Raw genomic sequence first — 54,772 nt, 5'->3', positions numbered from 1 at the left:
TAGTTTCAAACAGGGCTGAGCAGTAACTCCGAACCTGGCGTTGCCTTGACCAGTGCAGCCACGGCATTCATGGAGCTAAGGAAGTGGAAATAGGCAACGCTTTGGGGCGAAACCCATAGGGGTTCGGACCCGAAACATGTTGACTATTTCCAGAAAGCGATTTCGGCCCGAAACGGTGCCGTATTCCGTTAAGCTCCTATAGATCGCTCGCTGCACCAACATAAATCAGCGGGTCAGTGCCAGCATCTCTGATAGGAGAACACGGCTTAGGTGACCCGTTTACAGAGTGCTGCGAATAACTCCAGCAACGGGTCAGGCCCAGCATTCTGTGATGGAGAAGAGACTAGTGGATTCAGGCGACTGACAGTTTCACAGGGTCGGAGTAACTCAGGGGCGCTCAGCGACAGCATCTGTCGTCAGGCATCGACAATCCACCAGCCCTGCCCCTAATACACACACTATAGAGACAATTACTTTTTTCATTACCAAAGCAAGATCTAACATACAAACCTGTGCGTTGGGGTGTGGTTTTGAGTTTTAGAGATACAGCGGCCCAGCGAAACAGTCAGGATCCGTTGGGCCACCCCCCCGACCATGCCGATCCCCCCGTCCACAACATAACAGCCTATCCTACACAAACACTAGGGGCGCATGATTTTGCTACTATTACACCAAGCCAATATAACCTATAAACCCGCACGACCTTTGTGGATTTGTGCGGGAGCCGACACCGGAGAATCGGGAGATAGAACCCCCACGCAGGGAGAACGTGCACAACTAACGAACCCACAGGCCAGTGGCGATGGAACCCTGCGTACTACAATGAGCGAGAATTCGATGTAAGCGCAGCAACTCTACCACTAGCGCACACCATGACAACCATTGTGGTGTGGAGAGAAACCCCGCATGCACCCGCGAGAAAACCCACACAGTCGCGCTCACAAGAGAGACGCTGACACCACAAACTCGTACAGAAAGCTCACTGGAGCTTCAATGGATTATGGATCAAGGTTTGGGGGCGGTTGCTATGTCCATCTTCGGGGCATAGCACTCTAGAGATTGTATAAAGGCCTCCACTCCTACCCGATCCTTACCTGGTGCTTAGTTGCAGAGATATAAAAAACGGTGCTGAGGCCTCCGCCGATGGAACGTGCGATCCCCTGGGCCCTTTGTACTGATGCAAGGATAAGGCACCCTCACCTTATTCGACCTGGGGCTGGAGGTGGAAATGTAGTCCGAATAGAAGGCTGGGACGAGGGTCCGGTGGAGGGAAGACAGAAGAACATAGAACAATACACCCCTCCACCCACAATAATCACACCTAGCTAAACTAGACTATGCTGAGCCCGAGCTCAGCTAATCCCAACACTTTGTGCCTTGGTTTAGTCAGGAGATACAGTGTGGAAACAGGCCCTTCGGTCCACAACAACCAGTGGTCACTTGGAACCTCAGCTACTGCAGCCAGCTGTTACAGATGTCAACTTCTCTACACCATGACAACACCTTGTCCCTATTACCTCCCCCCTTCGACTACCATCCCAGGACCCAATAACAGTCCTTTTCCCCATGGATGCCAGCCAGCGTTGGGTCACCTCAGATTTCTAGATTCAATCTTAATTGATCATTGTCATGCTGTATCTAGCTACAGAGACACCTGACATCTCTCCAACTACTCATCATAACTGTATCCTGCCCTAGCCTAGCTGCCAAGATGACGCGAGGCCCTTCAGGCCAAGTTTCGTCAAACACATCCGGTCTTGATACTAATGAACATAGAAATTACTGTGCAGGAGTATGAGGCCATTAAGACACCATTCCCCGTCGCAGTCGGCACCATTCGCCATTCAATAAGATCATAGGACAATGATCATCCAAGCTCAGTAAGTCCCATCCCTGACCTTTCTAAGCCATACACACACTGATCCCGAAGCCACAAGACCGGGGACCCCCTTCATCTCACCCCTCTTTAAAATATTAGCCAAGGAACTAGTGCTGCCTTGTGATTAGCCCATCCTGCGGCAGAGAGTGTCCAACAGATTCACACTCCGTCTGCTGATGAAAAAAGCTTCTTGGTCATATCGCAGTTTTTAAAGGATGTTCCACTTACTACATATAAGCTGCTAGCACCCCTTGTACGGAGACTCCCCAACTATAGGGGAACAATTCTTACCTGCCATCTAGCCTGTCCACAACCCGTTAAGATTTTTGTAAGTTTCTATAGATCCCTCTCAATCTTCTAAAATTCTAAGAGAGTATAAACACACAGGCTATACAGGCTTTCTTCATAAGAAGCCCCCCCCCCCCCCCCTGTCCCTTGACATCCAGCGAATCAGTCTGGAATGACCGTCCTCTGCACTCCACCTATGGACAATAATGATCCTATCCTAAGATTTGGCAGAGACCAAAATGCTACGCATAACTCCAGGTGTGCGTCTCACCATAGACCCTGACCCTACAACGCAGCCTAGAATACCTCCCTGATCCTATACCAAACAGCCTTTTGCCAGATGAAAGCCTAACATACGCATTGGCCTTTTCTTTAAGGACCCCTGCATGCACACTGCACACTTCAACTCCCTAGTTACTTCCTGTCCTTGGCCAGAGTGAGGCCCCAGCCCACCGCAAAATTTGGAGGAGACCAAACACCTCATATTTCGCTTGGCTAGTTCACACCACAGCGTACGCTTTCAATGATACAGTGACTTCTATCCCTAACTTCAGACTAACCTTCTCCTCCATCACCCACATTCCCAGTTCTCAGCCCCATAGTCTTAAAAAGAACGCCCGAACTGCCAGCATGCTGCGAGAAATCACAAGCGTCGACCAACAAGTGCTGCGCAGAATGAAACTATAGCAGGGGCCATCTAGCAGCAGCATCTATGGAGACAAGAGGAAGGAAATAGACCCTAGAAACGTGTGCTATTTCCTTTAGTTGGGCTTTTTATTGGTCCATAGATGAGCTGCTGCTTACCCGCTGAGTTCTTACAGCCCCACTTTGCTACTACATCCCATATAGTCTATACCATATCTCGACTACATTCTCTATTCTGTCTCAGCCATAAAGGACATCAGTCTGAAAGAAGGGTTCCCACCCCACTCCTCACTCTCCAGAGAACCTATGCTGTTCCCTCAAGCTCAAGTCAAGTTTTATGTGTCACTACACATACGAGATGTGCAGTGAAATGAAAGTGGAATGCCTCTGCGACTTTGCTGCCAAAAGAAAACAACAAAACAACCAAAAAATTATATACACATATCATAAACACATTCAGTCACTTGACTTACATAATTAAATAATGGAAGGAAAAACGCCTTTCAGCTAGAGTTAGTCCTGTAGAGATAGGCGTTTACAGTCCAGGGATTGCCTCTCTGCGGAAGAAACTCTCTCTTCGCAAACCTTCTCCGCATTCTCACCGCATGGCAGACGCGAGGCGGTTTGCTCTGACTCGTAAGCAGCTTGGAACAGTCCGTGCAGCCGGGTGGAAAGGGTCTCAGTGAATTTATTTGCCCTCTAGGAGTCTGCAACCTCCTTCGTTGCTATTCAGTTCCTGCCCAGGGCGGAAGGTCGAGTGAAGTTACCGCATAGTGGCGTTTGTTCTCGGATATATCCTACCTCTGCACAGGAGGAACCTTCACTTGATCCTATAGGAGCAGCAATTCCCAAACCAGATAGGGTAAGGTTGCCCGGCGACAAGATGCCTCTTCCACGCCGCTGCGCTAGAAGCACTGGAGGCCATCCTCGCGAGACACTCTGACTTCTCCTCAATTGCCTGCAGGTTGGGACGTAAAGCGCGCTGCCCTAATAGCCCCTTCCTGCACCAGTGCTGAGGCCGGTGTGCATGCCAGCTGCAATTTCATATCCTCGGAGATGATGGATCTCCCAGACTATTTAAACAACGACACTAACCCTATCACTCCACTAGGATCCCCATAGTACTCAATGTGCAGTGTCGTCCCTCGGATGATGTCAGCCCCGCAGGATGATCAGCCCTCCTGTTGTTTTTTGAGGTTCTAAGCAGGAGGAACCTGATATGACTCCTGGCCCAAAGCCGAACCCAGAAGTGCCTAGATCAGACCCCAACCCCTCCTCCCAGAGGCCTTTCTCACCGTTGCATCGGAGATCAGGCCCACCACCACTCGGGTCATCACCTCGGACGTTACTCCAGACGTTTGTGTTGCAACACAGCTTGCCTACAACAACACAAAATCGCAGGATCGGCGGATGATCTGATGTGGATCTAGTAATTATCCAATATACTCCACTAAATAGAAACATAGAATTAGGCGTTGCCCAGGTAGTAGGGAGAAGCAATTCGCGGCCCCTCGAGCTCCGACAATCCGCCGATTCCATTATGCCATCATGCCCACGCACACATCATCCAACCTCAGTATCCCGTACCTGAACCTTCTCTCCATACCCTTTGATCCCCTTAGCCCACAAGGGCCAAATCTAACTCCGCTCATTTCAATAAGCCCAATGTGAACTGGCCCTCGAACTACCTCCTGCTGGCATGAGCGTTCCAGAGAGAGAGGAGGAATTCACCACTCCGTATGTGTGTGAGAAAAAAAACGTTGTCTCTCATCTCGGTTTCTAACAGGATTCCCCTTTTACCTTAACCTGTGACACCCTTGTCCCCATGGCGACTTCCTAAACATCCGTCAGCCGAGAAAATCTTCCGTTGCCATCTAGCCTGCCTGTCCAACCCCGATTAAGAATCTTTGATATCGTTATCGAAGAGTCCCATCTCAACTATTCTTAAATTCTAGGAGAGTAGAAATAAACCCAAGTCTATCCAGTCTTTCTCTCAGAAGACATGTCCTGAAATCCAGGCAATCAGTCTGGGGAACCGTCTCTGCCACTCCCTCTTATGGCACCAATAATGTCCTTCCACTCAGATTTGCGAGACCAAAACTAGTACGACAATACTCCAGCGTGATGCGTTCTCACCAATACCCTGCTACAACTGACAGTATGAACCTCTGCTCCTAGACTCAAATCCTTTTGCAATGAAAGCATTAATCATACATTCGCTGTTTTACTGCACTGCCCTGCACTTGCGATTTTTGCCTACCTTCAAATGACTGATGACTACCATGACCCCCAGGTTCCTTCGACTGCACATCTTCCCCCCGTCCCAAAAATCCGGCGCCGCCAGCCACATAGTCCCTGTCATGCACACCAGGGACATCATCTTTACAGAAAATCAGAAATACCACATACCTCTCACGTAGCCTCTCAGGAGACACGTTTCACTGATACAAAGACATATTGCTCATCTGTAGAGTCTACGAACGGCCCAGATCTCTCGGACGACACGCTAGTAGTGTACAGGCCCTCGCGCAGTCCGGTTGACCTGAGCAGAGGCGAGAGTCACGAAGTCAAGGCCCAGGAAACAGAAGTCACCACTCCAAGCCCGTGAGCTCTCTGAATGACAGGAATTGGCGCCAACGGACTAACATATTTAGGCCCCATGCTACACGTTTGAAGATTTCTTATAGGTCCCAGCATCAACTACCTCCCGGCAGCTCCGTGCGCATACCTTCACGTGTGCGAAAAGTATACCCCCTTCAGATTCCCTATTAAATTTTACTCCCTTCACCTTTGCAACATGGGTCTAATGGTTGGCCTCGATTCCATACTCTTGCGCGCAGAAAGAGCCTGCTAGCACCAGTCCCGCCATCAGTTCCGTCTATGATTTTAGTCCACTATAAGCATCCCCCTCATCCCGCCCTGCCGATCCAAGCGATAGAGACCCAGCCACCTACTCACCTCTCCCTAGTAGTCAGACCCCTCGAGTCAATTGGCAACATCCTCAACCCCTCTGCTTCCTATTAAATCTTTCCCCTCTCGCCATGAAACCATAGGGGCCACACACACAGTTAAGAATAAGGGGGTCCCATCGGAAAAAAACATAAAAGACAGAAAGTAGGAACATATTCACAACCAGTTTGCTGATGTCTGTGAGCATTCTCTGCCCTCATGAGGGCTGGTCCTGTGAGGCGCCGTATACGTTCTCTGGACTTCGAGAATTCTTTCAAGAAAGGAAAGCTAGATAGCGCCTCTAAAGATACCCGAGAGAGAGCTCAGGGGATATGCTGGAAAGGCTAGGAACGGCGTGGTACTTAATTAGGGACATGATCAGTATGCTGACGAGAATGGAGCGGCTGCGGCATTGCTACACTCTGGAGTTTAGAATAGGGTATCGAGAGGAATCTCATATGAAAAGCATATTAAGCATTGGTCAGCGCGTACTTGGAACACGCTAGAGAGCAGCGCAAACTATGTTCCCGAGGTTGGGCCGGAATGCGCCAGAACCAGGGCCACACACACAGTTATGAACAATGCTTAGACAAAAGTGCCGGCAGAAAACTCATGCGGACCGGTGCCGGCCAGCTCTATGATAGAGAAGGAAATGAGGCGACTGTCTCAGGTTGAGACCCTTCTAACAGTTTCAGGGGACTAAGGCGGTGTCGGCCATTTAGAATGGAGATCGATGGGAAACACTTTTTCTCAAAGAGAGTGCGTGACCGTGATTGTCATGATGGGAATTCTCTGCCCTCAGAGGGGGGGTTGCGAGGCTCGCGTCTCGGAGGAGAATTCTGGCAAGGAGAGAGATATGAGAGGCTCGTAAAGAGTAGCGAGATTTCTATAAGGTATAGAGAGAGTCAGGCGGAGATATGGGGAGCAAGGGCAAGCGAACAGGCGGATGGCTACCTGATTCGGCGGATGCAGCAGCCATAGATCACATTGAATGCTGCGGCGTGCCTGCGCGGGAAGGGGGCCGAATTGGCCATATGCTCCTGCACCTTATTATTTTCTATTGTTCTATCAGGAGGTCGAAAAAGTGTTTCCTACGGTGCTCCGTTCTAATGGCCACCCGACACCCCTCTCTTAAACTGTTTGCTAGTGTGTATGCGACCCTGCGACTTCGAGACTCCCCCAAACATCGGGATAATTATGTTTCCTGCCTCTGGTTGGTTGTACTATATGTTTCTATAACATCCTAAGCTACCAACACCTACTCGAAGCGGTCCAGTGATCAACGGTACGGGGCCGCGCTCAACGAGCTAGCCCAGCATTACGGGGCATGGGGCCAGAATGCACCAAGGTGTGCGGGACGGATCTGAGAGGGGAATCGATGCACCAGACGCCCCCCCCACCCCCCAAGACTTCAAGGACAACTCACCTGCTTGCAGCAAGGACGATGACCTGGTTTTTTTTTTTTTGGCTTTGGACACCACCTCCCCTTGCAATCCCCTGCACCCATCAGAGGCAGATGTCTGGGGCCACCGGGATACAAGCTGCTCCACAAGACACAGCCCTCCGCTTAATCCGCCAGTCACCCCCACCCACCCCGATAACCAAAGTTCCTATAACGGACGGGAATGCAAGGTAGTACACTGTAGAAGAGAAAAGAAAAGGGGTGCACTTTTCGGGCTCGACCCATTCCGTAACGGCCTCCGTCTCCGCACAAAGATCCCGTCCTAGCGGAGCACAGGAGACACTAGGTGCGGAGACGCAGATAGCGGTGTACGGAAGACATCCTTGCTAAGATAATAAGTCTATATATGTACTAATAATTTCTCATTGAGTAATAAAGTTGCGAGTTGTAGATGTATAAACGGCTACAAGGCATTGGCCTATTTTTGAGCCACCATTCTGGAGTATCCGCTTGAACACTTTGTGCCCGATCGCACCCTAATTATTGCGAAGGATGTCAACAAAAGTAGAGAGCAGACAGAGGAGATTTCCTGAAAATGTTAGCCTGGGTTTTTCAGAACTAATGTTACAGAGAAAGTTTTTGAAAAGTTAGGGCTTGATTCACTTCTGCGAGCCGCCTTAGAAGGTTAAGGACGGGGTACTTGATAAGAGGTTTTTTTAAATGATGAGTAGGACGAGTAGACAGAAGATTGACCGCAGTGAAAAGAACTCTTTAACCCACTGAGAGTAGGGAAGATTCAACAGATTCAAACAATGGCGGGACATGACTGAGAATCTACGGCGACGCTCTGAAGTTATAGGTGGGCAAACGCGTATAGTAAATGAGGACCGGCGAACTTCTTTATCAGAATGAAGTGGTGGCAGGTGGAGGAATGAGCTTCCAGTGGAAGTGGTGTGTAGACAAAGCAGCGTTCCGTTTTTATCATTTAAAAATAAATTGCGCTAGTGTATATGGATGCGGAAGGGAGATGCGAGGGTTATAGGATCTGCAGCGCAGGTTAGATGGACGGACTTATGGGGGAGAGTATCGGTGTTCGCACGGACTAGCAAGTGTGTCGAGTGAGAGCGCCCTGTTTCAAGCTGCCTGTAATTGTTATAGGGTATATGTTGCGTTATATTTTCAGAATTTTAAAGTTATTACACAAAGTGTACCCCTCACAACATTGATTCACACTGCCGGCGTCTGGCGCGGTCGGGCAGTTTACTGAAATACGGATGAATATTGATGAAAGAAACGCGCACCCCGGTTCCTCGCCCTCAGTTGCCTTGTACTACTAGCTTGACTATTTGTAGAAGGTGAGGGCCTGTGGGGGTGATTGTATTAGAAACATATAAAATTAAAAAGGAGCTTCTGGATAAGCTAGATGCAGGAAAATGCTATCCAAATGTTGGGCCCGATATACACGTACCAGAACCAGGGGCCACACACACACAGTCTTTAGAATAAAGTCTGATGGGTCATTTAAGACTGAAAGGGGTGCAGAAAAAATTTTTCACCAGAGATTTCGTTGAATTTTGTGGAATTCAGGCTATACGACTGTATAAATGGACACTTTGCCTCACCTAGCAAGTATCTCACACAAACACCCACACTGCCAGCAGAGCACACTACTGTTGCACTGCCGACCTGCCGGTCGGAACGGCGCTGTTGAATGTTTAGTAGCGTGTATAATTTAGTCTATGATACATGTATAGTTTTTTATTTCTATTTCATTTTCATGCCCCTGACATGCCGACACTGGTTGAGCAACGGATTTTTTGTTTCCTGCTGGGTAATGCGACATACGCAGGACCATAATGACAATAAAGATAAATTTATACTGATACACTTCCACTGCACAGAGGCCACAGTGCGAGCGCCAAGTCAATGCGATGTGGATTTAAGATAGGAGTTAGAGCTAACTAGGGGCTGGTGGATTCGAGGGATATGCCGGGAGAAGGGCCAGGCACGGGTTATTGAGTTGGGGAGCTGGTGACAATGAATGGACCGGGGTGCTATGCGCTCGAAGTTGATACGAGCGGTCCTTGGTCGCGACCACACCTGGCAGTAATTGCGTACAGATATTTGGATCTCCAAATCTGAGGATAGGACATTAATTGCCATAGAGAGACGTGCAGCAGACGGCGTCACCAGACGGATTCCTGGGATTCCGGACTGTCTTTGATAGCAAAAGACTGCGATTAGACTTGTCGGTCTATACTCTCTAGAGATTTAGAAGGACTTGAGAGTGGGGATATGTATAGAAACTTACAAAATTCTTAAGGGGGAGGACAGGTAGCTGCAGGAAGATTCGTTCCCGATGCTTGGGGAAGTCCAGGACAAGGGGTCACAGCTTAAGGTAAAGGGCGAAATCTTTTTAAAACGCAAGATGACAGAAGAACTTTCTTTCAGACAGAGTGTAGAATCTCTGGAAATCTCTGCACAGAAGCGTAGTTGACTGGCCAGATCTCTATTTGGCTATATTTAAGAGGGAAGTTAGCATGTGCCTTGGTGGACCTAATGGGGGATCATGGTGGACTATGGAGAGAGAGGCAGCCGACCCAGTGCGGGTAAGATACTGAGTGGGATGATCAGCCATGATCATATTGAATGGACGACTGATGCAGGCTCGGAAGGCCGACCTGACATGGCCATAATCATGCCACGCTAAATTTCTAGGCATTTACACGTCCAGCCCATTAGCATTTAGTGACTAGGCAATCCATCTGAGGATATTTCCGCTGGTAAACTGTGGGACGCGGATGGGGGTTACAATGGAGGCATGGCGACACAGAGCGGGGAAGGTGATTTGGTGGTGATATGGGGCTTAAGGATCTGAGCACAGGCAAGAGCACTCGGAGGGGGTGTGGAGGAGGAGAGGAGGAGAGGGGGAGAGAGAGAGAGAGGAGGAGAGAAGGAGAGGGAGGAGAGGAGAAGGAGGGAGAGAAGGAGAGAGAGGAGGAGAGGGGGGAGGAGAGGGTGAGGCGAGAGGAGAGAGAGGAGAGGAGAGGGGGGGAGGAGAGCGAAGAGAGAGAAGAGGGGAGAGGAGAGGGAGAGAGAGAGAGGAGAGGAGAGAGAGAGAGAGGAGGAGAGAGAGGAGAGGGGAGGAGGAGAGGAGAGAGAGAGAGAGGGGGGGAGGGAGGAGAGAGAGGGTAGAGGAGAGGAGGAGAGGGAGGAAGAGAGAGGAGAGGGAGGTGAGAGGAGGGAGGAGGAGAGAGAGGAGAGGGAGGGGGAGGAGAGGGAGGAGGAAGGAGAGGGGAGGAGAGGAAGAGGGGAGGAGGAGGGAGGGAGAGAGGGAGAGGAGGGGAGAGGGAGAGAGGGAGGCACGAAAAAACGCAGGAAGGGAGGGAGGGAGAGGAGGAGAGGGAGAGGGGAGGGAGGAGAGGAGGGAGAGGGGAGGAGAGGAGAGGAGGAGAGAGAGAGAGGAGAGGAGAGGAGAGGGAGGAGAGGAGGAGGAGGAGAGAGAGGAGGAGAGGAGAGGAGAGGAGAGGAGAGAGAGAGGAGAGGGAGAGGAGAGAGAGAGAAGGGGAGAGAGGGGGAAGGCGGAGAGGGGGAGGAGGGAGAGGAGAGGAGAGGGAAGAGAGAGGAGGAGGGAGGAGAGGAGGGAGGGGAGGAGGAGAGGAGAGGAGAGCAAGAGGGGAGAGAGGGAGAGAAAGAGAGGAGAGAGAGGGAGGAAGGGGAGGGAGGAGAGGGGGAGGAGAGGAGAGGGAGGGGAGGAGGGGGGAGAGAGGGGAGAGGAGAGGAGAGGGGGAAGGAGGAGAGTGATCAGATAGATATAGAGAGAGATATATAGATGGATGAGGAGGGAGGGGGAGAGGGAGGAGGGGAGGAGAGAGGAGAGGGGAGGAGAGGAGGGGAGGTGAGGGAGATGGAGGAGAGAGGAGAGGAGGGAGGAGATGAGGGAGGAGAGAGGAGAGGAGAGGGAGAGAGAGGAGGGAGAGAGAGGAGGGGAAGGAGAGGAAGTGAGAATGAGAGAGAGAGGGAGAAGGGAGGGGAGAGAGAGAGAGGGGAGGGAGAGAGAGGAAGGAGAGAGAGGGAGGGAGAGAGAGAAGAGGGAGGAGGAGAGAGAGGGGAGGAGAGGAGAGGAGGAGAGGAGGAGAGAGAGGAGGAGAGAAGGAGGAGAGGAGAGGAGGAGGGAGAGAGGAGAGGGAGGGGAGAGGGAGAGGGAGGAAAGAGGGAGAGGGGGAGGGAGAGGGGAGAGAGAGGGGGAGGGAGAGGAAGAGGGGGGGGGGGAGAGAGAGAGAGAGAGAGAGAGAGAGGAGAAGAGAGGAGAGGAGAGGAGAGGAGAAGGAGAAGAGAGAGGAGAGAGGGGAGGAGGAGAGAGGAGAGAGGAGAGGAGAGGGGAGGAGAGGAGAGGAGAGGAAAGGAAGGAGGGGGAGTGGGGGGGGAGGAGAGGGAGGGGGGGGAGAGGGAGAGAGAGAGGGGAGGAGAGGGAAGGGGAGGAGAGGGGAGAGGAGGGGAGGAGGGAGAGGAGGGGGAGGAGGAGGGAGAGGGAGGAGGAGAGGAGAAGGAGAGGGAGGAGGAGAAGGGGAGAGGGGAGGGGAGGAGGAGAGGAGAGGGGAGTGAATAGGGGAGGAGAGGAGAGAGAGGAGAGGAGAGGGATGAAGAAGGGTGGAGAGGAGAGGAGAGGAGAGGGGAGGAGGGGAGAGGAGATAATACAGTGAATGTATTCAAAAGGAGCTTCTGGAAGGAAGCACGCATGGCAACATTTGCCCTGGTATTCAAGAAATTGAGAGAGAGAGAAAGAGAGAGAGAGAGAGAGAGAGAGGAGGAGAGGAGAGGAGAGAGAGGAAGAGAGGAGAGGAGAGAGGGGGGGGGTAGAGAGGAGAGGGAGAGGAGGGGAGAGAGGAGAGAGGGGAGGGGGAGGGAGGGGAGAGGTAGAGAGAGGATGGGAGGGGGGAGGGAGAGGGGCGGAGAGGGGGCACAGGAGAAGGGGGTGAGAGGAGAAGAGACAATCTCTCACCTACACAATATTTCAGTTATCTTTGCTGCTGGATTTGAGGGGGGTGAGAGAGAGGGTGTGGGAGGGGGAGAGCGGAGGGGATTGGTGAGGGGAGCAGAGGAGAGGGTGGTGGAAAGGAGAGGGGAGAGGAGAGAGGGAGGGAGGAGAGGGGGAGAGGGAGGGGAGAGGGAGAGGAGAGGGGAGGGGGGGAGGGAGAGAGGAGAGGAGAGGAGGGAGAGGAGGAGGAGAGAGGAGAGGAGAGAGGGAGAGAGAGAGGAGGGAAGGAGAGGAGAGAGAGGGAGGAGAGGGAGGAGGAGGAGGAGAGGAGAGAGAGAGAGAGGAGGGGAGAGAGGGAGAGAGGAGGGGAGAGGGGGAGAGAGGGAGAGGGGGAGAGAGGAGGAGGAGAGGGGGGGGAGGGGGAGGGAGAGAGGGGAGAGGAGGGAGGAGAGGAGGAGAGAGGAGAGGGAGGAGGGAGAGAGAGGAGAGAGGAGAGAGGGGAGAGGAGAGAGAGAGGAGGAGAGGAGGAGGAGGAGGGAGAGGGGAGGGAGAGGAGGAGGGGGAGGAGAGGAGAGGGGAGGAAGGGGGAAGAGAGGGGAGGAATGGAGAGAGGAGGAGGAGGAGAGGAGGGAGGAGAGGGAGGGAGGAGAGGAGGGGAGAGGGGAGAGAGAGGGAGGAGAGGAGGAGGGAGGAGGGAGAGGAGAAGAGAGGAGAGAGGAGAGGGGAGAGAGAGAGGAGGGGAGAGGAGGAGGAGGAGAGGAGGGAGGAGGGAGAGGAGAGGAGAGAGAGGGAGAGAGGGAGGGAGAGAGAGGAGAGGAGAGAAGAGAGAGAGAGAGGGGAGAGAGGGGAGGAGAGGGAGGGGGAGAGAGAGAGGAGAGGGAGAGAGAGAGGAGAGAGGGAGAGGGGAGGAGGAGAGGGGGGGAGGAGGAGGAGAGGAGGAGAGGAGAGGGGAGGGAGAGGAGGGGAGGGAGGAGAGGGAGAGGAGAGGGAGAGGGAGGGAGAGGAGAGGAGGAGGAGAGGAGAGGAGAGAGAGAGGGAGGAGAGAGAGAGAGGAGAAGGGGAGAGGAGAGAGAGGAGGGGAGGAGGAGGAGGAGAGGAGGAGGAGAGAGAGAGAGGAGAGGAGAGAGAGGGGGAGGGGAGGGAGGATGAGGAGGAGAGAGGGAGAAGAGAGAGGAGGGGGAGAGGAGGGAGAGGAGAGAGAGAAGAGAGAGAGAGAGAGGGAGAGAGGAGAGGGAGGGGAGAGGAAGAGGGAGAGGAGGGGAGAGAGAGGGAGAGGGAGGGGGAGGAGAGGAGAGGAGAGGAGAGGGGGGAGGGAGGAGAGGGGAGAGAGAGGGGAGGAGGAGAGAGGGGAGGAGGAGGGAGAGATAGAGAGGGAGGAGAGAGAGAGAGAAGAGGAGGAGAGGGGAGGGGGGAGAGAGAGAGGAGAGAGAGGCGGGAAGAGAGAGGGGTAGAGGAGAGGAGAGGAGAGGGGAGAGGAGAAGGGGAGGACAGAGAGGGGGAGAGAGGGGAGGAGAGAGAGGAGAGAGAGAGAGAGAGAGAGAGAGGAGAGAGAGGAGGAGAGAGAGGAGAAGGGAGGAGAGGAGGAGAGAGGGGAGAGGAAGGGGAGAGAGGGAGTGAGAAAGAGAGAGAAAGGGAGAGAGAGAGAGGGGGCGTGAGAGAGGAAAAGAGAAAGGGGAGAGAGATGAGGGGAGGGAGAGAGAGAGAGAGGAGGAGAGGAGGAGAGGAGAGGGAGAGAGGAGAGAGGGAGGAGAGGAGGAGGAGAGGGAGAGGAGAGGAGGAGAGGGAGGGAGAGGAGAGGAAGAGAGAGAGAGAGAGAGGGGGAGGAGGAGGGGAGGAGAGGAGAGGGGGAGGAGGGGAGAGAGGAGGAGGAGGAGAGGAGGGGGGAGAGAGGAAGAGGAGGGGGAGAGGAGAGAGAGGGAGAGGGGAGAGGAGGGAGAGAGGGGGAGAGGAGAGAAGGAGGAGGAGGGGAGAGGGAGAGAGGGAGGGGAGGAGGGGAGAGGGGAGGAGGGAGAGAGGAGGGAGAGGGAGAGGGGAGAGGAGGGAGGGGAGGGAGAGGGAGAGGAGGAGGAGAGAGGGGAGGAGGAGGGAGAGAGGAGGGAGAGAGAGAGGAGAGGAGGGGGGGGGGGAGAGGAGAGGAGGGGAGAGGAGAGAGAGGAGAGAGGAGGAGAGGGGAGAGGAGGGGGGGGCAGACAAGAGCAGTGGGGAGGAGGAGAGAGGAGGAGAGAAGAGGAGAGAGGAGGGGGGGGGAGGAGAGGAGAGAGGAGGGGAGAGGGGAAGGGAGGGAGAGGAGGGGAGAGGAGAGGGGAGGGGAGGAGAGGAGAGGAGAGAGAGGGGGGAGAGGAGAGGGGAGAGAGAGAGGAAGGGAAGAGAGAGAGGAGGAGAGGAGGGAGGGGAGGAGAGAGGAGAAGGAAGAGAGGAGAGGGGAGGGAGGAGAGAGGGAGGAGAGGAGAGAGGAGAGGAGAGGGAGAGGAGAGGAGAGAGAGGAGAGAGGAGAGGAGAAGGAGAGGAGGAGAGAGAGAGAGAGGGGAGGGAGAGGAGAGGGAGGAGGGAGAGGAGGAGGAGGAGGGGAGAGAGAGGAGAGAGAGAGGAGAGGAGAGGGGAGGGGGAGGAGAGGAGAGGGAGAGGGGAGGGGAGGGAGGAGGAGGAGAGAGAGGAGGGGAGGGAGAGAGAGAGGAGGGAGAGGAGGAGGGAGAGGAAGGAGAGGAGAGAGAGGAGGGGAGGAGGGAGAGGAGAGGAGAGAGAGAGGAGAGAGGGAGGAGGAGAGGAGAGGGGAGGGGAGAGAGGGGGGGGAGGGAGGAGAGGAGAGAGGAGGAGAGGAGGAGGAGAGGAGAGGAGAGAGAGGAGGAGGGAGGGGGGAGAGAGAGGGAGGAGGAGAGGAAGAGGAGAGGAGAAAGGGAGGAGAAAAAAGGAGGAGGAGAGAGGAGAGGAGAGGAGAGGGGGAGGGGAGGAGAGGAGAGCAGAGGGGAGGAGAGGGGAGGAGTGGAGAGGGGCGGGGAGGAGAGGAGGAGAGAGAGGAGAGAGAGAGGAGAGAGGAGAGAGGAGAGGAGAGGGGAGGAGAGGAGAGGGGAGGAGAGGAGAGGGGAGGGGAGAGAGGGAGAGGAGAGGAGAGGGAGACGGAGGAGAGGGGAGGAGGAGAGGGGGAGGAGAGGAGGGGAGAGGGGGAGAGAGGAGAGAGAGGAGAGGGGAGGAGAGAGGAGAGGGGAGGAGACGGACAGAGGGGAGGAGAGGAGAGGAGAGGAGAGGAGGGAGGGGGAGAGAGAGAGGAGAGGGGGGAGGAGAGGAGAGGAGAGGAGAGGAGAGAGGAGAGGAGAGGAGAGGAGAGGGGAGGGGAGAGAGAGGAGAGGGGGGAGGAGAGAGAGGAGGGAGAGGAGAGGGGAGGAGAGAGGAGAGGGAGGAAGGGGGGGAGAGGAGGAGTGGGAGAGGGAGCGGTGGGAGAGACAGAAAGAGGGTGGGAGAGAGGGGAGGGAGAGAGAGGAGGGGAGAGAGAGGGGGGGAGAGAGGAGAGAGAGGGGAGAGAGGGGGAGAGGGAGGAGAGGAGGAGAGAGGAGAGGGGAGGAGGGAGAGAGAGGAGGAGGAGAGGGGGGAGGGGAGAGAGAGAGGAGAGGAGAGGAGAGGGAGGAGGAGGAGAGGAGAGAGGGAGGGGGGGGGGAGGGGGAGGAGAGGAGAGGAGAGAGAGAGAGGAGAGAGGAGAGGGAGAGAGGGGGAGGGGAGAGAGGGGAGAGAGGAGGAGGGAGAGAGGAGAGGAGAGAGAGGGAGAGAGAGAGGGGAGAGGGGAGGAGGGGAGAGGGGGAAGAGAGGGGAGAGGAGAGGGAGAGGAGGGGGAGAGAGGGGGGGGAGAGGAGAGGGGAGGAGAGAGAGAGAGGGAGAGAGAGGAGAGGAGAGGAGAGAGAGAGAGAGAGAGAGAGGGGGGAGAGGAGAGAGAGAGGGAGAGAGAGAGAGAGAGAGAGAGAGAGGAGAGAGAGAGAGAGAGGAGAGAGAGAGAGAGAGAGAGAGAGGAGAGAGAGAGAGAGAGAGGAGAGAGAGGGAGAGAGAGAGAGGGAGAGAGAGAGGGAGAGAGAGAGGGAGTTAGAGGAGAGGAAGAGAGAGAGAAAGAGAGAGAGAGAGAGACGGGAGAGAGAGAGGCAGAGAGGAGAGAGAGAGAGAGACACGGAGAGGGGAGAGAGAGGGGAAGAGAGAGGGAGACAGGGTGGGGGATAGAGAGGGAAGGAGGGGGCGAGAGAGGGAGGGAGAGAGAGAGAGAGAGAGAGAGAGAGAGAGGGAGAGAGGGAGAGGAGAGAGAGAGAGAGAGAGAGAGAGAGAGAGAGAGAGAGAGAGAGGGAGGGAGAGGGAGAGAGAGAGAGAGAGAGAGAGAGGGGGAGAGAGAGAGGGAGAGAGCGAGAGAGAGAGAGGAGAGAGGGGGAGAGAGAGGGAGGAGAGAGAGGAGGGGAGAGAGAGGGAGAGAGAGGGAGAGAGAGGGAGGAGAGGAGAGGAGAGAGAGAGAGGAGGGAGGGAGAGGGGGGAAGCGAGGGAGAGAGAGAGGAGGAGGGAGAGAGGAGAGGAGAGGAGGAGGAGGGAGGGAGAGAGAGGGAGGAGAGGAGGGGGAGAGGAGGAGAGGAGAGGGGGAGAGGAGAGGGGAGGGAGGGAGAGGAGGAGAGAGAGAGAGGAGAGAGAGAGGAGAGAGGGAGAGGAGAGGAGAGGAGAGGGGGAGAGGGGGAGAGAGACGGAGAGAGAGAGGGGGAGAGAGGGAAGGAGGGGGAGAGAGAGAGAGAGGGAGGGGAGGAGAGAGGAGAGAGGGGAGGGAGGGGAGGAGGGGAGAGAGGAGGGAGGGAAGAGGGGGAGGAGAGAGAGAGGACAGAGAGACGGACAGAGAGAGAGAGGAGAGAGAGAGAGGAGGGAGAGAGAGGGAGGGGAGGAGGGAGAGAGGAGAGAGATGGAGAGAGGGGAGAGAGACGGGGAGGGGAGAGAGGAGGAGAGAGGAGGAAAAGAGGAGAGGGGGGAGAGGAGAGAGTAGGAGGGGGAGGGGGAGAGAGGAGGAGAGGGAGGGGAGAGAGGAGGAGGGGGAGAGGAGAGAGGGGGGGAGAGGGGAGGAGAGGAGAGGAGAGGAGAGGGATAGATAGATAGATAGATAGATAGATAGATAGATAGATAGATAGATAGATAGATAGATAGAGGGAGAGAGGAGGGGAGAGAGGGGAGATAGATAGATAGATAGATAGATAGATAGATAGATAGATAGATAGAGAGGGAGGGGAGATGGGGGGAGAGGAGGGGGGAGGAGAGGGGGAGCGAGAGAATAGAGGGGGGAGGAGAGGGAGAGAAAGGGAGAAGAGGAGATAGAGAGGAGAGGGGAGGGAGAGAGAAGGGAGGGAGAGAGAATAGAGGAGGGGAGAGGGAGAGGAGAGGAGATGAGAGAGGAGAGAGGGGAGAGAGAGAGGAGAGGGGAGGAGAGGAGAGAGAGGAGGAGAGGAGAGGAAGGGGAGAGGGGAGAGGAGGAGAGGAGAGAGGGAGGGGGAGAGGGGGAGAGAGGGAGGAGAGGAGAGGGAGAGGAGAGGAGAGAGAGAGGAGGAGAGGAGGGGAGGGGAGAGGAGAGGAGGAGGAGGGGGGAGGGGGGGAGGGGGGGGGAGTGAGGGGAGAGGAGAGGGGGGGAGGAGGGAGGAGAGGGGTGGGGGAGGGGGGGGGGCCGAGTGGATGGGAGAAGAGGAGAGGGGATGGGAGAGAGGGGAGGAGGGTGGAGGAGAGGAGATGAAGAGGGAGGGAGGGGAGGAGAGGAGAGGAGGAGGAGAGGAGAGGAGAGAGAGGGAGGAGAGGAGAGGAGAGGAGAGGAGAGAGAGGAGGGAGGGAGGAGGAGAGAGAGAGAGAGGAGAGGAGAGGGAGAGAGGAGGGAGAGGAGAGGGAGAGGAGGAGAGAGAGAAGGGAGGAGGAGAGAGAGAGGGAGGGAGGAGGAGAGGAGAGGGGGGAGAGGAGAGGAGAGGAGGAGGGGAGAGGAGAGAGAGAGGAGAGGGAGAGGGGAGAGGAGGAGAGAGGAGAGGAGAGAGGAGAGGAGAGAGAGAGGGAGGAGAGGGGGGGGGAAGAGAGGAGGAGGGAGAGAGAGAGGGAGGGGGAGGAGGAGGAGGAGGAGAGGAGAGAGGAGGGAGAGAGAGAGGGAGAGGAGGAGAGAGGGGGAGGAGGAGAGGAGGAGAAGAGGAGGAGGAGAGGGGGGAGGAGAGGAGAGGAGAGGAGAGAGAGGAGAGGGGGAGAGGAGAGGGAGGAGGAGAGAGAGGGAGAGAGGAGAGAGAGAGGGGAAAGAGGAGAGGAGGGGAGGGGGAGAGAGAGAGAGAGGGAGAGGAGAGGGGGGAGAGGAGGAGAGAGAGGAGAGGAGGGGAGGGAGGAGAGGAGAGGGAGAGAGAGGAGAGAGAGAGGGAGGAGAGAGGAGGAGGAGGAGAGGAGAGAGGGGGAGGGAGGAGAGGAGGGAGAGAGGAGGAGAGAGGAGGAGAGAGAAGGGGAGAGATAGGGACACAGTGAGTGTGAGAGGGGAAAGGGCGGGTGTGTGAGAGAGAGGGGTGAGAGGAGAGGAGAAGGAAGGGAGATAGAAGGAGAGAGAGGAGGAGAGAGGAGGGGGAGAGGAGAGAGGGAGGAGGAGAGGGAGAGGGGAGGAGGGAGGAGAGAGGGGGAGAGGAGAGGAGAGGAGGAGAGGGAGAGGAGAGAGAGAGTGAGAGAGAGGGAGAAAGGGATAGAGAGAGAGAGGGAAGGACGGAGTGAGAGATAGAGGTAGAGAGAGAGATGGAGAGAGAGGGAGAGGGAGAGAGGGAGAGAGAGGAGGAGGGGAGAGAGAGAGAGAGAGGGGAGAGGAGAGGAGGAGAGAGAGAGAGAGAGAGGGGAGAGAGAGAGAGGGAGAGAGGGAGAGAGAGAGAGAGAGAGAGAGGGAGAGAGAGAGAGGAGGAGAGAGAGAGAGAGGGGAGGGAGAGAGAGAGAGAGAGAGGGAGGGAGAGAGGGAGAGGGAGAGGGGAGAGAGAGGAGAGGGAGAGGAGGAGAGAGGAGAGAGAGAGGGGGAGGAGAGAGGAGGGGAGGGGGGGAGGGAGAGGGAGAGAGAGGAGGGAGGGGGGGAGGGGGGGAGAGAGAGGGAGAGAGAGGGAGAGAGAGAGAGAGAGATAGGAGAGAGAGGGAGAGGAGAGGAGAGGAGAGAGAGGAGAGGAGAGAGGAGAGGAGAGGAGAGGGGGGAGGAGAGGAGAGAGGGAGGAGAGGAGAGGAGAAGGAGAGGAGGGGGGGGGGGAGAGGGAGAGAAGAGGGGAGAGAGAGAGGAGGGAGAGGGGAGAGGGAGGAGAGGGGAGAGAGGAGAGAGAGGAGAGGGGAGAGAGGAGGGGAGAGAGAGAGGGGAGAGAGAGGAGAGGAGAGAGGAGGAGAGAGAGGAGAGAGGAGGAGAGGGAGAGAGAGGAGAGGAGAGGAGAGGAGAGGAGGGGGGAGAGAGGGAGATAGAAAAGGAGAGGGAGTGGGAAAATAGAGAGAAGGAGAGAGAGGGGAGAGGAGAGGAAAGGAGGAGGAGAGGAGAGGAGAGGAGGGAGAGGAGGAGAGAGGGAGAGGAGGTGAGAGGGAGAGGAGGAGAGAGGGAGAGGAGGAGAGAGGGAGAGAGAGGAGACGAGAGGAGGAGGAGGAGGAGAGGGAGAGAGAGGGGAGAGGAGAGGGAGAGGAAGGAGGGAGAGGGGGAAGAGGGGAGGAGGGAGAGAGAGAGAGGAGAGGAGAGAGAGAGAGGAGGGGAGAGGAGGAGAAGAGAAGAGGAGAGAGAGGAGAGAGAGGAGAGAGAGAGGGGCAGAGAGAGGAGAGAGAGGGGGAGAGAGAGGAGAGAGAGAAGAGAGGAGAGAGAGAGGAGAGAGAGAGGAGAGGAGAGAGAGGAGGAGAGAAAGGAGAGAGAGAAGAGAGGAGAGAGGGGGAGAGAGAGGGGAGGAGGAGAGGAGGAGGAGGAGAGGGAGAGGGAGGAGAGGGAGGGGAGAGGAGAGGAGAGAGGGAGAGAGAGATGGAGAGGGAGAGAGAGGGAGAGAGAGAGAGAGGGGGAGAGAGGGGGAGAAGGAGAGAGGGAGAGAGAGAGAGGCAGAGAGGGAGAGGGAGAGGGGATAGAGAGGGCGAGGAGGGGAGGGAGAGAGAGGAGAAGGGAGAGGGAGGAGGGAGGAGGGAGAGGAGGGGAGAGGAGAGAGAAAGGGGAGAGGGAGGAGAGAGAGGGAGGGAGAGAGAGGAGAGAGAGAGGAGAGAGAGAGGGAGAGGAGAGGGAGGAGGAGGAGAGAGGAGGGAGAGAGAGGGAGGGGGGAGGGGAGGAGAGGAGGAGGAGAGGAGGAGGAGGGAGGGAGGAGGGGAGGAGAGGAGGAGAGAGGGGAGAGGAGGGAGGGAGAGGAGAGGAGGGGAGAGAGGAGAGAGGAGGAGAGGAGAGGAGGAGGGAGGAGGAGAGGAGAGAGGGGAGGGAGAGAGAGAGGAGGAGGGAGAGGAGAGGAGAGGAAGGAGAGAGGAGAGGAGAGGAGGGAGAGAGGAGAGAGAGGAGGAGGAGAGAGGGAGGAGGGAGAGAGGAGAGGAGGGGGAGGGAAGGAGGAAGGGGGAGGAGAGGAGGGGGAAAGAGAAAGGGGAAAGGGGGGGAGGGGAGGGGGGAGGAGAGGGGGAGAGAGGAAGAGAGGAGAGGGAGAGGAGAGGCAGAGAAGAGGGAGGGAGGAGAGGGGAGGGGAGGAGAGAGAGAGGAGAGGAGAGGGAGGAGGGAGGAGAGAGGGAAGGAGAGAGTGGGAGGGAAAGAGAGAGGGGAGAGGGAGGGAGAGAGGTGAGAGGGAGAGAGAGAAGGTGAGAGAGTGGGAGGGAAAGAGAGAAGGAGGAGGGAGAGGGAGGAGGGAGAGGAGAGAGGAGAGGGGAGGGGAGAGGGGGAGGGGGAGAGGGAGAGGAGAGAGAGGAAGATAGAACATAGAACCATGATCAGAGAGGGGGTGCGAAGAGAGAGAGGAGAGGGAGAGAATGGCCTACTCCTGCACCTAATTTCTATGTTTCTATGTTTCTAGAACAAAGAGAGAAGAGAGAGGGAGGGGGAGAGAGGGAGGGAGAGGAGGGGGAGAGAGAGAGAAAGGGAGAGAGAGAGGGAGAGAGAGGAGGAGGGGAGAGAGAGAGGAGAGGAGAGGAGGAGAAGAGAGAGGGAGAGGAGAAGAGAGGGAGAAGAGAGGGAGGAGAGGAGAGGGAGGGGAGAGGGAGAGGAGAGAGGGAGAGGAGAGGAGGAAGAGAAGGAGAGAAGGAGAGGGAGAGGGAGGGGAAGGAGAGAGGAGGGGAGAGAGGGGAGGAAAGGAGAGGAGAGGGAGGGGGAGGAGAGAGGGGAGGGAGAGGAGAGGAGGAGAGAGAGGAAGAGGGGGAGGGAGAGAGGGGAGAGAGAGGAGAGGAGGGAGGAGAGAGAGAGGGAAGAGAGAGAGAGAGGAGAGAGGAGAGGAGGGGAGAGGGAGGGAGAGGAGAGAGAGAGGGAGGAGGAGGGAGAGGAGAGGGAGAGGGAGAGGAGGGAGAGAGGAGGAGAGGAGAGGGGAGAGGGAGGAGGAGAGATGGACAGGAGAGGGAAGAGAGGGAGAGAAGGAGAGAGAGAGAGAGATAGATTGATAGATAGATAGAGAGATTTTTTTGAGCGACTCTTGGCGAAGAGAGAGAGAGAAGGAGAGAGAGAGGGGAGGAGAGGAGAGAGGAAGAGGGGGAAGAGAGAAGGGAAGAGTGGAGGGGAGGGAGGATGGAGTGAGGATGGGAGAGAGAGGAGAGGGAGGGGAGAGGAGGAGAGAGAGAGGGGAGAGGAGAGAGAGGGAGGAGAGAGAGGAGGAGGGGAGAGAGAGGAGGAAAGAGGAGGAGAGGGGAGAGAGAGAGGAGGAGAGAGAGAGGAGGAGGAGAGAGGAGAGGGGAGAGAGGAGAGGAGGAGAGGGGAGGAGAGGGGAAGGGAGGAGAGGAGAGAACGGGGACAGAAAGGGAGCGGCAGGGAGAGATCGATTAGCCATGATTGAATGACAGAGTGGACTCGATGGGCCGAATGGCCTCATTCTGGTCCTAGAACCTTGGGAGAGAGGGGGGGGAGAGGAGGAGAGAGGGAGAGAGAGGAGGAGGAGAGGAGAGAGAGAGAGAAGAGAGAGAGAGAGAAGGAGGAGAGGAGAGGAAGAGAGAGGGAGAGGAGAGAGGGAGGGGAGGGAGAGAGGGAGGGGAGAGGAGGGGAGTGAGAGAGAAAAGAGAGACAGGGAGAGAGGAGGAGAGAGGGGAGAGGAGGAGATAGAGAGGAGAGGGGAAGAGAGAGAGAGGAGAGGAGAGAGAGAGAGGAGAGAGGAGAGAGAGGGGAGAGAGAGGAGGGAGAGAGAGAGAGAGAGGAGGAGGGAGAGGAGAGGAGAGGAGAGAGAGAGGGGGAGGGGGGAGGAGAGAGGGAGAGGAAAGGAAGAAGAGAGAGAGAGGAGAGGAGAGGAGGAGAGAAGAGAGAGGGAGGGGGAGAGGGGAGAGAGAGGAGGAGGAGAGGAGAGGAGAAGAGAAGGAGAGAGGGAGGGGAGGAAGGAGGGAGAGGAGGAGAGGAGGAGAGGAGAGGAGAGGAGAGGAGAGGAGAGGAGAAGAGAGGGGATGAGAAGGGAGGAGAGGAGAGGAGAGGAGAGGGAGAGGAGAGGAGGAGAGGAGAGAGAGAGGAAGAAGAGAAGGGAGGGAGAGGGAGGAGAAGAGAGGAGATGAGGGGGAGGAGGAGGAGAGAGGAGAGGAAAGAGAGAGAGGGAGAGGGAGGAAAGAGGGGGGAGAAGAAAGAAGAGGGGGGAGAGAAGAGGAAGAGAGAAAGGAGGGAGGGGAGAGGAGAGAGGAGAGGAGAGGAGAGGAGAGGAAAGGGGAGAGAGGAGAGAGGAGGGGGGAGGAGGGGAGAGGAGAGGGAGAGGGGAGGAGAGGAGGGGAAGAAGGAGAGGAGAGGAGGGGGGAGAGAGAGGAAGAGGAGAGGGGAGGAGGAGGGGAGAGGGAGGGAGAGGAGAGGAGAAGAGAGAGGGAGAGAGAGGGAGAGAGACAGATAGAGAGAGAGAGGAGGGGGGGAGGAGAGGGAGGAGGGAGGGAGAGGAGAAGAGAGAGAGGGAGGGAGAGGGAGGGAGAGAAGAGGAAGAGAGAGGAGGAGAGAGGAGAGGGAGGAGAGAGAGAGGAGAGGAGAGAGAGGAGAGAGAGATTTCGACAGAAGTAGAGAGAGAGAGGTGGAGAGAGAAGAGAGATTTCGACAGAGAAGTAGAGAGAGAGGTGGAGAGAGACAGAGAGGAGAGAGAGATTTCGACAGAGAAATAGAGAGAGATTTTGACGTGAGAGAGAGAGGAGAGGAGAGGAGGGGAGAGGAGGGAGGAGGAAGAAGAGAGGGGGAGGAGGAGAGAGGGAGAGGAGAGAGGAGAGGAGAGGGAGGGAGGAGGAGGGGAGAGGGAGGGAGAGAGGAGAGGAGAGGGAGGAGAGGAGGGAGAGAGGGAGAGGAAGAGGAGAGGAGAAGAGAAGAAAAAGGAGGAGGAAGGGGGAGGAGGGGAGAGGAGAGAGGGGAGGAAGGGGGAGAGGGAGGAGGGGAGAAGAGAGGGGAGAGGGAGGGAGAGGGAGGGAGGGAGAGAGGAGGGAGAGAAAGAAAGGGGAGAGGAGAAGGAGAAGAGAGAGGAAGGAGAGGGAGAGGGAGAGGAGAGGGAGGGGAGGGAGAGAGGGAGGAGAGAGGAGGAGGAGGGGAGAGGGAGAGGAGGGAGAGAGGGGAGAGAGGGGGGAGAGGAGAGGGGAGGAGAGGAGAGGGGAGGAGAGGTGAGGACAGGAGAGAGCAGAAGATATGAGAAGAGATGTGGGGGGAGGAGAGGAGAGGGGAGGAGAAGGAGGAGAGGGAGGGAGGGAGGGAGGGAGGAGAGAGGGGGAGGAAGAGAGAGGGGGAGGAGAGGAGGGAAAGAGAGGAGGGAGGGGGGGGAGAGGAGGGAGAGGAGAGGGGGGGAGGGGTGGAGGAAGAAGAGGAGAGGAGAGGAGGAGGGAGGAGGGGGAGGAGGGAGGGGGAGAAGAGGAGAGGAGGAGGAGAGGAGGAGGAGAGGGGAGGGGGAGGGGAGGGGGAGGAGAGAAGGAGGGGGGAGGGGGGGGAGGAGAGGAGAGGGGAGGAGAGGGGAGAGGAGAGGGAGGAGAGGAGGGAGAGGAGAGAGAGAGGAGAGGAGAGGAGAGGAGAGGAGAGGAGAGGAAAGGGGAGGAGAGGAGGGAGGGGGAGAGGAGAAAGAGGAGGAGACGAGGGGAGAGGGGAGGGAGGAGGGGGGAGGAGGAGAGGGAGAGGAGAAGAGGAGGAGGGGAGGGAGGGGAGGGGAGGGGAGAGGAAGAAAAAGGAGGAAGGGAAGGAGGAGGAAGAGGAGAGGGGGGGAGAGAGGAGAGGGGAGAGAAGGGAGAGGAGAGGAGGAGGGAGAGGAGAGGAAAGAGAGGAGAGGAGAGGAGAGGGAGGGGGATAGAGGATAAGGGGAAAGAGGAGAGAAGAGAGGAGGAGGCGTAGAGGGAGGTGGAAGAGGAGAGGGAGGGGAGGCGGTTGCCGACCTGAATCTCCACCCTGAGAGGAGGGTGAGAAGGAAGATAGGGGCGGAGGGACATCGAGAAGGGGGAGGGCGCTTAGAGGAGAGGGAAGAAAACTGGAGGGGGAGGGAGAATAGGGAGATGGGAACCTTAAACGGGCGGGAGAGGAGAGGAGGAGAGAGGGAAAGAGGGGGGAGGGGAGGGGACTGGGGAGAGAGAAGAGGGAGGGAGAGGAGAGAAGAGGGAGGAGAGAGGAGGAGTGGGAAGAGATAAAGAGGGAGAGAGGAGAGGGGGAACTGAGAGGGAATAGAGAGAGAGACGAGGGAGAATGAGGGGAGAGGGGGGTGATGCGAGAAGAGAGGAAAAGGGGAATACAAGCGAGGGAAGAGAGAGAAGGGATACAAGAAGAGAAGAGGGGAGAGAAGGGGACCATTTAATTGTCATTTGGACCCTTGAGGTCCAAAAAAAAATGGGCGTTTCGCCAGCAGCAATACATTACAAACACATAGACCCAACACACAACATAATTTACATAAACATCCATCAGAGATGGGGGGGGGGGGGGGGGGGGGGGGGGAGAGGAGGAAAGAGGAGAAGGGGAAAGTCACGTGATCTTCACCTCTCCCAATTTTCTCCACATTGCTGTAACTCAGCACCAGCCTGGGGGACAGAGACAGACACAGACAGACAGGGTGAGAATACAATCCACAAACCCACCCCTCCAGTTCCCCAAACCCCACCCCTCGGAGAGAGTCCTCACCCAATCACCACTCTACCACCCGCTCCACTGGACCTACTCCTACCCCTACCACTCCCCGCCATCCCCCTCCTACAACCCTCCTCACCTCCCTGCTCCCTCCCTCCCTTTTCAACACTCTCTCCCAATCAACCCTCTCATAGGAACCCCCTCCTCCACACCCGACCTCGCTTTGCCCACTGAGAAGATTCTAAACCTGCTCAATCCTTTCCCCAGATCTCTCCCCAAGTCAAGCAAAACGACCCTACCCCCTCCACTCTCCCCCTTCAACCTCTCCAGCTCCCTCCTTCCACACCCAAAAAACGCTTTCCCCACATCCTTCTCTCTCCCTCCCCTTCAACCACCTCTCTCACCCACCCCTCCACCACCCTCCCTGCTTCCCCAATTACTTCTCTCCCCTCCCTCCTTTCCCCAATCTCTCCCCATTCAACACACTCCCTCTCCCCCTTCAACCATCCTCTCTCACTCCTCCTCCACACCTCCCCTGGCTTTCCCATCCTTCTCTCCCCCCCATCCTCATTTCCCACTCTCTCCCCCTTCAAACACACTCCCTCTCCCCTTCAACCCTCTCTCACTCCCCCTTCAACCCTCTCTCACTCCCTCCTACACACCCTCCCTGCCCAATTTCCCCAGGATTCTCTAAATCTCCCTGCTTCTTCCTCCTTCCAGCCTCTCACCTCTCTCCACTTCTCAACCCATCTCTCTCACTCCCTCCTCCACACCCTCCCTCATTCCCAACTCTCTCCCCCTTCAACACACTCCCTCACCCCCTCCCCTCTTAACCCCTTCAACCCTCTCTCACTCCCTCCTCACACAGACCCTACCTGCTTTCCCATTCCTTCTCTCTCCCCCTCACCTCCTTTCCCCACTTTCCCCCGTCAACACAATCACTCTCCCCCTCCCATACACTCTCTCCCCCTTCAACCCTCTCTCCTCACTCCCTCCTCCACACCCTCCCTGCTTTCCCCATTCCTTCTCTCTCCCCCTCCCTCCTTTCCCCACTCTCTGATTCAAATTTAATTGTCATTGTCAGTGTACAGTACAGAGACAACGAAATGCATCTCCCCCTTCAACACACTCCCACTCCCTCTCCCCCTCCCATCCACCTCACCCTCTCCCCCCCCCACTCTCCCCACCCCCCCCCACGTACTGGGCGCTGTGGTTGCTACAGGCGGAGAGCCGGCCAGAGTGACGGAGGGCTGGGGGCTGAACGTGAGGTTGTCAGGTCAGGTCGGTGAGGGGAGTCCCGGTCCGGCTCAGGCCCAGGCTGGAGGCCCAGAGCAGGATGCAGGGGCGGCCGCTCCGCTCTAGTTGTAGGCCAAGCGGTGGGTGGGGGGTCCCGGCTGCCCCCAACCTCCGACCCCACCTCCAGCAGCCTCCGCGAGGACATCCCCAATGGTCCACGTCACCCACAGACACCTGCGGGGGGGGGGTGAGAGAGGAGAGTCACACGGGGAGAGAGAGGGAGAGTCACATGGTGAGAGAGAGAGAAGGGGAGACAGAGGGAGGGGGGGAGATAGGGGGAGGAGGGGGGGAGAGAGAGAGGGGGAGGCAGAGAGAGAGATGAGGGGGGGAGAGGAGAGAGAGAGAGAGAGAGAGAGAGAGGGGAGGAGAGGAGTCACACGGGGAGAGAGAGAGAGAAGGGGGAGACAGAGGGAGGGGGAGAGAGAGAAGGGTGAGGGGGGGGGGAGAGAGAGAGGGAGGGGGAGAGAGAGGGGAGGGGGGGAGGGATGAGGGAGAGAGAGAGGGGGGAGAGAGGGAGGGGGAGGGAGAGAGAGAGAGAGAGAAAGAGAGAGGGAGGTTAAGAGAGGGAGAGAGAGACACATTAGCTGGAACAGACCCCCACACACTCTACAACAGGTCCCCAGTAGCTGGTGACAGGCTGGTCTCTGGCAGCTCTAACATGACCATGTGGAGGAGAGAGAGGGGGGGGAGAGAGAGAGGGGAGGGAGGAGGAAGGGGAGAGAGTGGAGGAAGGGGGAGAGAGGGAGGGAGGGGGAGAGAGGGAGGGAGGGGGAGAGAGGAGGAAGGGGGAGAGAGGAGGAAGGGGGAGGAGAGAGGTAGGAGTGGGGGCAGAGAGAGGAGGGGGGGAGAGAGGAGGAAGGGGGAGAGTGAGGAGGAGGAGAGGGGGAGAGTGGGAGGAAGGGGAGGGTGGAGGAAGGGGAGGGTGGAGGAAGGGGAGGGTGGAGGAAGGGGAGGGTGGAGGAAGGGGAGGGGGGGAGGAAGGGGAGGGAGGAGGAAGGGGGAGAGTGGAGGAAGGGGGAGAGTGGAGGAAGGGGGAGAGAGGTAGGAGGGGGGGGAGAGAGAGGAGGGGGGGGGGAGGCAGAGAGAGTGGGAGGGATTGGGCAAGAGGGGGGGTCAGATGAGAACGAAACTATCGCTGCTTACCCGGGATGGTCTGGAGCCGGTGAGAACGGCTGTAAACGGGACCCCCTCCCGTTTCAGAACTTCCAGCACCTTCCCCACGATGTTGTCTGCGGAGCAGCAAGAAAATCCGTCAGATTCCCCGCCCTCTGGCTAAAGATATCCCTCCTCATCTCCATCCTAAAGGAAGGTCCTTTAATTCTGAGGCTGTGTGTGGCCTCTGGTCCTAGACTCTAGACTCTCCCACTAGTGGAAACATCCTCTCCACATCCACTCTATCCGGGCCGTCCACTATTCCGTACGTTTCAATGAGGTCCCCCCCTCGGGTGGACAAAATTGCTGGAGAAACTCAGCGGTTGCAGCAGCATCTATGGAGCGAAGGAAATGGGCAACGTTTCGGGCCAAAACCCTTCTTCTGACCCTCATCCTTCTAAACACAAGCGACTACAGGCCCAGTGCCGTTAAACGCTCATCGTACATTAATCCACTGGCTCCTGGGATCATTTTCCTCTCGACCCTCTCCAACATCAGCACATTCTTCCTCAGATATGGGGCCCAGATCGATGCTTAGTTAACTTTAGAGATACAGCACAGAAACTGGCCCTTCTGCCCACCAAGTCCATGCCGACCAGCGATCACCCTGAACACTAGCACTATCCCACACACACACACACTAGGGACAATTTACACACTTTTTCCCCCGAGCCAGATTAATGGCCGATTGGGAAAGGGGGAGATGCAGCGAGACCTGGGTGTCATGGTACACCAGTCATTGAAGGTAGGCATGCAGGTGCAGCAGGCAGTGAAGAAAGCGAATAGTATGTTAACTTTCATTGCAAAAGGATTTGAGTCTAGGAGCAGGGAGGTTCTACTGCAGTTGTACAGGGTCTTGGTGAGACCACACCTGGAGTATTGCGTACAGTTTTGGTCTCCTAATCTGAGGAAGGACATTATTGCCATAGAGGGAGTGCAGAGAAGGTTCACCAGACTGATTCCTGGGATGTCAGGACTGTCTTATGAAGAAAGACTGGATAGACTTGGTTTATACTCTCTAGAATTTAGGAGATTGAGGGGGGGGATCTTATAGAAACTTACAAAATTCTTAAGGGGTTGGACAGGCTAGATGCAGGAAGATTGTTCCCGATGTTGGGGAAGTCCAGGACAAGGGGTCACAGCTTAAGGATAAGGGGGAAATCCTTTAAAACCGAGATGAGAAGAACTTTTTCACACAGAGAGTGGTGAATCTGTGGAACTCTCTGCCACAGAGGGTAGTTGAGGCCACAGTTCATTGGCTATATTTAAGAGGGAGTTAGATGTGGCCCTTGTGGCTAAGGGGATCAGAGGGTATGGAGAGAAGGCAGGTACGGGATACTGAGTTGGATGATCAGCCATGATCATATTGAATGGCGGTGCAGGCTCGAAGGGCCGAATGGCCTCTACTCCTGCACCTAATTTCTATGTTTCTAATCTACAAGCCCGCACGTCTTTGGAGTGTGGGAGGAATCCGGAGCACCCGGTGTAAACCCACGCGGTCACGGGGAGAACATAGAAATTAGGTGCAGGAGTAGGCCATTCGGCCCTTCGAGCCTGCACCCCATTCAATATGATCATGGCTGATCATCCAACTCAGTATCCCGTACCTGCCTTCTCTCCATACCCACTGATCCCCTTAGCCACAAGGGCAACATCTAACTCCCTCTTAAATATAGCCAATGAACTGGCCTCAACTACCCTCTGCGGCAGAGAGTTCCAGAGATTCACCACTCTCTGTGTGAAAAAAGTTCTTCTCATCTCGGTTTTAAAGGATTTCCCCCTTATTCTTAAGCTGTGACCCCTTGTCCTGGACTTCCCTAACAATCTTCCTGCATCTAGCCTGTCCAACCCCTTAAGAATTTTGTAAGTTTCTATAAGATCCCCTCTCAATCTCCTAAATTCTAGCGAGTACAAGCCGAGTCTATCCAGTCTTTCTTCATATGAAAGTCCTGACATCCCAGGAATCAGTCTGGTGAACCTTCTCTGCACTCCCTCTATGGCAAGAATGTCCTTCCTCAGATTTGGGGACCAAAACTGTACGCAATACTCCAGGTGTGGTCTCACCAAGACCCTGTACAACTGCAGTAGAACCTCCCTGCTCCTAGGCTCAAATCCTCTATGGCAAGAATGTCCTTCCTCAGATTAGGAGACCAAAACTGTACGCAATACTCCAGGTGTGGTCTCACCAGGACCCTGTACAACTGCAGTAGAACCTCCCTGCTCCTAGACTCAAATCCTCTATGGCAAGAATGTCCTTCCTCAGATTAGGAGACCAAAACTGTACGCAATACTCCAGGTGTGGTCTCACCAAGACCCTGTACAACTGCAGTAGAACCTCCCTGCTAGACTCAAATCCTTTTGCAATGAAAGCTAACATACCATTCGCTTTCTTTACTGCCTGCTGCACCTGCATGCCTACCTTCAATGACTGGTGTACCATGACACCCAGAAGGTGCAAACTCTGTAAGGACAGCACCCGTGGTCAGGAGGGAACCTGGGTCTCTACCGCTGCGCCACTGTGCTGGCTGAGCCTGTATCTGGCGAGCTGCTGTATACACGGCTGTCTTTGTACCCGGAGGGGGAGGGGAGGGGAAGGCAACACGTACCGTTGGCAGTTAGAGCTTCCTTTGGACGGATCAGGATGGAGCTGGGAAGGAAAGACACGGAGACGGGTTAGAGAGTGAATCTCCATCGCAAGCCGGAGGCAGCGGCAACGCCGGAGGCTCCGGGGATCTGACATTGGGGGAAGGGGGAGGAGAGAGGGACATAGGCAGACACTGATTCAGATTCAATTTTAATTGTCATTGTCAGTGTACAGTACAGAGACAACGAAATGCATTTAGCATCTCCCTGGAAGAGTGACATAGCAAATGATTTGAATAAATAATAATAAGTGTCGGGGGGGTGGTGATTGGCAGTCACCGAGGTACGTTGTTGAGTAGAGTGACAGCCGCCGGGAAGAAGCTGTTCCTCGACCTGCTGGTTCGGCAACGGAGAGACCTGTAGCACCTCCCGGATGGTAAACAGTCCATGGTTGGGGTGGGAGCAGTCCTTGGCGATGCTGAGCGCCCTCCGCAGACAGCGCTTGCTTTGGACAGACTCAATGGAGGGGAGCGATCGAGGAACCGGTGATGCGTTGGGCAATTTTCACCACCCTCTGCAAGGCCTTCCAGTCGGAGACAGAGCAGTTGCCATACCATACTGTGATGCAGTTGGTAAGGATGCTCTCGATGGTGCAGCGGTAGAACTGAGAGGTGGAGGGGGGGGGGAGAGAGAGGCAGACAGAGAGAGGGGAGTGGAGGGGGCCCGGACTCACCTCGAGGTGTAGGGCAAGTTGACGACCAGTAGGGAGGGGACACTGGCGTTGAGCCTGAGCTCCCGGATGGTCAGCTGGTCCACGTAGAGGGGTCCAGCACCCACAGCCACCTGCAGGGTGGGGAGCAGAGTGGTGGCGGCGCGCCAGTCAACTGCAGGCAGGACCAGCGAGGAGGCAGAGGAATCCAGGGCTGCCTGTAATGGAGAGAGGACAGTGTTACAGTCACGTCCCCACCATTACTGTACCCCAGTGTTATATAACCATATAACCATATAACAATTACAGCACGGAAACAGGACATCTCGGCCCTACAAGTCCATGCCGAACAACTGTTTTTCCCCTTAGTCCCACCTGCCTGCACTCATACCATAACCCTCCATTCCCTTCTCATCCATATGCCTATCCAATTTATTTTTAAATGATACCAATGAACCTGCCTCCACCACTTCCACTGGGAGCTCATTCCACACCGCCACCACTCTCTGTGTAAAGAAGTTCCCCCTCATATTACCCCTAAACTTCTGTCCCTTAATTCTGAAGTCATGTCCTCTTGTTTGAATCTTCCCTATTCTCAAAGGGAAAAGCTTGTCCACATCAACTCTGTCTATCCCTCTCATCATTTTAAAGACCTCTATCAAGTCCCCCCTTAACCTTCTGCGCTCCAAAGAATAAAGCCCTAACTTGTTCAACCTTTCTCTGCAACTTAGTTGCTGAAACCCAGGCAACATTCTAGTAAATCTCCTCTGTACTCTCTCTATTTTGTTGACATCCTTCCTATAATTTGGCGACCAAAATTGTACACCCTACTCCAGATTTGGCCTCGCCAATGCCTTGTACAATTTTAACATTACATCCCAGCTTCTATACTCATACACATACACACAGCTTCTATACTCATACACACACACACACACACACTCCCGTCCCCACCAGTACTGTATCCCAGTGTTATACACACACACACACACACTCCCGTCCCCACCAATACTGTACTCCAGTGTTACACACACACACACACACACACACACTCCCGTCCCCACCATTACTGTATCCCACTGTTATACACACACACACACACACTCCCGTCCCCACCAATACTGTATCCCACTGTTATACACACACACACACACTCCCGTCCCCACCAATACTGTGCCCCAGTCTTATACACACACACACACTCCCGTCCCCACCAGCAATGTACCGCAGTGTTATACACACACACACACCCGTCCCCACCAATATTGTACCCCAGTGTTACACACACACACACACACTCCCGTCCCCACCAGTACTGTATCCCAGTGTTATACACACACACACACACAGTCACACACCTGTCCCCACACAGTACTGGACACCAGTGTTACACACACACACACACACACACACACTCCCACACACACACATTCCCGGGGTCACACACACTCTCTCACACACACACACACACACACACACACACACACACACACACACTCACACACATATACACACACACACACACTCCCGTCACCACCAGTACTGTATCCCAGTGTTATACACACACACACACACTCCCGTCCCCACCAGTACTGTATCCCAGTATTATACACACACCCCCGTCCCCACCAGTACTGTATCCCCAGTGTTATACACACACACACACACACTCCCCCAGAACCCATATATATACACACACACACACTCCCGTCCCCACCAGTACTGTATCCCAGTGTTATACAACACACACACACACTCCCGTCCCCACCGGTGCTGTATCCCAAGTGTTATATACACACACACACACTCCCGTCCCCACCGGTACTGTATCCCAGTGTTATACACACACACACACTCCCGTCACCACCAGTACTGTATCCCAGTGTTATACACACACACACACACACTCCCGTCCCCACCAATACTGTATCCCAGTGTTATACACACACACACACACCCCCCCCCGTCCCCACCTTCACCGTATCCCAGTCTCACACACACACACACCCCCCCCCCACCCCCCCCACCACGTCCCTCCACGCCATACACACACACACACACACTCCCGTCCCCACCAGTACTGTATCCCAGTGTTATACACACACACACACACTCCCGTCACCACCAGTACTGTATCCCAGTGTTATACACACACACACACACACTCCCGTCCCCACCATTACTGTGCCCCAGTGTTACACACACCCACACACTCCCGTCCCCACCGGTACTGTTCCCCAGTGTTACACACACACACACGCACTCGTCCCCACCAGTACTGTACCAGTGTTACACACACACACACAGACCTGCCCCCACCAGTACTATACCAGTGTTACACACACACACAGACTCCCGTCCCCACCACAATACTGTACCCCAGTGTTACACACACACACACACACACTCCCGTCCCCACCAGTACTGTACCCCAGTGTTACACACACACACACAGACCCGTCCCCACCGGTACTGTACCCCAGTGTTACACACACACACACACTCCCGTCCCCACCAGTGCTGTATCCCAGTGTTATATACACACACACACACACACTCCCGTCACCACCAGTACTGTATCCCAGTGTTATACACACACACACACACTCTCCCGTCCCCACCATTACTGTTCCCCAGTGTTACACACACACACACACTCCCGTCCCCACCGGTACTGTTCCCCAGTGTTACACACACACACACACTCCCGTCCCCACCGGTACTGTTCCCCAGTGTTACACACACACACACACACACACACCCTCCCGTTACATACACACACAATACTGTACCCAGTGTTATACACACACACACACTACTGTACCCAGTGTTATACATACACACACACTACTGTACCCAGTGTTACACACACACACACTCCCGTCCCCACCAATACTGTATCCCAGTGTTATACACACACACACACACACTCCGTCCCCACCATTACTGTATCCCAGTGTTATACACACACACACACACTCCCGTCCCCACCATTACTGTGTCCCAGTGTTATATACACACACACACACACTCCCATCCCCACCGGTACTGTTCCCCAGTGTTACACACACACACACACTCCCGTCCCCCACCAGTGCTGTATCCCAGTGTTATACACACACACACACACACTCCCGTCACCACCAGTACTGTATCCCAGTGTTATACACACACACACACACTACTGTACACATTGTTACACACACACACAACAGTACCCCAGTGTTACACACACACACACACACTACTGTACCCAGTGTTATACACACCAGTGTTACACACACACACACACTCCCGTCCCCCCCGGTACTGTACCCCAGTGTTACACACACACACACACACACACACACTCCCGTCCCCACCAATACTGTATCCCAGTGTTATACACACACACACACACTCCCGTCCCCACCATTACTGTATCCCAGTGTTATACACACACACACACACTCCCGTCCCCACACATTACTGTGTCCCAGTGTTATATACACACACACACTCCCATCACCACCGGTACTGTATCCCAGTGTTATACACACACACACACACACACTCCCGTCACCACCAGTACTGTATCCCAGTGTTATACACACACACACACACTCCCGTCCCCACCAGTACTGTATCCCAGTGTTATACACACACACACACACTCCCGTCCCCACCAGTACTGTATCCCAGTGTTATACACACACACACACACACTCCCGTCCCCACCAATACTGTGTCCCAGTGTTATACACACACACACACACACTCCCGCCCCCGCCCATGCCTTAACCCAGTGTTATACACACACACACACACACTCCCGTCACCACCAATACTGTACCCCAGTGTTACCCTGCGACGGGAGGGAGAGGGGGGGGGGTTGCCATTACCTGCAGGCTGGGGAAGGCGCTGTCCTGCCGGTTCCCGTACACACCACCGTACGCGGTGAAGTCGTCGACACTGAGCTGTGGACACATGGGAGGGGAGAGGCGGGGCTGTGAGTTGCCGCTGTGGTGATTCCCCCCCTCTCCTCCCCTCCCCTCCACCCCTGTTGGGTCCTTTATGTGGGACCGGGAGGGGGGAGAGAAGGGAGAGAAGGAGGGGGGGGAGAGAAGGAGAGGGGGAGAGAGAGAGGAGAGAAGGAGAGGGGAGAGAGGAGGGGAGGAGGGAGAGAGAGGAGGGAGAGAGAGAGAGAGGAGGGGAGAGTGGGAGAGAGAAGGGGAGGGGAGAGAGAGAAGGAGAGGGGAGAGAGAGAAGGAGAGGGGAGATAGTGAGAGAGGAGGGAGAGAGAGAGGAGAGGGGAGAGAGAGAGAAAGAGAGGGGAGAGAGAAGGAGAGGGGAGAGAGAAGGAGAGGGGAGAGGGAGAGAGAGGGGAGAGAGAAGGAGAGGGAGAGAGAGAGGAGAGGGAGAGAGAGAGAGAGAGAGAAGAGAGAAGGAGAGGGAGAGAGAGAAGGAGAGGGAGAGAGGAGAGAGAGAGGGAGAGAGGAGAAGAAGGAGAGGGAGAGAGAGAGAGAGAGGGGGGAGGGGGGGAGAGAGAGGGAGAGAAAGAGAGAGGGGAGAGAGAGAGGGGAGAGAGAACGGAGAGGAGAGAGAGAAGGAGAGAGGAGGGGGAAAGGGGGAGAGAGAGAAGGGAGAGGGAGAGAGAGAAGGGGAGAAGGAGAGGAGGAGAGGAGGAGAGGAGAGGATGGAGAGAGAAGAGGGAAAGGGGAAAGGGGAGACGAGAGGAGAGGAGGGAGAAGGGGGAGAGAGGGAGAGACAGGGGGAGAGAGAGAAGGGAGAGGGGAGAGAGAGAGAGGAGAGGGGGCGAGAGAGAGAGAGAGAGAGGAGAGGGGAGAGAGAGAAGGAGAGGAGGGAAGGAGAGAGAGAGAAGGAGAGGGGAGAGAGAGAGGAGAAGGAGAGGGGAGAGAGAGAGGGGGGCGGGGAGAGGGGGCAGAGAGAGATGGGAGAAGGAGAGGGGAGAGAGAAGAAAGGAGGAGGAGAGGGGAGAGAGAGAAGGAGAGGGGAGAGAGAGAAGGAGAAAGGAGAGAAAGAGTGAGAGGGAGGGGAGAGAGAGAAAGAGGAGAGAAAGAGGGAGAGAGGGAGTGGGGGAGAGAGAGGGAGAAGGAGAGGGGAGAGAGAGAAGGAGAGGGGAGAGAGAGAGAAAGGAGAGGGGAGAGAGAGAAGGAGAGGGGAGAGAGAGAGAGGAGAGGGGAGAGAGAGAAGGAGAGGGGAGAGAGAGAAGGAGAGGGGAGAGAGAGAAGGAGAGGGGAGAGAGAGAGGAGAGGGGAGAGAGAGAGAAGGAGAGGGGGAGAGAGAGAGAGAGAGAGAGGGGAGAGAGAGAAGGAGAGAGGGGAGAGAGAGGAGAGGGAGGGAGTGGAGAGAGGATAGAGATAGAGAGAAGGAGAGAGAGAGAGAGGGAGAGACGGAGAGGGAGAGAGAGAGAAGGAGAGGGGAGAGAGAGAAGGAGAGAGGGGAGAGAGAGGCGAGAAAGAGAGTAGAGAGAGAGGGGAGAGAGAGGAGAGAGAGGGAGAGGGGAGAGAGAGAAGGAGAGGGGAGAGGGGGGAAGAGAGGGCAGAGGGCGGGGAGAGAGAGAAGGGAGAGAGATAAGGAGATAAGAGAGAGAAAGAGTGAGGGGGAGAGCGAGGGGCGATAGAGAGGGAGAGAGAGAGAGTGGGGAAAGAGAGAGAGAGAGAGGAGAGGAGAGGGGAGAGAGAGAGAAGGAGAAGGGGAGAGAGAGAAGGAGAGGGGAGAGAGAGAGGAGAGAGAGAGAGAGAAGGAGAGGAGAGAGAGAGAAGGAGAGAGAGAGAGAAGGAGAAGGGAGATAGAGAGAGAGAGAGGAGAGAAGGAGAGAGGGGGAGAGAGGAGAGAAGGAGAGGGGGGAGAGAGGAGGAGAGTGGAGAGAGAGAAGGAGAGGGGAGAGAGAGAAGGAGAGGGGAGAGAGAGAAGGAGAGGGGAGAGAGAGAAGGAGAGGGGAGAGAGAGAAGGAGAGGGGAGAGAGAGAAGGAGAGGGGAGAGAGAAAAGAAGTGTGTGTGTTTCCGGCAAGGTTATGTATGGGGTTACCTTGTCCTGAAGGAACAAGACGATGGTCTTGGGGCCCTTGGCTAGAGCGGGGTTGAGATAGGCGGCCATCTGCAGGCCGGAGAGAACATGACCCTCACTGGGAGCAGCCTGCGAACCGAACAAGGAGCTGTGGGAGAGGGTGGAGAGGCAAGTTAAGGGGCAGTTTGCACGTTCTACATGTGACCACGAGGGTTTCCTCCGGGTGCTCTGGTTCCCAGTCAGCGGAAAGACAATACCCCCCCGATTACAATCTAGCCATTTACGGTGCACGGATACACAAGATCATGAGTGATAGGAGTAGATTTAGGCCGTTCAGCCCATCAAGTCTACTCCACCATTCAATCATGGCCGATCTATCTCTCTCTACTAACCCCATTCTCCTGCCTTCTCCTCATAACTGACACCGACCGGTAAGGGTGACAAGGGAGCATGAGGGGTTGGACAGGCTAGATGCAGGAAGATTGTTCCCGATGTTGGGGAAGTCCAGGACAAGGGGAAGTCCAGGACAAGGGGTCACAGCTTAAGGATAAGGGGGAAATCCTTTAAAACCGAGATGAGGAGAACTTTTTTCACACAGAGAGTGGTGAATCTCTGGAACTCTCTGCCACAGAGGGTAGTTGAGGCCAGTTCATTGGCTATATTTAAGAGGGAGTTAGATGTGGCCCTTGTGGCCAAGGGGATCAGGGGGTATGGAGAGAAGGCAGGTACGGGATACTGAGTTGGATGATCAGCCATGATCATATTAAATGGCGGTGCAGGCTCGAAGGGCCGAATGGCCTACTCCTGCACCTAATTTCTATGTTTCTATGTTTCTATGATAAAGGAATAACGTTTAGTGCAAGATAAAGTCAGTAAAGTCCGATTTCTTGTGGTCTTAGATGGAGCTGTTCCCAAACCGTGCTGTGATGCATCTCGGTAAAATGCTTTCTACGGCGCATCTGTGGAAATTGGTGAGAGTTGTAGGGGACATGCCGAACCTCCTCAGCCTTGTAAGGAAGTAGAGACGTTGGTCGTTGCTTCTATATGGGTGATCCAGGAGAAGTTATTGGTGATATTGAAGTTTTCCACCATCTATACTTGGGTGCAGTCAATGCAAGCTGGGGGTATGTGTACCAAGGATATCTCCACCCTCCTTGGTTCCTTGTTTCACTTCTCTACTCTTCCGTTACATGTGAGGGACCTGCCCAACTTCACTTCGTAAATCATGAGACACTTCCTTTCCCCTTTTGGACTAAACTTAGAGCTACTGCCTCACAGCGCCAGAGACCCGGGTTTCACCCTGACTACTGGTGCTGTCTGTGCGGAGTTTGTACCTTCTCCCCGTGGGTTTTCTCCGAGATCTTCCCGTTTCCTCCCACGCTCCAAAGACGTGCGGGATTGTAGGGTAATTGGCTTGGTGTAAAATGTAAATTTGTCCTGTGTGTGTGTGTGTGTGTGTGTGTGTGTGTGTGTGTGTGTGTGTGTGTGTGTGTAGGATAGTGTTAGTGTGCAGGGATCGCTGGTAGACACGGACTCGAGGGGCCTAATGGCCTGTTTCTGCGCTGTTTCTCGAAGCTACAACTAATCTAGCAACTTCTCACATCATTCTTGGTTCCCAAACCTTGCCATCTTTTTCTTTTAAAACATTATATGCTGGGGGAACTCTAACATTCCTCATTCTGCTCACATTCCCCCTAAATATTGCCCCCCCCCCACGCCATTTGCCATTATTTCCCCCACACACATTTTGTCCTAATTTCCCCGTTTTCCCCCACATTTTGACCACACCCCCCTCAATTTCCTCCTCATTTTCCTAGTTCCCCCCCCCCTCATTTTCACACACATTCCCTTCACATTTTGTCCTATTTTTCTCCTCATATTCCCGTCACATTCTCCCCTCATTCTGACAATATCCCCCTCAGATTTTGCCCTCCATTTCTGACAACATTCTCCTCATTTTGCCCATATTCCCCTAATTTCTCCCTCATTCACCTCACATTTACCCCTCATTTTGACTACATTCACCTAGTTTGTTCCCCTCACATTTTGACAACATCTTCCTCAATTTCCCTCTCACATTCTCCCCTCATTCTGACAACACCCCCCTCATTTCCTGACAATATTCCCCCCACATTTGGACAACATTCCCCTCACATTAGGACAATATTCCCCCCACATTTGGACAACATTCCCCCCACATTTGGACAACATTCCCCCCACATTTGGACAACATTCCCCTCACATTTGGACATCTCCCTCAATTTCCCCCCACATTTGGACAACATTCCCCTCACATTTGGACAACATTCCCCCCACATTTGGACAACATTCCCCTCACATTAGGACAACATTCCCCCCACATTTGGACAACATTCCCCCCACATTTGGACAACATTCCCCCCACATTTGGACAACATTCCCCTCACATTTGGACAACATTCCCCCCACATTAGGACAATATTCCCCCCATTTTCCCCACATATTCCCCTAATTTTCCCTCACATTCTGACAACATTCGCTCAATTAGTCTTCACAGTTTGACAGCATTCCTCCTCATGTTCCCCCCATTTTCTGCCAACATTCCCCCCACATTTGGACAACATTCCCCCCACATTTGGACAACATTCCCCTCACATTTGGACAACATTCCCCCCACATTTGGACAACATTCCCCCCACATTTGGACATCTCCCTCAATTTCCCCCTCACATTCTCCACTCATTTTCTGACCACATTCTCCTCATTTTCCCGTCAGATTCTCCCCTCATTCTGACAACATCCCCCTCAGATTCTACCCTCAAATTACCCTCATTTTCTGACAACATTCTCCTCAAATCCCCTCATTTTCCCCACACATCTGGACAACATTCCCCTCAGAATTTGTCCTCAATTTGCCCTCATTTTCTGACAACATTCCCCCCATTTCCCCCTCACATTCTCCCCTCATTTTGACAACATTCCCTCAATTAGTCTTCACATTTTGACATTATTCTCATCATGTTCCCCCCATTTTCTGACAACATTCCCCGCACATTTGGACAATATTCCCCTCATTTTCCCCTCACATTTTGCCCTCATTTCCCCTCACATTTGGACAACATCTCCCTCAATTTCCCCTCACATTCTCCCCTCATTTTGACAACATTCCCCTCGTATTTGGACAACACCCCCCTCACATTTGGACAACATTCTCCTCACATTTTGACAGCATTATCCTCATGTTCCCCTCACATTTTGACAACATCTCACTCAATTTCCCCCTCACATTCCCCTCATTTTGACACCATTTCCTCGATTTGTCCTCACATTTTGCCAACATTCACCCCATTTTCTGACAACATTTTGACAGCATCCCCCCCACATTTGGACAACATTCCCCTCATTTTGACAACATCTCCCTCAATTTCCGCTCACATTTTGCCAACATTCACCCCATTTTCTGACAACATTTTGACAGCATCCCCCCCACATTTGGACAACATTCCCCTCATTTTGACAACATCTCCCTCAATTTCCGCTCACATTTTGCCAACATTCACCCCATTTTCTGACAACATTTTGACAGCATCCCCCCCACATTTGGACAACATTCCCCTCATTTTGACAACATCTCCCTCAATATCCGCTCACATTTGGACAACTTTCCCCCTCATTTTCTGACAACATTCTCCTCATTTCCCTCACACATCTGGACAACTTTTCCCCTCATTTCCCCCACATTTTCCCTCACATTCTGACAACATTCCCTCAATTTGTCCTCACAAATGGACAGCATTCCCCTCATGTTTCCCCCCATTTTCTGACAACATTCCCCCCACATTTGGACAATATTCCTCCCATTTTCCCCTCACATTCTGACAACATTCCCTCAATTTGTCCTCACATTTTGACAGCATTCTCCTCATGTACCCCTCCCATTTTGACAACATTCCCCCCACATTTGGACAATATTCCCCCCATTTTCCCCTCACATTTGGACAACATCTCCCTCAATTTCCCCTCACATTCTCCCCTCATTTTGACAACACCCCCCTCACATTTGGACAGCATTCTCCTCATGTTCCCCCCATTTGCCCTCACATTTGGACAATATTCCCCTCATTTCCCCCTCACATTTGGACAATATTCCCCTCCCATTTGCCCCCATTTCCCCTCACCTTTGGCCAATATTCCCCTCATTTTCCCCCCACACATCTGGACAACTTTCCCCCCATTTTTCCCCCCCATTTTCCCCTCACATTCTGACAAAATCCCCCTCAATTTACACCCCATTTTCTGTCAACATTCTCCTCATGTTTCCCCCCATTTTCTGACAACATTCCCCTCCCATTTTGACCATATTCCCCCCATTTTCCCCCCTCATTTTGACATAATTCCCCTCATTTTCTGACAATATTCCCCTCATTTTCCCCACATATCTGGACAACTTTCCCTCATTTCCCCCACATATTCCCCCCATTTTCCCTCACATTCTGACAACATTCCCCTCAATTTTACACCCATTTTCTGTCCACATTCCCCTCACATTTGGACAATATTCCCCTCATTTTCCCTCACATTTTGACAACATCTCCCTCATTTTCTAACCACATTCTCCTCATTTTGCCCTCACATCTAGACAATTTTCCCCTCATTTTCCCCACATATTCCCCTCATTTTCCCTCACATTCTGACAACATTCCCTCAATTTGTCCTCACAAATGGACAGCGTTCTCTTCATGTTTCCCCCCATTTTCTGACAACATTCCTCTCACATTTGGACAACATTCCCCTCACTTTCCCTCACATTTTGCCCCCATTTTCCCTCACATTTGGACAACATCTCCCTCAATTTCCCCCTCACATTCTCCCCTCATTTTGACAACATTCCCCTCACATTTGGACAACATTCTCCTCATGTTCCCCCCATTTTCTGACAGCATTTCCCCTCACATTTTGACAACATTCCTTCAATTTGTCCTCACATTTTGACAGCATTCTCCTCATGTTTGCCCTCACATTTTGACAACATTCCCCCCACATTTGGACAATATTCCCCTCATTTTCCCGTCACATTTTGACAACATCTCCCTCGATTTCCCCCTCACATCTGGACAACTTTCCCCTCATTTTCTGACCACATTCTCCTCAAATCACCTCATTTTCCCCTCACATCTGGACAACATTCACCCCTCATTTCTGCCACACATTCCCCTCACATTCTGACAACATCCCCCTCAATTTACACCCATTTTCTGACAACATTCCCCTCACATTTGGACAATATTCCCCTCATTTCCCCTCACATTTTGCCATCTCATTTCCCCTCACATTTTGACAACATCTCCCTCAATTTCCCTCACATTCTCCCCTCATTTTGACAACATTCTCCTCATGTTCCCCCCATTTTCTGACAGCATTTCCCCTCCCATTTTGACATCTCCCTCAATTCCCCCCTCACATTCTCCCCTCATTTCGACAACATTCCCTCAATTTGTCCTCACATTTTGACAGCATTCTCCTCATGTTCCCCCCATTTTCTGACAATATTCCCCTCATTTTCCCGTCACATTTTGACAACATCTCCCTCGATTTCCCCCTCACATCTGGACAACATTCCCCTCATTTTCTGACCACATTCTCCTCATGTTCCCCCCACATTTGGACAATATTCCCTCAATTTCCCCTCACATTCTCCCCTCATTTTGACAACATTCCTCTCAATTTTCTGACCACATTCTCCTCATTTTGCCCTCACATCTGGACAATTTTCCCCTCATTTTCCCCCACATATTCCCCTCACAGTCTGACAACATTCCCTCAAATTGTCCTCACAAATGGACAGCATTCTCCTCATGTTTCCCCCCATTTTCTGACAACATTCCCCCCACATTTGGACAATATTCCCCCCATTTTCCCTCACATTTTGACAACATCTCCCTCAATTTCCCCCTCACATTCTCCCCTCATTTTGACAACACCCCCCTCACATTTGGACAACATTCTCCTCATGTTCCCCCTCACATTTTGCCAACATTCCCCTCATTTTCTGACAATATTCCCCTCATTTCCCCCTCACATTTTGACAATATTCCCCTCATTTCCCCCACATTTTCCCCTCACATTCTGACAACATCCCCCCCACCTTAGGACAATATTCCCCTCATTTCCCCTCACATTCTGACAAATTCCCCTCAATTTGTCCTCACAAATGGACAGCATCCTCCTCATGTTTCCCTCACTTTCTGACAACATCCCCCCCACATTAGGACAATATTCCCCCCATTTTCCCCTCACATTCTGACAACATCCCCCTCAATTCACACCCATTTTCTGACAACATTCCCCTCACATTTGGACAATATTCCCCCCAATCTCCCCTCACATTCTGACAACATTCCCCTCAATTTCCCCCCATTTTCAGACAACATTCCCCTTACATTAGGACAATGTTCCCCCCATATTCCCCTGACATTTTCCCTCACATTTTGACAACATCTTCCTCAATTCCCCCCTCACTTTGACACCATTCCCTCGATTTGTCCTCACATCTGGACAACATTCACCCCCATTTCTGACAACATTCCCCCCACATTAGGACAATATTCCCCCCATTTTCCCTCACATTTGGACAACATCTCCCTCAATTTCCCCTCACATTCTCCCCTCATTTTGACAACATTCCTCTCACATTTGGACAACATTCCCCCCATGCCCTCACCTTTGGACAATATTCCCCTCAATTTGCCCTCACATTCTGCCCCCATTTCCCCTCACATTTGGACAATATTCCCCTCATTTTCCCATCACAACTGGACAATATTCCCCCCATTTCCCCCTCCTCACATTTGGACAATATTCCTCCCATTTTCCCCTCACATTCTGACAACATTCCCTCAATTTGTCCTCACAAATGGACAGCATTCTCCTCATGTTTCCCCCCATTTTCTGACAACATTCCCCCCACATTAGGACAATATTCCCCCCATTTCCCCCACATTTTCCCTCTCACATTTTGACAACATTCCCCCCCACATTTGGACAATATTCCCCTCATTCCCCCCTCACATCTGGACAATTTCCCCCTCATTTTCCCCACATATTCCCCCCATTTCCCCCCCACATTTTAACAACATCCCCCTCACATTTGGACAACATTCCCCTCATAATCCCCCCATTTTCTGTCCACATTCCCCCCTCATTCCCCCCACATTCTCCCCGCCCCCACTCACGCCTCCGTGGACCAGGCGAGTAGCGGGACCCGGGCGGCACCGCTGCCGCCTCTGGGCGTCGAGCCGAGCGCGAGGACCAGCAGCCAAACCGCGGGACCAACCGCCGCCGCCATCGTCGTCGTTGCCGTTACCGGCCGGTCACCTGACGCCGCCGCCCCCCCGCCCCGTCACTCAACGCCTGTCCCGCCCCCCGGCGCCACCCATTGGTGGATCTTCACCCGCCCACCGCGTCCATTGGTTCATTTCCCCGTCACTCAGATCATGCCACGCCCCGGGCTGCCGCCCCCCGCACCCATTGGTCCCGCCGCCCGTCACTCAACATGTGTCCCGCCCACCGGCGTCGTTACCGTTTGCCGCCTGTCACCTGACGCCGACCAGCGCCCCGCCCATTGGCCCAGTCCTCCGTCATTCAACACCTGACCCGCCCCCTTGCACCGCCCATTGGTGGATCTTCACCCGCCCACCGCGCCCATTGGTTCAGTCCCCCGTCACTCAGAACATGTCACGAACTCCTGTCCCGCCCACTGGTGCCACCCATTGGTGGATGTCTCCCCTCCCACCGCGCCCATTGGTCCTATTCCCCGTCACTCAACACTTATCCCGCCCACTGATGCCACCCACCGCGCCCATTGGTGGATCTTCTCCCGCCCACAGCTCCCATTGGCCACATGCCCGTCACTCAACACTTATCCCGCCCCCTGACCGCCTCCGTCACTGAACTCCTGTCCCGCCCACTGGTGCCACCCATTGGTTAATCTTCTCCCGCCCATTGGCCCCGTCCCCCGTCACTCAACACATGTCCCGCCCCGGTCTCCTTCACCTCAAGGTCCCGCCTTCCCCCGCGCCCATTGGTGGATTCTCTCCCGCCCCCTGCTGCCCATTGGCTGCCCCTCACGCCAGTCAACACCCACTGGTCCCGGCCACTGATTGGTTCACCTTGACGTCAGTCACCCACGTCCCGCCCCCCTTTCCCCCTCCTCTATGATGTCACGAGCTGGACGCCTCCTCTGGGGTCGAGGGTTCGAGTCCCGCTGCCGGCCGCAGAGTAGAAACAATGCCCTTCGGCCCCACTTGCTGTGTGACCCCCATCAGAATAAAAACGCGTACCTTTAGAAAGAATACAACGAGAATTTTCTTTATTTTGTTTAAGGCAGTGGATGGTGAAATTGGAATTAATTGCTACTGATGTTCGTGTAGTCCAAGGTATAGAGTGATACAGTGTGGAAACAGGCCCTTCGGCCCAACTTGCCCATACCGGCCAACATGCCCTCATCTATACTAGTCCCACCTGCCCGCGTTTGGTCCATATCCCTCCAAACCCGTCCTATCCATGTATCTGTCTAACTGTTTCTTAAACAATGGGATAGTCCCAGCCTCAACTACCTCCTCCAGCAGCTCGTCCAGCAGCAGGATTTGAGTCCAGGAGCAGGGAGGTTCTACTGCAGTTGTACAGGGTCTTGGTGAGACCACACCTGGAGTATTGCGTACAGTTTTGGTCTCCAAATCTGAGGAAGGACATTCTTGCCATAGAGGATTTGAGTCTAGGAGCAGGGAGGTTCTACTGCAGTTGTACAGGGTCTTGGTGAGGCCACACCTGGAGTATTGCGTACAGTTTTGGTCTCCAAATCTGAGGAAGGACATTCTTGCCATAGAGGGAGTACAGAGACGGTTCACCAGACTGATTCCTGGGATGTCAGGACTGTCTTATGAAGAAAGACTGGATAGACTTGGTTTATACTCTCTAGAATTTAGAAGATTGAGAGGGGATCTTATAGAAACTTACAAAATTCTTAAGGGGTTGTGGACAGGCTAGATGCAGGAAGATTGTTCCCGATGTTGGGGAAGTCCAGGACAAGGGGTCACAGCTTAAGGATAAGGGGGAAATCCTTTAAAACCGAGATGAGAAGAACTTTTTTCACACAGAGAGTGGTGAATCTCTGGAACTCTCTGCCACAGAGGGTAGTTGAGGCCACACAGTTCATTGGCTATATTTAAGAGGGAGTTAGATGTGGCCCTTGTGGCTAAGGGGATCAGGGGGTATGGAGAGAAGGCAGGTACGGGATACTGAGTTGGATGATCAGCCATGATCATATTAAATGGCGGTGCAGGCTCGAAGGGCCGAATGGCCTCTACTCCTGCACCTAATTTCCATGTTTCTATCTATGTTTCTATGTTCCATACATGTGTGGAAAAGTCACCTCTCAGATTCCTATTAAATCTTTTCCCCTTCACCTTGAGCCTGTGTCCTCTGGTCCTCGATTCCCCTACTCTGGCCAAGAGACTCTGCCCGATCTATTCCTCTCATGATTTTATCCACCTCTGTAACATCGCCCCTCATCCTCCTGCGCTCCATGGAATAGAAACCCAGCCTGCTCCAACCTCTCCCTGTAGCCCACACATAGAGACATAGAAAATAGGTGCTGGTGTAGGCCATTCGGCCCTTCCAGCCTGCACTGACATTCAATATGATCATGGCTGATCATCCAACTCAATATCCCATATCTGCCTTCTCTCCATACCCCCTGATCCCTTTAGCCACATCTAACTCCCTCTTAAATATAGCCAATGAACTGGCCTCAACTACCTTCTGTGGCAGAGAATTCCACAGATTCACCACTCTCTGTGTGAAACCCTCTCCCTGTAGCTCACACCCTCTAGTCCTGGCAACATCTTCGTAAAAAATCTGTCACTATAGACAATAGACAATAGATGCAGGAGTAGAGGCCATTCGGCTCTTTGAGCCAGCACCGCTATTCAATGTGATCATGGCTGATCATCCCCAATCAGTACCCGTTCCTGCCTTCTCCCCATATCCCCTGACTCCGCTTTTTTTAAGAGCCCTATCTAGCTCTCTCTTGAAAGCATCCAGAGAACCGGCCTCCACCGCCCTCTGAGGCAGAGAACTATTCTGTTTAATACAGCCAAACCTTTATAGCAATGGTTAAGACACAAATCTCCCTTATCCCTATCCAGTCTGAAGAAGGGTCTCGACCTGAAACGTCACCCATTCCTTCTCTCCAGAGTTGCTGCCTGTCCCGCGGAGTTCCTCCAGCTTTTTGTGTCTATCTTTAGTGCAAGTCAGATTAAAGATGGGAGATAGGCACAAAAAGCTGAGGTAACTCACCGGGACAGACAGCATGTTTAAGAAGGAACTGCAGATGCTGGAAAATCGAAGGAAGACAAAAATGCTGGAGAAACTCAGCGGGTGCAGCAGCATCTATGGAGCGAAGGAAATAGGCGACGTTTCGGGCCGAAACCCTTCTTCAGACTGATCGGGGGCGGGGGTGGACGGGGACAAGAAAGGAAAAAGGAGGAGGAGCCCGAAGGCTGGGGGATGGGAGGAGACAGCAGGGGGACTGAGGAAGGGGAGGAGACAGCAAGGACTAACAAAATTGGGAGAATTCAATGTTCATGCCCCCAGGATGCAGACTCCCCAAACGGAATACGAGGTGCTGTTCCTCCAATTTCCGGTGCTGCTCGCTGTGGCCATGGAGGAGACCCAGGACAGAGAGGTCGGAGACGGAGTGGGAGGGGGAGTTGAAGTGCTGAGCCACCGGGAGGTCAGCTTGGTTATTGCGGACCGAGTGGAGGTGTTCGGCGAAACGATCGCCCAACCTCCGCTTGGTCTCACCGATATAGATCTGCTGACATCTAGAGCAGCGGACGCAATAGATGAGGTTGGAAGAGATGCAGGTAAACCTCTGTCGCACCTGGAACGACTGCTTGGGTCCTTGAACGGAGTCGAGGGGGGAGGTGAAGGGGCAAGTGTTGCATCTCTTGCGGTTGCAAGGGAAAGTGCCCGGGGAGGGGGTGGTACGAGAGGGAAGGGAAGAAGGTAACAGGCTTGCTGGGTGAGAACGAGAAGCTGGTGCAACTTGGGTGGGGGAGGGATGGAGAGAGAGGGAATGCCGGGGTTACTTGAAGTTAGAGAAATCAATATTCATACCACTAGGCTGCGAAATATGAGATCCGATACATATATTTATAGCAGTATATTAGCTTTAAAAAAACACAAATTTCTTGAGTAAGTGCCTGATCCTTTATATTGTTTAAGAAAGAACTGCAGATGCTGGAAAAATCGAAGATAGACAAAAATGCTGGAGGAACTCAGCGGGACCGGCAGCATCTATGGATCGAAGGAATTGGTGACGCTTTGGGTCGAGACCCTTCTTCAGACTTCAGATTCAGATTCAGATTCAGATTCAATTTTAATTGTCATTGTCAGTGTACAGTACAGAGACAACGAAATGCATTTAGCATCTCCCTTGAAGAGCGGCATAGCAAACGATTTGAATAAAAAAAAATAAAAAAGTGTCGGGGGGGGGGGTGGTGATTGGCAGTCACCGAGGTACGTTGTTGAGTAGAGTGACAGCCGCCGGGAAGAAGCTGTTCCTCGACCTGCTGGTTCGGCAACGGAGAGACCTGTAGCGCCTCCCAGATGGTAGGAGGGTAAACAGTCCATGGTTGGGGTGAGAGCAGTCCTTGGCGATGCTGAGCGCCCTCCGCAGACAGCGCTTGCTTTGGACAGACTCAATGGAGGGGAGCGTGGAACCGGTGATGCGTTGGGCAATTTTCACCACTCTCTGCAATGCCTTCCGGTCGGAGACAGAGCAGTTGCCATACCATACTGTGATGCAGTTGGTAAGGATGCTCTCGATGGTGCAGTGGTAGAAGTTCACCAGGATCTGAGGAGACAGATGGACCTTCTTCACTCTCCTCAGGAAGAAGAGACGCTGATGAGCCTTCTTGATCAGAGTAGAGGTATTGTGGGTCCAAGAGAGGTCATCGGAGATGTTGACTCCCAGGAACCTGAAGCTAGAAACACGTTCCACCTCCGTCCCGTTAATGTGGATGGGGGTGTGCGTGCCGCCTCTGGACTTCCTGAAGTCTACAATGAGCTCTTTGGTCTTCTTGCTGAAGAAGACCCTTCTCGACCCGAAACGTCGCCAATTTCCTTCGCTCCATCGATGCTGCCTCACCCGCTGAGTTTCTCCAGCATTTTGTCAACCTTTATCGCAGAATGCTGGTTTAAAAAAAAATCACACAAACTTCTGGAGCAACTGCCTGATCCTTGATAGCAGTGTATTAGTTTTTGACAAAGAAACACATTTCTGGAGCAGCCGGCGAACATGCGGCAACAAGATGTCTTAGTTCGTAGGAACAGAATTAAGGGACTTGTCCCACCTACGTGTTCTTGGCACGCAAATTACGCAACAGTCGGGCGCGATTACATATGCGCCCGCACATCTGTCTGGAGCGCGTGACGTCATTTGAAGATGGACACAAAATGCCGGAGTAACTCAGCGGGACCGGCAGCATCTCTGGAGAGAAGGAATGGGTCGAGACTCTTTCTTCAGTCTGAAAAGAAGGGTCTTGACCCGAAACGTCACCCATTGCTTCTCTCCAGAGATGCCGCCGGTCCCGCTGAGTTACTCCAGCGTTTTGTGTCTGTCTTCAGTTTTCTTGGGGAGTAGAAGCGGGGGCGGATCCGGAGCACAGCGGCCGTGAGCCCCAGGCCGTGCTCGGCGATCGTTTGCGCGCTTCTGCTGCTGCTGGAGGTGAGACGTTGCATCGCGCCTGGGTCTTGGGCCTGTCCTACTTTGGCCGTCAGTTACGTGAGAGGCCGTTGGCGGGCGAAGATTTCGTTCGCGACAAAGATTTCGGAGCGCCGCGCGATATCGCGCACAACTCCACGATGCCCTGCCCCTCAACGCGACCACGAGCTTGCGTAATTTGCGAGCCAAGGACAGGGCCTTAAGGCCTCAACCTCATTCCTGTTTAGAGCCGCCCGCAGTAGGCCAGTTAGCAACGCAACCCAAGATTCTTCTCCGTACCTTGGTGTCCGTGAAGGAAACTCCAGAAATCTGTTGGCGTTTTACAAGCGAAGGGTCTCTTGAGCCCCGGCCAGCATGGGGGACGATGGGCCGAAGGTTTGCCAGACGTTACTGTGAGTTGAAGAGCTCCAAACACCAGGGCTACCCCGAGTTGGTCAATCACAGAGGCGGAATTAAGGCTTTTCGGCCTAGTTGACTGGGCCCTGTTCCGCTGGGGTGGGCTGGGCCTGGCTAACTTCGGCCCAGCTTGGCCCTGCTCCGCCCGGCTTGGCTCGGCCATGCTGGGCCTGGGCCCTAGGGCCTTCCAGGGCCACGGGAACCGTGGTATCCCTGGTGTGTTGCCTCCGCCAGGCCCTTCAGCTTCCACAACTCCTCCTGGATGAGGTCCGTCAGTGCTTTACGCATCTCCATCTGCAGACGGAGAGAAGCAAGTCAGGCAGGCCCTTCAGCCCCTCTAGATAGTCCAACAAGGCTAAAACAGGCCCTTCAACCCCTCTAGACAGTCCAACAAGGCTAGGATAGGCCCTTCAGCTACTTCTAGACTGTCCCAAAAGGCTAGGATAGGCCCTTCAGCTACTTCTAGACAGTCCCACAGAGCTAGAACAGGCCCTTCAGCCCCTCTAGACAGTCCCACAAGGCTAGGATAGGCCCTTCAGCTACTTCTAGACAGTCCCACAAGGCTAAAACAGGCCCTTCAACCCTTCTAGACAGTCCAACAAGGCTAGAACAGGCCCTTCAGCCCCTCTAGACAGCCCCACAAGGCTAGGACAGGCCCTTCAGCCCCTCTAGACAGTCCCACAGAGCTAGAGACAGTCCCACAAGGCTGAAACAGCCCCTTCAGCCCCCTCTAGACAGCCCCACAAGGCTAGGACAGGCCCTTCAGCCCCTCTAGACAGTCCCACAGAGCCAGAACAGGCCCTTCAGCCCCTCTAGACAGTCCAACAAGGCTAGAACAGGCCCTTCGACCCCTCTAGACAGTCCAACAAGGCTAGAACAGGCCCTTCAACCCCTCTAGACTGTACCACAAGGCTAGAACAGGCCCTTCAGCCCCTCTAGACAGTCCCACAGAGCTAGAACAGGCCCTTCAACCCCTCTAGACTGTCCCACAAGGCTAGGACAGGCCCTTCAGCCCCTCTAGACAGTCCCACAAGGCTTCAACCCCTCTAGACAGCCCCACAAGGCTAGAACAGGCCCTTCAGCCCCTCTAGACAGCCCCACAAGGCTAGGACAGGCCCTTCAGCCCCTCTAGACAGTCCCACAAGGCTAGAACAGGCCCTTCAGCCCCTCTAGACAGTCCAACAGAGCTAGAACAGGCCCTTCAGCCCCTCTAGACTGTCCCACAAGGCTAGGATAGGCCCTTCAGCTACTTCTAGACAGTCCAACAAGGCTAGAACAGGCCCTTCAACCCCTCTAGACAGTCCCACAGAGCTAGAACAGGCCCTAGGACAGGCCCTTCAGCTACTTCTAGACAGTCCCACAAGGTTAGGACAGGCCCTTTAATCCCACAAGGCTAGAACAGGCCCTTCAGCCCCTCTAGGCTGTCCCACAGGGCCATTCCACCTTTCTCCCCCTCTCTCCTCCTCCTCACTCACCCACCACCCCCTCTCTCCCCATCCCTCCCACTGCCCCCTCCCTCTCTCCTTCTCCCTCCCCCCTCCCCACTCCAGACCACTCCCCCTCCCACCGATACTGACCGGTGAGCGGTTCTCCTCCCGCAACCGGGTCACAAGCTGCTCCAGGGTGAAGGGCTTCCCGACGTACACGGTGATTCTCTGGGGGGAGGAGAGGAGAGGAGAGGCGTCAGGCTTGTGTGGGAGAACCCGGGGAGAGGAGAGTGAGTGTATTTGCATGCGTGTAACGTTCCCTCCGCAACTCCCTTGTCAAGTCTTCCCTTCCCTCCTGCACCAACCCCCTCCCCGGGCACTCTCCGTTGCAACCGCAAGAGATGCAACACCTGTCCCTTCACCTCCCCCCTCGACTCCATCCAAGGCCCCAAGCAGTCGTTCCAGGTGCGACAGAGGTTCACCTGCATCTCCTCCAACCTCATCCACTGCATCCGCTGCTCTAGGTGTCGGCTGCTCTACATCGGTGAGACCAAGCGGAGGTTGGGCGATCGTTTCGCCGAACACCTCCGCTCGGTCCGCAAGAACCAATCTGATCTCCCGGTGGCTCAGCACTTCAACTCCCCCTCCCTCTCCGAATCCGACCTCTCTGTCCTGGGTTGTACAGGGTCTTGGTGAGACCACACCTGGAGTATTGCGTACAGTTTTGGCCTCCAAATCTGAGGAAGGACATTCTTGCCATAGAGGATTTGAGTCAAGGAGCAGGGAGGTTCTACTGCAGTTGTACAGGGTCTTGGCGAGACCACACCTGGAGTATTGCGTACAGTTTTGGTCTCCTAATCTGAGGAAAGACATTCTTGCCATAGAGGATTTGAGTCTAGGAGCAGGGAGGTTCTACTGCAGTTGTACAGGGTCTTGGCGAGACCTCACCTGGAGTATTGCGTACAGTTTTGGTCTCCAAATCTGAGGAAGGACATTATTGCCATAGAGGGAGTGCAGAGAAGGTTCACCAGACTGATTCCTGGGATGTCAGGACTGTCTTATGAAGAAAGACTGGATAGACTTGGTTTATACTCTCTAGAATTTAGAAGATTGAGAGGGGATCTTATAGAAACTTACAAAATTCTTAAGGGGTTGGACAGGCTAGATGCAGGAAGATTCTTCCCGATGTTGGGGAAGTCCAGGACAAGGGGTCACAGCTTAAGGATAAGGGGGAAAACCTTTAAAACCGAGATGAGAAGAACTTTTTTTCACACAGAGAGTGGTGAATCTCTGGAACTCTCTGCCACAGAGGGTAGTTGAGGCCACAGTTCATTGGCTATATTTAAGAGGGAGTTAGATGTGGCCCTTGTGGCTAAAGGGATCAGGGGGTATGGAGAGAAGGCAGGTACAGGATACCGAGTTGGATGATCAGCCATGATCATATTGAATGGCGAATGGTGCAGGCTCGAAGGGCCGAATGGCCTCTACTCCTGCACCTAATTTCTATGTTTCTATGTAACCCGACAAACAGCCATCCACCATTACCCTCTGGCTTCTCCCATTCAGCCACTGTTGAATCCATCTTGCTAGTCCTGCATTTATACCCAACAGTTGAACCTTCTTAACCAACCTTCCATGAGGAACCTTGTCAAAGGCCTTACTAAAGTCCATATAGACAGCATCCACTGCTTTAATGAAAATGTATTAACAAAATATTATGCAATCACCCTGTTTATTGCGCTCAGCGGGGAAGTGGGGGTGGGGGGAGTGACTTACCTTCCCCAGGCGAGGGTAATAGGGTGGGTTATTTGGGAGAACATCACACAAACCTGTAACGAGGCAGAGAGTGTTGCATTAATCAAGACTGGCTACAGTTCAGTTTGGCTTAGTTTAGAGATACACAGCGCGGAAACAGGCCCTTCGGCCCCACCGAGCCCGTGCCGTCCAGCGATCCCCCCCGCACACTAACGCTATCCTCTACCCTCTAGCGTGTCCAAGCCCTTAACAATCTTGTATGTTTCAATGAGATATAGATACATAGCAACATAGAAATTAGGTGCAGGAGGAGAGGCCATTCGGCCCTTCGAGCCTGCACCGCCATTCAATATGATCATGGCTGATCATCCAACTCAGTATCCCGTACCTGCCTTCTCTCCATACCCCCTGATCCCTTTAGCCACAAGGGCCACATCTAACTCCCTCTTATATATAGCCAATACCCTCTCATCCTTCTAAACTCCACAGAGTGTACAAGCCCACAGCCGCTCCACATTCTCTCAGCATATGACAGTCCCGCCATCCCGGGAATTAACCTACAAAAACCCGCACGTCTTTGGAGCTTGGGAGGACACAGAAGGTCACGGAGAAAACCCACGCAGGTCACGGGAGGGCGTGCAAACTCCGTACAGACAGCGCCCGGGTCTCCGGCGCTGCGTTCGACCGCTGGACGCCACCGTGACTGCCCCTGACCAGTGCGACCCTGTCCTGCTTCTTCTTGGGGTATGTACGACCCCCCCCCCCCCCCACATCTGAGACTCACCCACATGCCAGAGAGGAAGGACAATGGGATTTAAGGAGCACTCAGCGATAAGTCTTCCAATTCCTGCAGGAAATACAACACAATCACATATTAGATATAGAAGTCGGGAGGTCAGGTTGCAGTTGTACAAGGCGTTGGAGAGACAGCGTTTGAGAATATTGTGTATTGAGTATAGAAGTTGGGATGTAATGTTAAAATTGTACAAGGCATTGGTGTGTGTGTGGCCCCTGGTTCTGGACTCCCCCAACATCGGGGAACATGTTTCCTGCCTCTAGCGTGTCCAAACCCTTAACAATCTCATATATGTTTCAATGAGGTCCCTCCTAAACTCCACAGAGTGTACAAGCCCACAGCCGCTCCATTCTCTCAGCATATGACAGTCCCGCCATCCCGGGAATTAACCTGGTGAACCTACGCTGGGCTCCCTCAATAGCACGAACCGAGTGATCCATACTTACCCCACTTCAGTCTCATGTGCTCCTGTGTCATGTTGACCTTCCCTGCAAATGAGGAGAGAGCAAGATTAGAGAGGGAAAGGGCAGGCAGGGAATGAGGGGTGATGAGTAGTGGCTTACATGCGTGGAGGTACTAACGTTACACAAC

General features: G+C 54.3%; 2 protein-coding genes across 2 annotated transcripts; both read right to left on the bottom strand.

The window, feature by feature from the left end:
* Positions 1–26,641: 26,641 nt before the first annotated feature.
* On the bottom strand, positions 26,642–44,391 carry LOC129715244 (V-type proton ATPase subunit S1-like; the record flags this gene model as incomplete). Its single annotated transcript, XM_055665101.1, has 7 exons — positions 44,253–44,391; positions 37,063–37,189; positions 34,913–34,987; positions 31,056–31,249; positions 30,346–30,386; positions 27,731–27,816; positions 26,642–26,761 (listed from the first exon to the last, which is right to left on the bottom strand). Coding segments are annotated over exons 1-7 (756 nt in total), but the record flags the coding sequence as incomplete, so codon positions are not given.
* A 4,168-nt stretch (positions 44,392–48,559) lies between these two features.
* Positions 48,560–54,664, bottom strand: tafazzin (tafazzin, phospholipid-lysophospholipid transacylase). Its single transcript, XM_055665102.1, has 5 exons — positions 54,628–54,664; positions 54,170–54,232; positions 53,407–53,459; positions 51,781–51,858; positions 48,560–50,497 (listed from the first exon to the last, which is right to left on the bottom strand). Exons 1-5 carry the CDS (start codon positions 54,656–54,658, stop codon positions 50,381–50,383), a joined length of 342 nt encoding a protein of 113 aa, XP_055521077.1. The 5' UTR covers positions 54,659–54,664; the 3' UTR covers positions 48,560–50,380.
* Positions 54,665–54,772: the final 108 nt, after the last annotated feature.

This window comes from Leucoraja erinacea, unplaced genomic scaffold, assembly GCF_028641065.1.
Source record: "Leucoraja erinacea ecotype New England unplaced genomic scaffold, Leri_hhj_1 Leri_1073S, whole genome shotgun sequence".
Classification (NCBI taxonomy): Eukaryota; Metazoa; Chordata; class Chondrichthyes; order Rajiformes; family Rajidae; genus Leucoraja; species Leucoraja erinaceus.
This window is presented reverse-complemented; position numbering and strand designations above follow the sequence as displayed.

What these genes read in the sequence shown, in the direction of transcription:
- tafazzin (XM_055665102.1), bottom strand. Translation starts at nt 54,658, where the DNA reads ATGACACAGGAGCACATGAGACTGAAGTGGG. An exon ending in GCACATGAGACTGAAGTGGG is followed by an intron (nt 54,233 to 54,627) that starts GTAAGTATGGAT and finishes TATTTCCTGCAG; the next exon opens with GAATTGGAAGACTTATCGCT. An exon ending in CCTTCCTCTCTGGCATGTGG is followed by an intron (nt 53,460 to 54,169) that starts GTGAGTCTCAGA and finishes GCCTCGTTACAG; the next exon opens with GTTTGTGTGATGTTCTCCCA.